The 72,089-nt window shown below is 36.0% G+C and overlaps 1 long non-coding RNA gene across 5 annotated transcripts; it reads right to left on the reverse strand.

Moving 5' to 3' along the window:
* Positions 1-875: 875 nt before the first annotated feature.
* Positions 876-31,780, reverse strand: LOC110348551 (uncharacterized). Of its 5 annotated transcripts, none has more exons than XR_015442731.1 (5): positions 31,571-31,780; positions 27,787-27,827; positions 7,626-7,766; positions 3,736-3,795; positions 876-1,217 (listed from the first exon to the last, which is right to left on the reverse strand). It is a non-coding gene; the product is annotated as an uncharacterized LOC110348551 (long non-coding RNA). The 5 variants fall into 5 exon arrangements; XR_015442730.1 differs by having other exon boundaries at positions 27,787-27,830; XR_015442729.1 differs by having other exon boundaries at positions 877-1,217; positions 7,626-7,728; positions 31,571-31,761.
* Positions 31,781-72,089: the final 40,309 nt, after the last annotated feature.

Here is a 72,089-nt window from a genome sequence, read left to right on the forward strand (position 1 = left end):
GTTGTTGAACTTTATTGAAGATGAGATGGCTGAGTGTGTCTGGAGTTGTACAACTTTGATGAGAAAAACAGCATGTGACCCAAGTGCAAGAACACTCAACTAACAAAGAAAACCCTAGTTGATTAAATAACTAACAAAGAAAAACTAGCTGATTAAAATACAGAAAAATGTTTCTCTTTGTAGTAATCAAGGAAAGAAATATTTTTAAATGAAATACCATATTGACTGATTTGTCTGTTTACTAATTCAGCAAGTGATCCACTTAACCAGCCTTTACTAAACAGGCACATAGGAAATGACAAGATTTAGTTACTAAATACACAGAGTCCCTGCCCTCAGTGAAGTTTCACTCTCTTGGAGTGAGAAAGATGCAGATATAAGGGAAAGAAGTGTGAAAAATAAATGAAGGAGAAAATATCAGCCTGAGAGAGGGAATGGTTTAGAAATATTTCAGATCATTAATAATATCACCGCCAGTAAGAATTTGGAACAAATGGGCCTTCTTACATACTGCAAATAGGAGTAGAAATTGTTACCACACTTTTGAAAAGCAATTTGTCAAATTATTTTCAGGAATCTAAAAATATTCACCCTCTTTGACCCAGTTATTATTCTTCTGGGCATCTAGTCAAAAGAAAGGATTTTATGTCCCCCAAAAATTTACAGACAAAGGTTTTCACAACACCAGTAACGATAATTAGAAAGAATAAAAGATTGGGAAAAACCTAAATGGTCAAATTATAGAGAAATTAAGTTTCTTCAATTTAATGAAATGTTATATAGCTTTTAAAGACAGTTTTAATGAAAAGAATCAGATGAAGCAAATATTTGAAACCTAAAATTGTATTTTTCAGTTATTAAAAGCTATGAAATTAATTTGATAGATTTAAAAATATTCCTGAATAAAAATTTTAGCAAAGTGGTAAGCAATTGTGCTGATGATGTTACTGTTCTTAATAATTTATAATTTTCATAACTCTAAGAGGTATATCTCCTATGCCACTCTTTCTGGGGTTTGCTCCCTAGCTTGTTTTGCCAGTGGAAAGTGAATAGATGTACCATGCATTCTATTCTAACAGAAGATTTAAATGCAATTTTGTAAGTGGTCTCATTTTCTTTTATTTCTGTTTTCTTCTCTAAAAATAGCTGGTCCCAAATGAGGACTGCTCCTTAGGCCTTGGTCTCAGAATGGGAAGGCAAGTCAGCCCAAAGATCACCTGAAATGGGATAAGGAAATGGACATGTTAGAGGTTGCCAGAGTTTTATAATATTTATTTTAGCAAAGACTGAGGAAATGCACAGAAACATGCAGTTTTAGTTTTTAGAATATGACATTTTCAGAATATTTCTATGTAAGTATTTAATGATATTCAAAATTTCATACATAAATAAGTAACTGGTTAAAATCTGAGAACAGCCCTGAAGGGAAATAGCAATGATTATTTTCAAGCAAGATGGAGGACTATGTCTGAGTGTCATGGGAAATTATCATGGCTTGTCCTGTGGATTTAAAAACATTTCTCTTGGGCCAGGGATTTAGCTCAGTGGTTTTTCTGCCTGCCTCGAAAGCAGAAGGACACGAGTTCGATTCCCAGTACCAAAAAAAAAAAAAAAGAAAAACATTTCTCTTACATTAAACATGTATAATGTTTATCATAATATGATACTAATATACATTGTGATGCATGTATTTGCTTAACAATGTGTCATATGGCATCTACTAATTCTCACTTATTCTACCGAGTACAAGGAATACAATGACGAATAAGGTTAACATAGCCCCTGCTTTTCCATATCCTTCAATGAATCATGTGACTGACCCCAGCCTTCACAACCATATAGTTCAGTAGGCAAAACTTTGAATTAACTAGAAAAAATTGTTATGGGAGGAGAACAGGAGCAACTCAGCAAGACTAATTGAGTCAAGGAAGGCATATAGAGGAAATAAGGGCTAAGCTCATTTCCAAAGGATCAATAGAAGTTTTCCAGGAAAGTAGAAAGATAATTTTGTCATGCAGAATCATTCAAGAGATTCAGTGTGGTGAATGTGAGTGAGAAATGTGCAGTAGACATGGCTGCAGTCATTGACAGAATCTGGTTATTCGGGGTCTTGAGAATAATGTGAAGCATCTGGGGCTTTGTCAAAACAAGAATGAGATGTCCCATTCCCCAAGGATTTTAGCCATAGTTATACCATCAGATTTGTGTTTCAGTGAACTCACACCAGCTAACATGAGATTGTACCATGGAAATAGTGTATCCAGATGTAACATGGGCCAAGAAGATGAAAAGTGAATCAATTCTATACATAGAATTAATGAAATCACTCACATTACTCCTCTTACATTCTCAGATATCATGCTGAAATTTTGTTTTCTAGATATTTTTCTTTCTGGGAGAAAATAATCTGCTTTAGCTAACTGCAATATTTAAACTGTTAATTTGTTCATTGTCCACTAATAAGTTATATTTCTATTCATGCACTTCAGACTTTGGATCCCTAGTTAGTAAATTAATATGAGGAGTCTCTCATCTGAGAAACTCTGGGATCCAGGTAAGATTATCTGGTTCTATGAGATCAAGGACCTATTCTTCATATGGTAAATTCTCTGAAGTCATGCCAGTTTGTGAAATCTCTCAGTTGGTGCCCTGCCATTCACCAGGTATCTCCTTCAAACTTCTATCAGTCTCAGTGAGGCTTGAAGCCATTTGAGTTCTAGTTCCATGTAGTTCTGAGAGCAAGAGCAGCACTAGTACATAAAGACATCAATGTAAGGAAAAGCTTATTAGAGTAAAACAATGATGAATTGGGCTTTTCAAATTATGCATGCTCCTAGTGAAGGTCATATAACTATCATGACTGCACAGGGCAGAGAAAAGTCAATCTCAATCTAGGTTTACAGAGTGGGAAGGGCCTCTCAGGCAGGTAGCATGAGTTGTATCAAAGAGAAGATTTATGCTATTCTAAATCCTCAATAAAATGCTTCCTATGTGTGTGTCTGTGTGTGTACATATGTGTATATGTATATATTGTGCAGCAGGCCTGTCATGCTGCTGTCCATTGGCTAAGTGACAAGTAGAATAAAGTTGGCTCTCAAGCAGCTCTGGTTTCTTTGCAAGTTGGGCAGGGGTAAGGTCTCTGTACAGTCTCCAGTGGATGCACAGTAGGAAACTGAGGCCCTGTGTGCAGAAAGCAGTTGTGCCTGAAAGCACTGCAGAGGCCCCACCAGCATTGGGCCTGAGCAGGGTTGGGCATGAGGTAGCTGTCACAAACATCCATTCCTGGAGGCTCTGTCATGCTCGTCTCACACACAGGTATAAGAAACCTAGGAAGGAGGTGACTGGAAACCCTCTTTCCTTGAAACATTGAAACAACTTTTCTGAGCACTAGGTACAATCAGTGGTAAGCTTGCCTGTGAAGGGAAGCCTGGGCAGGGACTCTGTGCTGACCAGTCCCGGGAAGGGCACAGGGAACTTGCACACCCTCCAGGAAGGGGCTAGGCCAAGGGCCCTGCAGGCAGCATTTAGCAGATTAGATTTCCTGAAAAGTGGGGCAGTGTTTCATACTGAATGGGGCAAGGGGGAATTTACACTGAAGCATAGATATGCTATTTTAAAAAACTAGATGCAAGTGCATGGAAGGCAGTGGTCCATGCACTGGTTTTTCCCCATTCCTGGAACCCAGTCACCCTGGAGTACAGCCTGCTGTCAGAGCCCTGGCTGACTGACTCCTACCTGCACTCCAAGGGCCAGGTTTCACATGGTGATCTCCATCTTGTATGTCTGAATGTTGACCTAAAATAAAGATAACTTGTAAAATAAACGATTTCACTGTGGAAAAAAAACCCCAATCATGGTTGTGTAAATTTAACCGCTTTTGTTTTGCAAGTAGCAACATAATTTGAGCTAATCATTAATTAGTTTTGCAAGATTTGCTTTCAGTCACATGCTGACATATTTCCTCATGATTGGTCTCGACATATAAATCCATCTAAAGTATTACTTCCCAATACAGTAATGTTACTCTCAAGGCATAGAAATTCCTTTCAAATTTTTATCTTTTTCAGTTATATAATTATAAAAATTTATTTAATATCCATATCTTCCATTAGACCTGCTTTGTTCACCATCATATTCTGTGTCCAGGGCATGGTAAATACTCAGTAAAGGTTAGCCAGTTGGGTGATTTATTGCAAGAGTTTGATTGCATGGGTTAGCAAGTTGTATTACAAGAATTAAGTCTGGCTTTATGATGATGCATATTTATTCAGGGGAGTATTGGTGGATGATCTTGATAGATTTCATCTTGCTTCCCTATAGCTATACATACACTGTCAATAAAAACTAAAATTCAGATAAGTAAAATACCTTTTTTCAGATCATACCATAGTAGTTAAGAGGATCAGCTCTGGGAAAAAACCAGTTCCAGTGGCTAGGTGTGTGATTATGGACAAGTAACCCAACTTTTCTGTATCCCATGCTTCGTATGTATAAAATGAGAATAATAAAAGTACCTATTTCATGGATTTTCTCAAGATTTAAAGTCCTTAGGAAAGTCTCTGGAACAAAGACAGTGCTATATAAATATTAGCTATTATTGCCAAGTAACTGACAATAAGCTAGAATTTTAACTGCTGGAATTCTAAGACCAACTCTGTATTCATCAACTGCAGTCAGATATTCTGATTTTTATATCTTAAAATATTTCTAACTGAGAAAAAAGGCAAAACAAAGGCTATATTTCAAGCAGGGGAAAGTCTGTGTAAAGGGTCTGTTTTGCCTACAGACAGGTAAGAAGCTTGGTATAGAAGGAATGAGTGTATATACGGCAGGGAAAGGAAAGGAGACCTCCAGTGTTCTGCCAAAAATGCCCCATCTCTCCTTGGAGAATTGCCACTCTTTACCTAGATGCCTTGCTATCCCAACTCTCTGATGGGTATGTGAGAAGCTATGATTTTATACAGAACCCAAATTATTATCTTTCTCCAAGGGAGCTGACAGTCTCCTGTAGCTTTCTATATCCTAATCAGAAGCAGAACCATCACATTTCTTTCCCAAAGTGTAAACACTTCTGATACCTCTCTACTTTCACCTAGAGATGGATGGAAACTTACTCTAAATGGCTTGAGAGGCTCTTTGTCTGTCTTCAGGGAGACTATACAGGTATTTTAGGATTACATTGTGTCAGGCACCAAGGCTAAGTCCATGGTGTTGCTGTCTTTAGTACTGTTTTATTGGCTTCATGGCTCTGTGGTCTGTGTCCCCACCATCCATTTTCAGTAATCTCAGATGTTCTCTTGTGCATCTCCTGCCCTCTAATAACAAATCCATCTTCTTGCAGCATCAACTAGAGGTTGATCATTCCTTGAATCTTGAGCCAGTCATTAAAGAATAGCTAATTAATGCTCTCTCACTGCTCGTCTGGGAGACTCCCATGGTTTCATACTACTTGTTTGCCCACCACAGCTTCATTACTCTTTGCCACAGCTGATGGTCTCCTTCTGTAAATCACTAGGGAAAGAGAAACCACAAGACACAAGCCTCCTCCTTTCACTAGAGCTGCACAGCTCAGACCTCCATCTTTCCCAGGGAATATTCTTCCCCCTCCAGTTTCTATCTCCACCCCTACACACACTTATAATGGCTTTGCTGTTTATGTGATGCCTGGCTGACCATCTGGATGAATAAATGAATGAAACAGTGCCATTGAAAACAAGGTATTGGTTTTACATCTAAAATTCACCCATTGAAATAAGACATGACTATCTTTAAAATTAATTGTATTATTCACTATTTTAATAGCGATTGAATATTTTAATAGCGATTGAATTAGAAATTTCTTTTATTCTAATGCTGAAATGACAAAGCTGCAGTGGTATTAGCTTATTCTTTTTATAACTCTTTCATTGATAATAGGTATAGGTAACATACAATTTTTAATTCCTTCTATCCCTAGCACACTTTTAAATCCTTTTAAGTGTCTCATTTACAATTTTAAGAATTCTGGAACTAGATAATTTATAGTATGACATCATCTGTGAAATATATTTTCCCATTTTACCTTTTATGCCTTTAATCTTGAGTTCTGTATAGAGTAACATTCTACAGAAAAGGCAGAAAATAATTTTATAAAATATCTGACGTTGAGGGCCGGGGATTTAGCTCAGTGGTTTCGCCACCTGCTGCACAAGCGCAAGGACCCGCGTTAGATCCAAGGTACATATATATATATAATCTGACGTTGTTTCAAAACTGGCTAAAATTTAACCTTATTAAGATCCAAAGTTTTCAAAGAATACTAACATAAATTCAAACGAATTAAAAATTTGTTACAGAAGCCCATTAAAACATCACACAATTTTTTGTTTCATTTGCTATTATTAGTAAACTGAAATACTCTTAATCCAACCACATTTTGAGTTTTGTCTGCGCTGTGATATCACAATCATTATTTCCAACATCATGGTCCTTTATCATAAAAGTACTTACAGCACAGGCACAGTGTTAACAGCATTCAATTCTGTGTGTAGCCTAACCAAGTCCAGTGATGGGCTCACCAGCCCCAACCTTATTGAAGATTTGCTACTAAACTGTCCTTAGAAATGAAAGTTTGTATTCAGAATCATGTAGTGTTAAAGTTTCAGAAGCAAAAGAAATTTTATTTAAAACATGAAATTTGACCAATGCTTCCAGTGCTAGAAATATCAGAGAAGCAAACTCTCTCTACCCGCTCTCCTTAGGATTTCAGGTTGCAGAAACCTCAAAGTGGGCATAGCAGTGACTGTACAAGGCAAGAAATTCCTTTAAAATTCAACTTTTTGCCATCTCCTAAGGTTTCAACCACTCTCAGCATCATTTTCTGAAAGATACCTAAAAAACTGAATTCTATTTTTTTTTTCATTTGCAGATGATAGAGATAAAATCATCAAGTTGGAGAGGAAATTATTTGAATTAAAAACATCCCTAGTTTTACATTACAGTTCTTTTATATTTTAGATGTTCCTCTGTTCCCAAAAGATTCAGTCAGTTAATTATTAATTTCTCCTAGCGCCATCATGTTTGACTCCTAAGCTGAGGCAATACTACCATTATGATTAGCTTTCCCAAGAAGCTTGTTACCAAAAGGGCAACTCTGCACAGGATTTCAGGAGCAAAAAGGTACCTTTGTTCTGAGATATTATATATTTTAATTGGGCTTAGTTTTATAATATTGCTCCAATCATCTTTGCCTTTGAGAAATCTTCTGAGTGTGGTAATAAAATATTGCAACTTTTTAAAATAAAACAATTTATATTAAAAATATGGTTCCTTTTCTCTCCCCTCTAAAAGATTTCAGGAAAATCTGAGAAATGTTGAAACTATGGCTTTTGATATATAAGAATTCTATAAGAAGAGATTTTGGATTATATTTAAAAATTTTAAAAAAGTAATTGCTGATTTCTTCTACCAGAAATACTTCTCTCTATAATAACCATGGAAACTTTAAGCATCCAATTCTAAGGTGTGTGCATGTGTATGCATAAATGCGTGCATGTGTGTGTGTATGCAGATGTTTTCCTAACAATTATCATTGTTATTATTGTTATATATTTTATATACATGTGATAAATTATTAACTTTCTCACCTGTTGGAGCCAGTCATATGAAAGCTTCTGAGATGTCTCAATATAATGCTTCAGGTTAACAAGGTGAAAAACTCCACAGAGGTTTCAATGTCAAGGTGATTTTCTGTGAAGATGGCCATTGTTCAGTTGCATAACAACCAACTTCAAAATATTTTTGGACATAATAGTTTAATTTACCACCAGTACCTCAGTATTATAGTTAAAATCCCTGACATAGAAGAGATGTAATTTTGTACTTCTGCTTAGGGATAACAAAAATATATGTGTTCTATACGGGTAAGTTAATTCTGGTTGCCTTATTTTAAGTTCACTCTAAATTGCTGATGCAAAAACCCCCACATTAATAAAGTTAGTATTGGCTTACCTGTTTTGAGTCCTGTTAGTACCATAATCTTTAAATAGGAAGACCACACACACTGGACACACATTCAATACACTCATCTGTTACTGCATTTTTAAATGGAGATACATTTCTCAGTGCCATACAACTACTGCTACAAGGACAAAACATCATTGTTTCTTTTGTTTGTTATTTTATGTTCATCTCTCTTTTTAATTTGGATATGAAAGTAACATCTCATATTACTAGTTTCCGATGGTCATCCAGAGTTATAAAAGTTCAAATACTATTGTTCTTTGTTGAACTACCAGAATTAATGAGCATTTATTATGTATTAATGTTTTTCTGGTTGGTGTCACATACATTATAGCCACTGAGCCTCAAAATAAAACTGTGGCTTTAACTGCAGTATTAACAGACCTTCACAGGAACATTGTAACTCATCCTTGTTTTCTCTTAGCGATTTTCATGCTGTCATTGGTTCAAATTTTGAGGTCAACTTCAATTTGATTTTAGAAGATTTGTCACTATTATAAACACATTAAAATCTTTATTTTCAAATTTATATGAAGTTTTAATTTTTTCCACAGTACTTTTTACAGTCCTTTCCTTGAAAAGTAAGTCCCCCACACCTTGAAACATTAGACCATCTAAATGACTTGCTTCTAATGTAATAGAAAAGACCATGTGTGAATTCCAAGTTTAGACCATAAGAAGAATCATGACATCCTCATATTCCCTGCTCTTGGGTTCCCTGCTCTGGATCAATGCAACTGCCGTATTGTGAGGATACTCAAGCAGCCCTGTAGAGCAGTTTACATGATGAGGACTTGGGGCATCTTCCAACAACTACATGAATTCCACAGCAGAACCAGTGTGGGCATTATTTTTCCTTTGTCTTGAATAAATACAAATTTATGAAAATTTAACTATTAGCTCTTACAAGCTGATATGTATTCAGCAAATCACTGGCTAAATATCTAGGAGTGAATCTGCTGGACCATGTGGTAGGAGAAAGTTCAATTTAATAAGAAACTGTCAAAATGTATTCCAAAGTGGTTCTATCATTTTATACTTTTTCCAAGTAATATAAAAATAATCTGATTGTGCCACATACTCATCAACCTTTAGTGTTTGTTATGGGCTGAATTGTGCCCCCCTCCACACAAAAATTTCTCAGATTCTAACCACCTTTACTTTAGAATGTGACCTTATATTAGAAATAAGACCATCACAGATATAATCATCTGAAGTCACTGGGGTAGGTCCTGTTCCAGCATGGCTTTGTCCTTGTGCACAGAGACACATACACATACAGGGAGAATTATGTGTGGATATTAAGACAGATATTAAGATATTAAGAAGTTCAAATGATGTGTCAACAACCAACAAACACAATTTGAAGTACACCACCAGAAAGTGGTTGTGATTACCCTGTCAGAATTGAAAAGGAGCCACCCCTCCTGGGACCTTGACCCTCAGACATCTAGCTTCCATAAAAATGTTATGATAAATTTCTGTTGTTTAAATCATCCAGTTTTGTGATTATTTGAGTTATAAGAGTTTTTAATGTATGTTCACTGGTTACAGAATTAAGAAGGGATGCATACAATGAGATCCTCCAAGCCCATATGTGTAGGCTTCAGCACACCCATGTCTCTAAATCTGGAGAGGTCATTCATTTGTTTTAATAATATGTGTCTTCAGATCACTAAATTTCTCAATTCAGCAAATAAAAAAGCAATTTTACGTAAAATTTAGTCGTGTCTCACACACCTACTACACTATACAGCTCTAACATCACTTACAATCACTAAGTAACTCCTTGCAGGGTCTTCATCACTTTGTCCTTTCTAGACTCTTCACAATCATATCATATGTGTTGTTCCTTCCCCAACTCTCAACTCTCTTTCCCTATTATTCTTTAAATCATGGTTTAAACAGCAATTTTTTAGAAAAGCTTTCCCTGATTCATTATTCCCTGATTCATATCTCTAATACATAGCTTTTCTTTGCTATATTCTGTTACAATCAAATTTCTTTCTGAAAGTGCTTTCTTCATCACACAATCCTAAGTGTAATTATTGCATCAATAATCTATTGCCCCAAAGCCTGTAAATCTTTTAAGATCAGAAACCACATCTCCATTTTTCCCAGTACTAGAACTGCCCTTGGAAAAAATGGGTACTCAATAAATAGATATTGAATCAGTACATTTGTGAAAAAGTAGCACTAATACATTTATAAAAACCTGTTTTATGTAATTGTTCAATTTTGTAGGTCAGTTTTATCTAGGTTTCATTAGATGTCTACTATATGTCAGGCTTGTGTTAAGGATTATAAAAATACTTGTGATTCAACAAAATATACAATGCTCATTAACTAATTAATTAGCTCAACAAATTGATTTTGAGTGTCTACATTAAATAATATTTTGCATTAGGAACTTAATCTACTGGGTACTTAGATCAATTATCAACAAAAATTCTTTTAGCAACAAGATTAACCATAGTATTCCTAATATATTTTACAGATCTCTGCGAGGAACTATGTTTATAAAGTTGGTGAGAATCATTAATGTTCCAAAAATATGTGTCCTTAATTTACCTACTAGTATAGGTCCAAAAGGAGAAATAAATTATTTTTTCTGTTCCTTTTCCATAGAATTTGAGGGTTTAGAAAAGGGTATCTTTCTTTGGTTTATGACAGAAGTGATTTGTTCAGTTTAGCAAAGATATTTACAAATTTTATGGTAGAAAACTCAAACACAGATGGTCCAAAAAAATAAAAGAGATGAACATGGAGAATTTAGCAGAAGGAATAGAAATTGCTAAGTTAGGAGGGGTTTATATGCAGTGTCAAATGTGGCACAAAAGCAAAAAACATCAGTACAGGGACATATTTACCAACTTGACACACTCCCATTGTGTGGCTGAATCCCACTTCACTGAACTGAGCATCTATACTCTGGAAATGGATGGAATCTCTCTATTTGTTTATTTTTGGAAATGAAAATCTGTGCCCAGTGCTCAAAAGTTCCCCTGAGTATGCTAACGATATCAATTACCAAGCAAAAAATAAAGGACAAAGGAAACAAGACAATAAATGACAAAAGTCTCAGATTCTCTTCCTCTAAGGTAGTGCCTCCAATCAATATAGAGGAACTAAGATTGAGATAAAGGTCAGGCATCTGGCTAAGACTCAGAGGACATTTCCTGTTCTCTTTTTTCCTTAGGTGCATACATACAAGAGGCCAGGTATGCCAAATGACACTCGATATTCGTTTTTCATAATATTTTTATACAGATGAAGTCATATAAAAGAAACATTCATTGAGGGAAAATGGTGCAGATAAAGGAGGTAACATGATATAACATGCTGCACATGTTAGGACTGATTTTACTATATGTGTGTTCACTTTAAGCCTACACAGATACTCATTTATATACAATAGCCAAGTTAGTAAGGTGACATGCAAAATAAAAATGGAAATAAACTATTTGAGAGCCTATTAAAACTGAAATATAATGTTAAAACTTCTGACTTAAATCATTTTAGTGTGATAAAAAGATAAAATCACAGAGGACTTGAGTATAATTTCTATATTCACAAGTGCATGTGTATGTTTGTGTAAATATGTAAGGTGTAAAGTTAGTGAGTATATCACTTAGAAGCTTACACTATTCTTCATTGACATTTTGGAAATTTATTTACCCATATCCATAAACAAAGCTTGAGAACCTTACTGGATCTGGCCATTCCTAATTCATATGTTAGAGTACATAAAAAAGGCTTAAGCAACCAGCAGCTGGTGGAGCCAAGCGAGTAGAGCCAAGCAGGGAGCAGAGCACCCAGGACTGACTGAGCCCAGCTCTGGCTGGCTGGCTACACCCACTTGTGACCAAGGGCTGGTAAGGACCCCCCAGGCATGCCCAACAGCCCCCCGTGGAGCCCTGTTGGCACCTACAACAACAGTGCCAGTACCCACCCCACCCCTGCCCTCTGGCCTCTTGGCTGTGCAGCTACCTGGTTCCACATTACAGAGGCACAGGGGCACATAAATGCCATTGTCCTGAACTGCAGGCAGAAGTGAACAAGAGAGAGAGGGCCTCTCTCAGGCTTCCTGATGATAACTGAAGCCCACTGGAAAAGTGAAGGGAATCTCTGCAGTAAAGGCACACCAGACCACCATAATTGGTAAATTAGAGGGATCATCACCTCCCATCAGAACCTGGACTATCTCCAGGGGAAAGTCAGCTGGAACCTCCAACAGAACCTTGCACAGTTCAACCTTGCAGGAGGACAGGGAGCTCAACTTGGGACTTGCAGCCCAAAAATCTGCCTGAATCTCACTGGTCTGTGACTGGTTTACTGAGACTCATTGACTTATAACTGCACACTTCTGCCCATGTTGTCTATTGTGACAGAAGACACATACCCTGAAGGAATCCCTTCATTTTTATCTTTTATTTGTTATTTTCAAAATTACCACTATTTTTTTACTCTTATTTTTAATTTTTTTCCTTCTTTTTCTACTTTTAATTTTTTTATTTTTCTTTTTTCTTTTCTCTCTCTCTCTCTCTCTCTCTCTCTCTCTCTCTCTCTCTCTCTCTCTCTCACTCTTGCTCTCACTCTCATTCTCTTGCTGTCCCACATTGTTCTTCATCTCCCTTTGCTTTCCTATTCTGGCCCTAATTCATATTTCTTCTTCATTTTTCTTTTCTTCTCTTTCCTTCTCTCACCTGTGTCCTCTTGCCTCACTGCTAACCTTCCCCTATCCTTCTACCTACCTATACCTCCCTCCCCAACTCCTTCTAACTCCCCATTCTGAAGGGTAAAGTTGCTATATTGAAGAGTTTATTCACTATAAACATATGTTGGGTCGGTCCTTGATTTTGATTTAATTCACACAGTTAAAGGTGATGGATTAATAACTACCACAAATTGTCATTTTCTAAGAGGTACTCAATGCTTTTGGGTTGCTAATTGTATTGTTTGGGCTAAGGTATTGTGATTGATCTAATCAGTTGTCCTTCCTGGTACAATAAAAATAAGACAGCCTCAGAGCCATTAGAGACTCAAAACCTAAAGACTAGCTATATCTGGAAGACACCTCTGAGGTGCAATCATTCCATAAGGGTTCTAAACACATCAACAAAGATACTTACAAAAAGCAAATTCAAAATATCAACCCAGGAACTAAACCGAGGACAGCACCAAAAACAAAAATGAGAAGACATTTAAGTAAGGTGACTTCCACCCCAAAAAAGGTAAATTCTGGGAGAAATGAGGTGGAAAACTCCTATAATGAGTCACCTGGACACCCTGAACTGATAGCACAGGAAGTAACAAAACAGATGAAAGAGGCTCTAGAAAAATTTAAAACAGAAATAATCTCCTAGATAACTTCAGAGATGGTGAGCAGAGTGAAAGACATGATTAGAGGCTCTAGAACGGAAACAGATAAAAAAAAAAAAATAGATGAGCTCAGAAATATGCTGGAAGCCATGAATGCCCAGCACAAGAAAGAAAGGGAAACCATGATAGCACAACATAAGAAAGAAATGGAATCCATGTAACAGATTCAAATAGATATTCAGGAAATTAAAAACTCCACTGAAAGCATGCAGAACAGTTCAAGGGAATCTGAAGATAGAATATCAGATATAGAAGACAGGATTCTGGTGAAGGACCATGAAAACAGAGATTTCTTAAAAATAGTAAGGGACCATGAGAAATCAATGCAGCAGCTGCTAGATGATGCAAAGAAGAATAACTAAGACTGATAGGAGCCCACAAAAAAGCCATAGAAAGTACAAGTGACATAAAAAAAATCTATTCACAAAAGTAATAATAGAAAATTTCCCAAACAGAGGTAGAGAATTGAACATACAGATAAGTGAAGCACATAGAACTCCAACTAGCCAAAATCAAAGAAAATCTACACCTAGACATATAAAAGCATCTGAAAAATTGCTTTAAAATTGTAAGGGAACATGAGAAATCAATCCAGCAGCTGCTAGATGATGCAAAGAAGAAAAACATAAGGCTGATAGGAGTCCACAAACAAATAGGAGAAAGTACAATTGACATTAAAAAAAACTGTTCACAGAAGTAATAAGAGAAAATTTCCCAGACATAGGTGGAGAATTGGACATACAGATAAGTGAAGCATATAGAACTCCAACTATCCATGATCAAAAGAAATCTATACCTAGACATATAATAGTCAAGATCCCAGAAACCCAACAGAAGAACAAAATCCTACAGGCAGTTAGAGAAAAGAAGCAAATCACCTACAAAGGAAAAACCATCAGAATCATGGCAGACTTCTCAACACAATCCCTCAAATCAAGGAGAGCCTGGAGTGAAGTATTTCAAGCTTCCAACCTAGACTGTTGTATCTTGAAAAATTATCTTTCAAAATCAATGGGGAAATTAGATACTTCCAAGACAAAAAACACCTGAGAAATTTCATGAACACCAAACCAGCACTCCTAACAATTCTAAGCAATATCCTAGAATAAGACAATGAAGGTCACAACTCCATGAGGCCCAACAGAGGGAAGCCACCAGGTAAGGTAACACACTAAAGGGAAAGGGGAAAAATAAGAAATAAAAGAGCCAACAACAGTAAAACATCATGACAAGGATGAGTCAATATCCCTCAGTTATAACTATCAATATTAATGGCCTCAATTCACCAATCAAAAGAAATAGACTGAAAGAATGGATTAAGAAGCAAAATCCAGCAATATGCTGTATACAAGAAACACACCTAACTCAAAAGGAAATTCATAGGCTGAAAGTAAAAGGATGGAAAACAGTTCTCCACTTGACAGGAACCCAGAAAAAAGCAGGGGTAGCAATCTTATTTGCGGACAAAGTAGATTTCAACCCAAAACTAATTAAGAGAGACACAGAAGGTCAATACATCCCATGTGAAGGGAACAACCTAAGAGGAAGAGACGACAATCCTAAATATATATGCACCAAATATGAATGCCCCCAACTATATAAAACAAATATTAATAGAGATGAAAAACCAAATAAGCACTAATACAATTGTAGTGGGGGACTTCAATACCCCACTATCACAAATATACAGATCATCTAGACAAAAGTTAACAACAAAATTCTAGAACTGAACCAAGCTATTGAAAAAATGGACTTAATAGATATTTACAGAGTGTTCCACCCCACAAAATCAGAATACACATTTTTTTCAGCTGCACATGGGTCATTCTCCAAAACAGACCACATGCTAGTGCATGGGACATGTCTAAGTAAATGTAAAAGAATTGAAGTTGTCCCCTGTATATTATCAGACCATAGAGCAATAAAATTGGAGGTCAATAACATAAGAAACTGCAAAACTCCCACAAACACATGGAAATTGAATAACACCCTCCTGAACAACCAATGGGTGACAGAGGAAATTAAAGAAGAAATTAGACAGTTTCAACAAGTAAATGGTAATGCCAGTACAACATACAGGAATCTGTGGGACACAATGAAAGCAGTTCTATGCCTGGACATTTATACCACTGAATGCCCATATTAGGAAAACAGAGAGAACTCAGTTAAATAACCTAATGCAGAACCTCAAGCTCTTAGAAAAAGAAGAGCATAACAATCCGAAAGCTCATACAAGAAAGGAAATTATAAAGATCCAAGCAGAAATCAATGCAATGGAGACTAAGAGAATGATACAAAAAATTAATGAATAAAAGAGTTGGTTTTTTGAAAGAATAAATAAAATTGATAAACCTTTAACCAACCTTATCAAAAAAAGAAAAGAAAAGACTCAAATCCATGCAATTAAAAATGAAAAGGTGAAGTCACAACAGACCTAGCAAAAACCCAGAGGATCATCAATACCTACTTTGAGAATCTGTAGTCTAATAAAATGGAAAACACAGAAGAAATGGACAGATTCCTAGATACATATGAATTACCAAAGTTAAATGAAGAAGACATAGAAATTCTAACACCCAATTACAATGAGTGAAATTTAAAATTTAATAAAATTTTAGCAACAAAGAAAGGACCAGGTCCTGGTGGCTTCACTGCTGAATTCTACAAGACATTTAAAGAAGAACTATCACCATTACTCTTTAAACTCACCAAGGAAATTGAAAGGGAAGCAAGGCTTCCAAATTCATTCCTGGAAGCAAGTGTTACTTTGATTCCAAAATCAAGGAAAAACCCAACCCAAAAAGAGAACTGCAGTCCAATCTCCCTAATGAACACAGATGCAAAAATCCTCAACAAGATACTGGCAAACAGAATACAGAGGGTCATCAAGAAGATCATACACCCTGACCAAGTCGGATTTATCCCAGGGATGCAAGGATGGTTCAACATTTGTGAATCAGTAAATGTAATACACTATATTAAAAGGACAAAAACCACATGATCATCTCAATAGATGCAAAAAAATCATTTGACAAAATCCAACACCCCTTCATGATTAAAAAAATGCTACAGAAAATTGGAATAGAAGGTCTTTATCTTAACCTGATTAAGGGTATCTATGAAAAACCAACAGCCAACATCATACTAAATAGTCAAAAACTGAAAACTTTCATGCTACAATCAGGAACAAGACAAGGATGTCCACTATCACCATTCCTGTTCAATATTATTCTGGAAACATTAGCTGCAGCAATTAGAAAAGAAAAAGAAATAAAGTTAATAAAGATAGGAAAGGAAGAAGTGAAACTGTCATTATTTGCTGATGATATGATACTTTACATAGAAGACCCAAAAAACTCTACCAAAAGACTTCTAGACTTAATTGACAGATTCAGTAGAGTAGCTGAATGTCAGAAAATAATAGCCTTCCTATACACAAATAGCAGACTCATTGAGAGAGAAATTCGAGAAATCATTCCTTTTCCAATAGCATCCAAAAAAATTAAATATCTAGGAATCAACCTAACAAAGGAAGCAAAAACCTCTACACTGAAAACTACAGCACTGTGAAAAAGAAGATCAAGGAGGATATAAGAAAATGGAAAGACATCCATTGTTCCTGGGTAGAAAGAACCAATATAGTGAAAATGGCCACACTTCCAAAGCTACTATATAAATTTAATGCAATGCCAATTGAAATTCCAACAATATACTACACAGAACTAGAGAAAAAAATCCAAAAATTCATTTGGAACCAGAAGAGACCTAAAATATCAAAAGCAATTCTAGGCAACAGAGACATGGCAGGGGGTATCACAATCCTCAACTTGAAACTATACTACAAAGCTACTGTTATAAAAACAGCATGGTACTGGGAAAGAAACAGACCCAAGGATCAGTGGAATAGATTAGAAGATGCAGAAACAACTCCAGACATACTCAGCTACCTCATCTGTGACAAAGGAGCCAACCACCCTCACTGGAGGAAAGATAGCCTCTTTAATAAATGGTGTTGGAAAAACTGGATTTCAATCTGCCAAAGATTAAAACTAGACCCATGCCTATCACCATGCACTAAACTAAGATCTAAGTGCATTAAAGATCTAAATATTAAGACAGAAACACTAAAATTGGTGGAAGATAAGTTAGGTAGAACCCTTGAAGACATTGGCATAGGAAAAGATTTTATGAACAAAGCCTCAGTAGCACGAGAACTAGCAGAAAGAATCAACAACTGGGATCTCATCTTATTAAAAAGCTTCTGCACTGCAAGAGAAACCACCAACAGAGCTAAGAGACAACCTACAATGTGGGAAAAAAATTTTAACCGCTGTACCTTAGACAATGGACTACTATCCGGAATATATAAAGAATTGAAAAAAATCAGACCCCCCAAATTCAAAGACCCAATTCAAAAATGGGCATCTGAAATGAACAGACATTTCTCAGACAAAGAAGTAAAAGCAGAAAATAAATATATAAAAAATCTTCAACATCACTGGTCATTTGAGAAATGCAGATGAAAACTACACTGAGATTCCACCTCACCCCACAAAGAGTGGCTGCTATCAAGAAATCAACCAATAACAAATGCTGATGGACTGTAGGGAGAAAGGAACCCCTCTCAATTGTTGGTGGGAGTGCAGACTGGTGCAACCACTGTGGAAGTCCGTATGGAGATACCTCAAAGAACTAGGACTAGAGGTCCCATTTGACCCAGCTATTCCCCTGCTGGGGATCTTCCCCAAAGAATTAAAAGAATCATACCACAGAGATATATGTGCACCCATGTTTATAGCAGCACAGTTTGTAATAGCTAAAGCTTGGAAACAGCCCAAGTGCCCATCAACTGGAAACTGGATAAAGAAGATGTGGGTTTTTTATAAAATGGAGTACTACTCAGCCATAAAGAATGAGAAACTAGAGACATTTATAGATAAATGGATGCATATTGAGGCCATATTCTTAAATGAAATAAATAGGACACATGTGTAAATACCGAATAGTTTCTCTAGTATGAGAAACTGAAAGTGTAAATAAAGATTAAAATGAATAATTGATAATTTGAAATAGGAAAATGTCCAAAGGCATAGGGGTGATGGGAGGGGAAGGGGAAAGGCAAGAAGAGCAAGGAAAAATTATGAGAAAAGAAAAAAAATGGAAATGAAATCTATGTAAATATGGAAGGGTGGAGGGGTGAAGGGTGCACAGGTAATGGGGGGAACATAAGAGGTAAGATACAACATTTACAGATACAAGCACCCAATGATAAATGTAAATGTATTGTATACCTAAAATGTACCAATAAAAGAATTTTTTTTTAAAAAGGCTTAAGCTAAGTGAGCAACAGAAAAAGGGCCTCTCTCAGGCTCTTTGATGAAAATGGAAGCCCATTGGAAAAGTGAAGAAAATCTCCCCAATGAAGGCACACCAGACCACTGTAGCTGCACACTGAATCAGGCAGGATGGTGTGTGACTGCAGTCCCAGCACTCTGGACAGCTGAGGTAAGAAGATCACATGGTGGAGTCCAGCCTGACCAATTTGATCAGTTTGTGAGACTCTTAGTGGGTATCTGAAGTAAAATATCTGAGGATAGAGTTCACTGAGGAGATGCAGAGTACAAGCCCCAGTAATGCAAAAGTGAAAAACTAACAGATAGATGATAAATAGATAAAAATATTCATAGATACTTGGATAAAAATAACAAAGTAAGTGGCCACTGATTTATTTAGTATGAAGAAAAAATGATTGTCATGGGCAGAGACAGGAGGAGAGTCCCCGCAGTTCTGGGCCTGACTCTCCCAATGATGCAGAAGGTTGTGGAAGAATCACATAGAGACCAAAAGCTTAGAAGCAAAGTTTTTCTTTTAGTCAGCAAGAACGCAAGAGTACAGCTGCCTTCTCTCAGAGAAACAGGCAGGGGTGCATGAAACGGAGCCACCATTGAAGGGAGGCTGAAGATGCTGGTTTTATAGTAGTTGGGGCCTATCCTGCCTCTGGGCTGAGGGTGCCCCTACTTGATTGGTTAATGATTAACTTAGCTCATTACTAGGGACAACAGGGAAGGATCTTTTCAAGGGCCTTTTACATCTTAGGGCCAAGGTTCTTTTTCCTTTTGATTGTAGCAAACCAAGCTTTGCAGGGTACAGTGTGAAGAGGAGGTACAACCTCAGCAGACTGTCAGCTTTTTAGGTGTGGTTAAGCCTGTTCTGCTAGATATCTTGGGGAGGAGCTCATCTCTCCCTGCCTAGGGGTCGCTATCCCCACAGGGCTTTAGGCTTTTCTATTAATGGAGACTCAGGTTATGGAACCCCAAGACATGAGCTCACTTCCTTGGCAACATCCCAAATAGAACTTAGAACCCTTGTTAATGAGTGTCACCATCTAGTATCAGCCATCTCCCAAGCCCACTAGGGCAGAGACGGTCAACAGTGAACATGCTGAGCTGCTTCTCCACTTCGGGAGGCTGCAGCCTCAGGACCCTGGAGAAAGTATCTGTGAAGGATTGAGAAGATGGCTGACTCCATCCAGAGGCCACAGGCCATGCTGCAGCAGCCACACGACTGTCACAGACACCCCAAGGATGGTCTCCCTGGGAGTAATAACCAGTGACCTACCAAAATCAAGGTACCCCAGTGAAGTCTCCCTAAGCCCAAATACCAATGGCACAGAAACTGGGAAGAGCATGGGGCAAGTATCACCAGGCCCAGAAACACCCAGTAGCTCTAGGCAGGTCTCCCCAGAGCTGGGCACAAAGAAACTAGAGTCAAAGTCCAAGGGGGGAAGACCAAAGTCACAGCCACCGGTCCCTGAGAGACACTGAGAAGCCTGGTGTTCATCCATCCAGGCCTGGCCGCCACTATTGGAAACAACTTCACAGAGAACCTTGCAGAATCCCGGCCAGTGTGGTCCCTGCAGGCAATCAGGCCTCTCTTGTTCTCTGAGCCCTGCCTGCCTGTTTCCCTGGGCAGCCAACCCATCTATGGTCCCTTCTTCCCAGGCACCTCCATCACCCATACCTCTACCCATTTGGCCCTGATTTTGGGAATAGACATCATGACAAGGTCTCTTGAGAATTCCATCTCCTTTGAGGGCCTGTGTGATAAAGATGGAGATGTGTCATGTTTGGACAATAAACAGCTTTTCACCACACACTGGGTGGAGGAGGAAGGAGGCCCATATACTGTGTCACCTCAGTTGGAGTTAGAAGAGGCCATTAGGCTTTCTGAGCTAAAGAAACATTCTGAGCTTTTAATTCATTCATCGTCTTGTATACCAGAACATCCTAAAGTGCCTTGTCCAGAAAAAGAGAAATCCATCCACCACAGAGCGGCAGGCTGCTGGAGAAAGCTGTATCATGCGAATGGCCACACTTTTCAGGCCAAATGCTTCAGCAGGCGAGCTCACTGTGCCGTCTGCACAGACCATGTAGGAGGACTTGGCCACTAAGTATATAAGTCCACCAACTGTAAACTCTTGGCTCACAAGAAGTGCCACAAACTTGTCACAATTGAATGTGGGCAGCATTCTTTACCATCAGAGCCCATGGTGCCAGTCGATCCATCATCCATGGCTTCAGATCCTGCACACACAGCGATCCCACATAACCTTTCAACTCATGAGGCTTTAGAACAAGTTGATGAAGAGAATGAGGCAGGGAACACTGGGGAAAGTAGCAAAGCTTCATCTGGTTTAGGTCTTGAGGACTTTGATTTGCTCCTAGTGATTGGCAGAGGAAGTTATGGGAAAGTACTGTTAGTCCAACTGAAAAAAATCAAATCATATGTATGCAAAGAAAGCAGTGAAAAAAGAGTGTTTCTACATTCATCAGGCACAGACGGAGAAGTGTATTTTACAGCAGGCACCTAATTGTTCTTTTCTAGTTGCATTGCATGCTTGCTTCCAGACAGAAAGCAGACTGTTCCTTGTTCTAGACTACGTCAGTGGGGGAGATCTACTGTTTCATATGCAGCAACAAAGGATGCTTCCTGAAGAACATGCCAGGTTTTACTCTGCAGAAATCAGTTCTGCAGTCAACTGTCTTCATCAGCAAGGAATACTTTACAGAAATTTAAAATTGAAAAATGTATTACTGGACTCAGAAGACCACATTAAACTCACCTATTGTTGCTTGTGTGTAAGGAAGGCTTACAGCCAGGAGACACGACCCGCACTTTCTGTGGCACTCCTAATTTCATGGCTCCAGAAATTATGAGAGGGGAAGATTACAGTTTCAGTGTGGACTGGTGGAATCTTGGAGTACTGATGTATGAGATGATGATCAGAGAGTCTCCATTCCATCTTGATGAGAGCTCTGATAACCCTTATGAAAACTCAATCAAGTATCTCTTGCAAGTAATTTTGGAAAGAGACATTTTCCTTTTTTCCCCCCCCATTAACTTTATTGGTACATTTTAGATATACAATACAGTTACATTCATCATTGGGATCTTGTACCTTTACGGAAGTCTCTTGGTTATTATTTTTTTCCCCTTCCTTTGCCCTCCCTTCACCCTCTTCACCCTTCCCTATTTGCAAAGACCTTGTTTCCATTTTTTTCCTCTTCTCATATTTTTTCCTTTCCCTTTTTTCCCTTCCCTTTTTTCCCTTCCCCTACCCCTCCCAATTCCCCTGCTCTTTTAGACATTTTCTTCCTGTTACACAATATCAGTTATACATTTTTAAAATAACAATATTAAGATCTAGGAGACATTACCACAGATTTTACAGAATTTCAAAGGATATAGAAAGCATATTACAAAAATCTATTTTGAAATAAATTTGACAACTTCTAAGAAGTAACTTAGAAGACAAATTAATGAAATTAACTCTGGAGGAAATATAAAATTTGAATAGCACCTATTAAAGAAAGTATATTCCTAGCTTGAAAACCTACCTATATGACAACAGCAGGCTCATAAACATTTTAACTGATAAATTATATCAAACATTTAAAGCAGAAAAAAGAAGGAACACTTCTGCCCTCATTTTAGGAAATCAACATTGTGCTAATCCTAAAATTGGATAAAGATAATAGAAGAAAAAAGAATGAACATAGATAGAAATTTGTTTAACAAAGCAAACTATTAGAAGTCAGATCTGGCAGGATGTAGAAAGTGGTTTTGTTATAGGGATGGCAGTTTTGGTTCAGCATTGGAAAATCCACCCCCAAAAGTCATCATTTTAACAGAGGAAAGGAAAAAGCCATATGATCCTGTCACTAGTTGGAGAAAAAGTATTGGACCAAATTCTACAGCTGTTCATGGTAAAAGCTATCAGGAGACTAGAAGTAGAACAGAACCTTCTCAACAAATTAAAGACATGTACTCCATACTTCCAGCGAGAATGCCTTGTATGAATGGAGAAGATACGATGCTTTCTCCTTAAGGTGGGGAACAAGGGCAGATATGCTTACTCTTTATCTGTCCATTAAACTTTGAAACCTAGCCCCCAACAAAATAGTCTGCAGTAAAATGACACAACTAGGATAGGATTGGCACGGCAGAAGCAAAATCTTTATATGTCGATGAAATGATCATCTACAGAGAAAATACTAAGAAATCTCTAGGAGCCCCTAGAACTTGTACTTGAATTTAGCAGGATTAGAAAACCCAAGGTATATATAAAAATTCAGGTCTATGTATACTTGCTATAAATGAAGAACTGGATATTGAAATTTAAAAGTTATGTAGGAGTACAAAGGACCCAGAAAAGCCAAAGACAAAAACAAAAACAGTGTTGGAAGACATTTAGCACCCAATTTTAAGACTTCTTCTAAAGCTACAGTAATCAAGGCAGTGTTGGTGTAAGGAAAGACATTAGAATAAAAGATCATTGGAATAAAACAGAATCTAGAAATAGAACCACACATATATGGTCCACTGAGTTTTGAAAGATTATTTAACATTAGCATTTTATAGAATATAACTCGATTCAAGAACCAAGGAAGAGATAGTGTCTTCAGCAAATGGCACTGGAACACCTGGTATCCATATATAAAAAAATGAGCCACAATCCTTTTTTTCCATACATGAAAATAACTTGAAGGGATCTATGAACCTAAATATGAAAGCCTAAAATTATAAAACTTTAAGAAGAAATTATAAGGGAAAATGTTTATGAATTTAGGGTAGGCAAGAACTACCTAGGATACAAAAAACATGATGTATAAAAGAAAAAAGTGATAAATGAGATTCCATCAAAATTTAGAACTTTAAATGACATCATTAAAATGAAAAGTGGTCCTTAAACAGACCATATTTATGATGCATATAACTTATGAGCAGAAAATATAAAGAATTCTTAGAGCTCATTAATAGACAACCCAATTAAAATGTAGACATAAGAAGATGATAAATAGCCAGTACAGTGCAAAAAAGGTGTGCAACTCTAGAATCAGAAAAATACTAATCAGTACAATAATAAGATTGAATTATACACTCATTAGGGAGATGAAGTCAAAAGTTTTAAAAGCCTTGTCATGACATTTTCTCTTTTTTGGATTCTCCCCCTTTGGGTTGAATTTGTCAAGCCCAGTGGTTTCATTCTGCTGGGTTTCCTGGGGTTGTGATCCTCACTGTCTTTTCCTAGGGTATTGTCTAAAATTTTTTGGAGTGCCAGTTTGGTATTCATGAAGTTCCTGAGGTGCTCTTTATCATGAAAGTATCTTATTTCTCCATCAAGTTTGAAAGATAGCTTTTCAGGGTACATCAATCTGGGTTGGAGGCTGTTTTCCTTTAGGGCTTGAAATACATCACTCCAAGCTCTTCTTGCCTTGAGGGTTTGCATTGAAAAGTCTGCTATGATTCTGATGGGCTTTCCTTTGTATGTGATTTGTTTCTTTTCTCTCACTGCTTGTAGAATTTTGTTCTTCTGTTGGATTTCTGGACTCCTAACTATTATATGTCTATGTGTAGATTTTTTTTATCAAGGCTAGCTGGAGTCCTATATGCCTCACTTATCTGTATGTCAAGTTCTTTTCCCCTGCTTGGGAAGTTTTCTGCCATCACTTCTGTGAACAGTTTTTTTATATCATCTGCACTTTCTCCTCTTTCTTCATTGACTCCAATCAATCTTATGTTATTCTTCTTTGCATTGTCTAGCAGCTGCTGGATTGATTTCTCATGTTCCTTTACAATTTTAAAGCAATTTTTCTTTTCCTGGTCACTAATTGCAATCTTATCTTCTATATGGGAAATTCTATCCTCACATTGGTTCATTCTGCTGTGCAGACTTTCGATGGAGATTTTAATCTCTTGGAAATCTGTTAGTATCTCTTTTATGGATTTCATTTGTTTCCTATGTTGGGATTCCATCATATTCCTCAGATCCTCTATTTTTTTATCTGTGTCCTCTCTAGATTTATTAATCCTGTCTTGCACCATGAATAAAATCTTTGCTGTTATCTGAGTAATTATTTCTGATTTCATTTTTCCCAGATCCTCTTTTATTGCCAGTTCAGAGAGTCCAGGTGGTTGAGTATCAGAGTGTTCCATCTCATTTCCCTTTGGGGTTGCTGTAGGTAATCCGGAAGTCTGTTTTTGAGGCTTATTTATGTGTCTTCTCATTTCCATGGGGGGGAAGGTGCTTCTGGCACCCATGTGGCTCACCTTCTCTGCCCTAGGAGCTTGGGTTGGCAGCGGGGGAGCTTTCTTCCAGGTGCTGGGACTGGCTCAGCTTCTCTGCCCTAGGGCCCTGGGTTGGAGGCAGGGAGCTTCCTTCTGGGTGCTGGGACTGGCTGAGTTTCACTGGGCAAAGACATTTTTGAGCAGACTTAATCAGATGGCAGCATCCCCAGAGAGGCGGGGACCCGGGCATGGTCAAAGGCCAAGCAGGACCGAGGCTCGCTTCCCTTGGATTCAGAATCAGGCTGGGATCTGGCGTCTGGTAAAGGGTCAGGACCAGGGCACCTGGTTCCTGGCCTTGGCCAGAGGAACCTTCCTCCACCTGCCAGTCACCCCAAGAAGGCCCGGCGTTGGCTGTTGGGCAACAGGAGACAGGCGACGTCCCCTGTCCCCCATCCCCCATCCGCGAGGCCTGTGAACCTGGCTCTACCTGTTTCTGGCGCTGCCCCCACAGGTAAAGGAGCCCTCAGCCAGTGACCTCCGGGTGGCTTGGACTGGATAAAAGAGACATTTTCATACCTCGTTTTCTGTCTGTACAAGCTGCAAGTGTCCTAGAGAGTTTTCTGAACAGGGATCCAAAAGAACGACTGGGTTGTCATCGTCACAGGGGCTTTGCTGATGTTCAGGAGCATCCATTCTTTCAAAATGTGGACTGGGACATGATGGAGCAAAAGCAGGTGGTGCCTCCCTTTAAACCAAATATCTTTGAGGGATTCGATTCAGACAAATTTGATCTTGAACTTACTAATGAACCTGTCCGGCTCACCCCAGATGATAATGACACCGTGAGGGATCTTGATGGATATGAATTTGCAGGGTTTGAGTATATCAATTGTCTTATGAAGTATGAAGAAGAAGGGGTCCGATCCTCATATTTCAACTTTGCATTTTGCTTATGTTGCCATTTAATGCTTGGAAAATCTTGTTACCAGCCTGGATAGACTTAATCATTTCAGAATTGTTTGGAAGCTAATTTTAATTTAGGGTTTTGAAGTTATATTTAGATGTAATACTTGATTCTTATAGTCTGTAGTAGAGAATACGGACTTTTTTGTGCATAGATTAGATTTTTATCAACTGATTTAAATAATGAGGCAATTGCTTGTTAACCACACTTGTATATACATTCCATTTGTTGAGTGGGACATAATGCCTAAAATTTTTTCTTTTTACTTATGATACAAGAAAACAATTTGTCTTTTCAGCAAAATATATTACCTATTGTAGTTTCTCCCCAACCACATTACCTGTACCTTTTGGGCTCAGTTTATGTAGTCTTCAGGAAAATCCAAAAAAGTAGCAATAATTTTGAATAGAAACACATATACTTTTATCTTTCTTATATGAAGAAAATACAATATATGACTGCAGGGTTTGGAGGGGTAATAGTTCTCATGAAATGGGGCTTCTGAAAGTGGTTAAACGATGATTTTTAAATGTTTACAAATTTTAAATCATTCTGAATTTAAGGCTATATTGTTAACTAAAATTAGGATACTATATATCATCCTTCTGTTTTAGTATCATTTTTATGCCAAGGATTTGAAAGACATCTATCATCTAAATGTAAATAAGTTATAATGGTACAATCTCAGTTTAATTTAATTTTAGTTAATGATCTAGTTTTAAATTTAGAACAATTTAAAATTTGTAAACATTTAATAAATTATCTTTTAATCTTTTTCAGATGCCCCATTTCATGAGAAATATTACTTTTCCAAAGCTTGTAGTCATGTATTGTCTTTTCTTCATATAATTTAGTTTGAAACTAATGAAAACATCAGGGAAATATTTATAGACATTCACATGTTCATTTCCAAGGCATGTACATTTCTCTTAATGCCTGGAACTTGTTTTAAAACAAAAAGCAGTATTCACAACATAAACTTATAGAGAATTCTAATATGCCAGAAATATGTTTATGATCTTGCTTTTAATTGTTGCTCTTTGCTGTAGGACATTTCAGAATGTAGAATAATCACCCAGGGTGTTTGTTTACTATGTTTATTACTGAGCCCATATTAGAATTCTTTTGGGCTTTTGAACATCATTTTGAGAAACACTTTCTTCAAGATATTCTTTTATCCTCCAGTTAAATAGTAGAAAGTGTGTTCATGGTATAATATTTTAAGATGTTACAAGCAGAAATTTACAACTTTATGAACATTTTTGAACAAATTTTACATGAATGACTTCATTAGATACCTTCCTTGTTCCCCTCAACAAAATCTTATCAGTTTTATCCCAATGATATCCAAATGATGAGCATTTTTCTTTGATGAGGTTTTCACCATTATTCAGGGTGATCTTTTGTTTTTCAATTTTTTAAGTAATAAGATTAACTGTATATTTTATAGAGAACTGCATTACAAATATGTTTTCAACTATTTTTGTAGTATTTAAATGTTATGTCAGTTCTTTTCATGTCATATAGAAATTGTCTCAAAATACTCTTTAGGGGAATAAGTCGGTTTAGTCAGAATAGTTGACATTCTGGTGATCTAAAAAAATTTATCTTGCATAATCCTGTAGTCAGATCATTTTATGCATATGTAGCTTGGGTTAAATTTCAAGTACTGTGTTCAGCACTGGTATATTTACTGTATAAATTTGTTTTGTTTTGATTTTTGTCATGTAGAACACTGACTTGGTCATCATAATGTAATCTGTGTTGTGTTCTTCTTTTTTCATGTTTACAGCCTTTAAATAAAACATTTAATATAAATTCAAAACAAACAAACAAACAAAAAAATAAAAGGCTTAAACTGAATAACATACCTGAAGAAAACGCTCTCCTCTCCAGGACTACACAGGAACTGCTACTGAAAGAGAGAGTACCGGTCCTTGTTTTTGTTTGTTTGAGGTTTTGTGTTTTTTTTCATTTTCCTTTTTCTCTCCTTTGCAATCTTATGGTTGGAATTTAAGAGTTTAGTATATCTTATTTACTGAAAAGGAAATTTTTCATGCTCTCAAGATATTATATTTAAACCCTAAAGCTTAAAATTTTTCCTCAGAAATGTGTTTCTTTTTTAATAGACATCAATCTTAGACTCACCTGGTCAAAATTCTAACCAAGGAGCAGACAGTCCTAAGGCATGGCATTTCCATCATGAAGCCAACATACACATTATCATCTTTTAGAGAACTTTTCTGAGAATACAAGGTGATTTGCAATTTTCTTTCCTATTTTTAAAATTTCCCTGGCCTTTCTTTCAGGTAATTGGTCAATTATGACCTATGATATGTTAATTTAATACAAATTCCCATCTGATTTCCATAAGAAATTGATGGAATAATGAGAAGAGTGACATTTTAAAATATAAAAACAACAATTTTTAGTTGTCGTTGAAAAAATGTTTTCTGCCCATCACTCACTGACAACCTACAACTTAACATGTTTTTATCTTTTGTTAAGGAAAATTCAAACATATACAAATAACATGGGGTAGTATCATGAACCCTCATTTGCCTATTGCCCAACTACTTCTTACTTTCATATTTTGTCTACATTTCTCGGTCCACACCCACCTCTCCACTAGATTATGATTAGTTTTAATTTTATTTTGATTTTATACTATCCTTATTAATTTATACATTGAATTCTTGACGCTGCCTCCAAATGTTAGGGATAGATGCCTTAACTGTCACAAATAGAAATTTAAGCATTCTTGTAAATACTGAATACAAGGATGTGCCTTGATCTAGCTTTAATGAGACAAGTGTCCTGGGAATCCAATTCCTTCCCAAGAAAACTGTGTATACCAATTCTGAAAATGGTCATGTTGGTGGTCATTGACTAGTTGGTTTTTTTTAGCCTGTGAAGTATTTCTGCTCTTTTTAGAAATCCAATCACTTTCTTCTTTGCAGTCTATTTCCTGGGCTTCTAGTAGAAGCAAGTTTTCCATGTCCATGAATGAATACATGACCCAGCAAAGGACTCCAATCTTACGATAATTAGAAATCATGACCATATGACATGTGGCCTGAGGCAGAGACTCTCATACTTCCTTTGAGAGTGTGAGCTATGTGGACTGTGTGAACCCAAAGCTAACTATCATCTTTCCCAATAGGAAAAAAGAACTTGATAATGAAGTAATACAGAAGAGAAACAGAGAATCAGAGACAGACATGAAGGGAGAGAAAGAAGAAACCATCCTTTGGACACTTGAAGGCCCAGCTGTGCCTAGGGCACTCATTAACTTTTCAAATACATGAGCCCAAAATTCCCTTTGTTGATCCAGAAATTTAAACTTGGTTTCCTGCCCTGTATCTTCACCATTTTATGTTTTCTATCCTCTAAATTCCACCTCCATTCACTAATTACATAAGCTATAAATTTAAGACCTTGTCTTGCTTCTTTCATTCCTTCGCACACCACCTCCAATCCATCATTAAGTCTTATCCATCTAGCTTCAAACCACAGCTCAGCTCCACCCACTTTTCTGTGTATCCTATTGCTCCACCCTATCTAATCTATATCTCCATTCACATGCATTGAAGCAACAGCAGCAGAGTTCTCTGTACTCCATAAATCTCTTATAATCCATCCTTTACCCTGAATGTTTCTTAAACCACCAGATTCTATTACCCTCTTCTTTAAAGCCTATTAAGAGTTTTCCATCCCACTTAAAATAATTTTCAAATCCCTGCAAGGCCCTATATGATCTGGTCCCTAAGTGTTTAGTAAACAATAATTGCAGTAAGTATCTTTCTTGGGTGTATGTATTTTAAAACTTTTCAAAGATTAAAAAAATCCCATTGAATATTTAGGAGAGTGTTGTTAAACATTCAGAAATCTGAACAAACTGTTGTTATGAATCCATGTAGTTAATCTTGTATGTCAATTCAGTGTCCTTAATGTCAGGTTTCATTACAGGCAGGCAATATCACCTTTCATTCCATGATTCTTAGTTACAGTAGAACTCCATAGAAGCACCTTGTGGGTCCACAAAAGGGACTGAAAAAGACACTCCTCTACATGCTGAATTAAGACATAACAAATTCAAGGGATATTGACAAGTTTTGAAATCAGAAATAAAACTATTGATTGGAATTTTGATAAATCCAAATAAATTTTGAGTTTTAAAATTTCTCTAATTAATATCAATTAACTCTACAATTATTTCTGCTTAATAAGCAGTCTTGTTAAAATTCATATGCTTACAATGAAAAAAATTAAAATATTGCAGTTTCCTTCAATAGTTGGAATTCAACATGGTATTATTTTTGCATTTCTAATTTATAAATTTTCCACGTGAGTTATCTTTAAATTGTTAAAAATTTATTCCATAATATATAAAAGGACAAGTAATATGAAAGAGATAAAATGACAGTTTTGTAAATCCAGCATCTGCATGTTCTGCAGGTCACTTCAGACCAGAAAATATATTAGAAAGTTACTCTGGCATACTTTTTAAATATCTGGGCTGCAACACCATCACATCCAGTATCATTGGGATATAATTTCACCTCAATGTTATGAATGTTTTGGGGACTAACGAGGCCATGATAAGCCCCCATTATATACTATCTTCATTTAACCTCATGCAATCTGATGGTTGGGGCCAGCAGTTTTCACAATCCTATGCCTCAGTTCAGGTGGGGAGGGATGCCCAGAAGTCTCTAATAAGCTCTCAAGAGGTCTGCAAGTTTAAAACTATTTTTTAAAAATAGTAAAAAAGCACTCTTTTTTGTAAATAAGTGAGAAACCAGGCCCAAATATAAGCAAGTTAAGAAGATCATATAATAAATGGTGGGGCTGAAATTTAAATCTCTTTCACCTAGAAATGTGTGTTCTTAATGAGTACTGTCATTTAGGTTTCTTTCACTTTTAGGCTAATGAATTTGTCATGTGTGCAATTGAGAAAGTCTTTAAAAGTTTTCAGTGTCCTCATCAGTTTCATGCAGCTCTTTATACCAGGGTGACTTCAAAACATCAAGGTTTTATTATTTTGAGAGAGAAGAAAGTCAATCATTTTCCCCCTTATATCTGTGCATATAGGTAAAAAGTATGACATTCCTAGGATTGTGCTGAAACTTTATAATCATTCAAGAGAGATGAGAGTAGCTCCTCAGATTTTCCATAAGGCTCTCTCTTATCTTACCTTCTGGCCTGTCCATCAGTTCCACCCCATCCTTCATGACCAAAGCCTCCACTGCTTCTCAGTGTGGCACTATCAGTAGGACATCCAGAAACCTTGGGCACTCGTACAATTAAAGACCAGTAGCAAACCTCCTCTCACTAGGATAGCCAAATGCTATCTTACACTTTTATAATTTCCTTAGTTATGACTCTCAGTAAAGAACCACAGAAAGGGGGTATTGTCTCCAAAAGACTTCATTTACTAAGTTCATATAAATCTAAGAGAGTAAATTCATCTTTTTCATAGAGACAGTTTTATAAACTAAAAAACACATATTTGCTATTAGCAGCAATAATAACAATTAGCTAATTTATTATGTTAGTCACCATATTGGAAGTCAAAAGAGACACTGAAATTTAAAAAGGAGAAATTTCACAAGCTAATCAAGGTTGTCTCAAGTTAAGCAAGTATGAGGTTACCTTAGATATAAGTAGATCTCTGTATACCTTCTAAGGATTCAGGACAACCAGCGATATCTTGAGGACTCTGCTCCCACGGAGTTTAAAACTGGTCATGAAGGATGAGCTGTAGAGAAAGCAAATGATGACCTTTACCTCCTTAAACTTTTTGCTCAGATTCTTCTTGCTTAGCACACAGCAGAATATTCCCAGATGAGGACCAGACAAATGTTGAAAGAATTCAAATAGAAAAATTATAATTGCCTTTTTTGCCTGGTTGAAAAACCAAAGTTATTTTAGTAACCTAACATTCATTCCCCAAAACAGACTTCCAGATTGTAAGACTTCTGAAGTTTGAGAAGGTACAAGCAGTAAATTACTTGCAAAGAGGTAAATGAAAATGGAGTAAAAGATACACTAAGTCATTTCTGGAAACTAAAGGCATTCTGGTATTCCTTCCTACCCTCAGTGCCCAAGCTCATCCAAAGTCATAGGACTCAAGCTCAAAGCCAAGACCTAAATTCCTTGGCTTTGAATCTCAAGGAAAAACTCTTTTTACCAAATCACTCAAAAGCATCACCTATTCAAAAATGTATTTTTACTTATGTAAGATAGCCACTGATAAGAGTCAACAGATATCAAAGCAAAATGTAAGCAGTCAGAAAGCCCTTGCATGTATTTTAGGGTCCTGTCATTATCCAGTTAAATAAAATTAAGACATTAAACCAAACTACACAGTCTTTTTTGTCCATTGAGTCTCTATTCCCTCCTCCATTACATTAAATCTTAGCCATTCTGGCAACAAAGTAAGTATCATAATAGGAAATGAGTTCCTAGTTTGAGTTAAAAGAAAAGTGGCCAGTATTTCCAAACTTGTCTCTCAGAGATTATGTACTCATACTGAGAGTTAAAAAGATAACAAGAAAATTCCCTTATTTTTTATACAATCCTTTTCATAGTTGTTAATGTCAGTTGAGAGTAAGTTAATACTAATTGGGCATCTTCCACATATTTGAGATAATTCTGTATGTTTTATATATGAGGTAAATATGAATCTCATTCCACACAGTTAAGTATGCAAGAAATATTTCATATCTTTATTGTAAATAAAATCAAAGTAACTTTTATTTTAATGCCCAGTGCTATGGCTGACAAGAAACATAAATGTTAATTATTCTCTGACTTTTTCCCCTCACCAACCTCAGAGTTGTACAACAGCCTGATATCACATGAAGAACCAAGGAAATGGGGTGGAAGGACCCTTGCTCACTGATCATGTATTTTCACACAGTCCCACTTAAGTGCGCATCCTCTCTCCTTTCGTGGCTTCTCAGATCTGATAGCACTCAGCTGCTTCTAGGCTGCAATCAGGTCAGAAGCCTTAATGAGTCTTCGTAGTGCCATTGGCCTGCCCTTGTCATGTAGCCTTTCATCCCTGGAGTTTGCTACCTCTTTGGAATGAACCATCTGCTGTCATAACCCACACATCTCTCTTCTGCTCCTCTGGACAGAAAGAGATTCTTCTCCCTCCAAATGTTTCCAGATTCTTCCCTTTTCCATGTCCTCATCTCTTCCTTCCCCACTGTATATACAAGTTTAAGTTCTATCACTGAAGTGTTTAAGTTCTACGAGTTAATACTTTGGTAAAAACAAATTCAGAGCCGCAGGGTATCTCCATTCATATCTTCCCCAGGACCCTCCTAGAATGAGTCGAGGGAACGGACAACTTGGAGTAGGCAGAAGGAAGAGAAAAGAGGAGGTAAGGAAACTTACAAGGACAAAAGGTTAGTGTCTTCAAATATCTGGTCTAATGTAAGTCATCACAACAACCCACTGCAAAATGTCTTACTCTCTCTCAATTTCAAATAGGAAAACTAAAATTCAAATCAGTTATAAAAAAAATATTTCCTAGGTTATACAATTATTAAGTAAAAGGCTAGAGATGTAATTTAGGTCTCTTTGATCCAAAAATATACAATCAACTTGGGGCATTCTTTATAAACTAGGCAATATTATGAGCACCTAATTTATTTGGATGACTGTAAATGTCTAATTAACTCTTCAATTATGAGAGAGAAACTGCCTCAGCATTGTTTGAAAGTCAAAACAGATATATATGTTAAATACTTTTGCTTTTAAAATATTTTTCCCATGAACGTGATTAAGGCTGTATTAGCTTCACTACTATCAACCCAAGAAAATATATTTCCAAGGCAGTTTGACAAATTTTCACATTGTAGAAGATGTGAATAAGAACAATCATTCAGTGGAATGTTGTTTCCCAAGACTCTCCTGCCTGCTGGGTTTCTGGCTTGTAGGCATTTTGACAATGATGTAGTCTTTAATTGGCCTCTTTGTGACTGCCTGGTTCTCACTTTTAGCATTAATTGCTCATTAATAAAAGCATGAAAATGTCAGTATGTCAGCATATGAGCCAGAGTCTTCATGTTGAGGAAGTATGTAGAAACATGGCTTTTGGATTTGGAATAGGCAGAAAGTAAAAATTCAATAGGTTACAACATCCTTTCTTCACACTTACTCTGATGTGATTGGAGAGTCAACTTTCACAAGGCTCTCAGCACCTTCCCTTCCCAAAGAAATTTAGGTAAATAGGTTCTGCATAAGCAAAGAGCTATGTGAAGATTGTTCCACCCTTCAAAGATCCCCTGCCCCAATGAGGAGTGATTTGTGTGACCCAAAATTATTACTTGTAAACTTGATGCCTTCAGTACTAGTATAAATACACAGAAGTCTGTTGGTGCTACTTGTGGCCAGGCAGCTCAGACAAGCAGGGCTCTCCTTACCAGAGGAGAATTTGAGAAACACCAAGGCCAGTGTCACAACTTCTACTCACTATGCCTTCTTCTGATACTCAAGTGACAGAATCTGAGGAACATAGCTTGGATCCGGCTACTGAGCTGATTTTAAAGCCCTTAGTCAAAAGATTCCTTCCCATATTTCCTACTTTCCCCTCTAAAGGTTCCCCTCTCCCCAAAGAACTTAAAAATATAATAGCTGCAAAAAAAGACAAGTTCTATGAAACTAAGGTCTTGAAGCAGCTTACTGAGGAATAAGGCAGGAAAAGAAGCACTAAATTGAAACTGTTTTACTTTTTTACTAAAGTGCTGATCTTTTCAAATTGCTATTTTTCTTGTTGCATATTTTCTTCTTTAGTACAGTTGGTATACTAGGTTAGTGAAAAGAGTATGTAGTGAGTAATTTCAAGTTGTTAGGTTCTAAATATCTGTTCACTTTTCAATCCCAATTCTGTCCCAATCTTACCAGATGTTATAGTACTTGAATGGTTAATAAAGCTGCACAATGTGTAGGTAGACAGATACAGATATACACACTAATTACACACATTTGAATTGTCTCTTTATTTCAGTTTCTAGTACCTGGGGTAAGATGGATTTTGCCTTGGAAAGGAGAAGAAATTTCCCTCTAAGCCACCCAAGCCACCCACTCTAGCTCAGATTATCAGAGAGCTCTGAACTGCTGTGATGAGCAGGAATTCCTCTGGTAAGGAAGAGATACACCAAGTTTTCACTTGCTATCATAATTTCATAAATCTATCTCTTGGAATCCTCATGAAGAATTATAAGCTTGAAAATATCTCTCTTCTCTAGCATCCACTAACTACCAGGATGTATCATCATTTAAAGTTCAAAATGTTTAAAAAATTGGGAGAGCTTTTTTCTCCGATTTCTTATGTTCGTTCGTCAAAACCTTTTATTAAACAAAAAAAAAAGCTATGAATTGGGGCTGGGGATTTAGCTCAGTGGTTTTGCCGCCTGCTGCACAAGTGCAAGGACCCGAGTTCGATCCCCAGTACCAAAAAGAACGCTATGAAATAAAATGGAAAGAGAGGGTTCAGCATTTTTTTTTAATAATCTAAGAACATTCAACCTGAGTTGGCCTAACTCCTATGAACCTAGTTGGAGAAAAAAATCCACTGCCAGGTATCATGTCAAACTGTGAGGACATCATTACTGATGATCCAAAAAATGGATATTTGATCAAAATTGTATTAATTCCAAAAAATTGCAAAGCATAATGACAGTGTTTGTATACCACTCATTCAGTTTCTCCTAAAATTAACATTTTAAGTCACTGTGATATGTTAGTCAAAACCAAGAAACCATTTTGTATGCTACTATTTGCTAAACTCTAAACTAAGTTTTTCCCTAGTTTCCTCACTAAAATACTCTTTCCATTCCAGGATCCAATCCTGAGCATCAATCACATTGCTGCGCATGACAATGAAACTTCCGGGAATATTGCTCATGGGTTTTGCACAATGTGTGTTAGTCTGTGTTTATCTGAACAAACTGGAAATTGGGTTTGAGACCAAATGATGAGGATTGCCACATTGGCCAACAAGTACAAAAAGGTATTAAGAATGTGATTGTTGTTAGCTGTCCTGTTCCTGGTAGATCCCACAAAGACTAGGGGCTATGAGATTTTTGTAACATCAAAAGAAGATCACCAAATAGAAGTTCAGTGAGAACAATGCAGCAGTTAGAGGAGCACTTGGAACTTATACCCAACACAGATGAAGACATCCCAAGCAGGTTACTAAAGATAAAACCTTGCCTTATTTTTCCAAAATAGATAGAGAGTACTGTCTCCCACTCAACAATGTGCAAATCCAGAGGCAAAGATGCAAGAAAGTTTAAAATATACACAGAAGGTGAAAAACAAGAGCAGTTAAGACAAAAGCCTCAAACAACGTCATCTCTTATATGATGAGGCTGTGAAGCTCCCATCACCATTCGGGTCTGCAGATGCTGTCACAGTTGCACAGCTGAAGGTTGGTGATTCCAGAAGTGTGATTGGCAGTCCAAGGCTCTCTAGAACGGGTTGAAAACTGATGCACCATGCAATCTTTTCTTTAGTTTTTATCAGTTAAAAATATTTCTATGGATGTTCAATTTTACAACTAAGTCACTTTTAAGGAACCTATCGGGTGATCTAAAACTGGCACAAAGGTGCCTGCCCCCACTTATCTGCAGTTTCACTTTTTGTAATTTCAGTTACCCAGAGTCAACCATGGTCCAAAAGTCCATTACAATATAATAACCTATTTTAGGTGAGAAGTATTCATGTAAATTCTATTACATCCTATGGCTACAATTGTTCTATTTTATTATTAGTTATCCCTACATTACAAATTAATTTTTACCATAGATTTGAATGTATAAGAGAAAACATAGTATATACATACAGTTTAGAACTATTGGCAATTCCGGACATTCATGGTGGGTCTTGGAAATATCTCCCATACATAAGAGGGGGAACTCTACTTAAAGTTTAGTTTGGCTATCACGCAGAAGTGAGCCATACTGAGAATCTCTACTGTGTATATGCACAATCAACCATTTGGATTTTGCAGTTATTTTCTGGAAAGACCATTAATTCTGAGTGTATTGTCAGAAATTAGGGATTTTTTTTCCTTCATAGCAATTCTTGGTTTTTAGTTACAAAACACTGACAGTTTAGTTTCTTCACTAATAGTTTAGTTTGGGATTATTTGGTTTCTGTTGCAAATAGAGAGATGCATGCTCCCATAAACACTATTTGGGCTGAAGCCATGAATAGTTCACTCTTCTATTATTTGATTCTAAATCATTCACTTTGTTAAACCAGAAATACCTAATAATTGCCAACAGCCACTCCTTAACAAAACAAATGTGTTTAGACAGTGACACTTAATTGTTCCCACCTACATTATTTTTTTCTAAGTTAAAATGCTTTAGGGAAGGGAGGTGGAATGCAAGAGAGACGAAGGCAAGGCTGGAGGTGCCAGCTGCCAGGGTGGGTCCAGGTTCCAGCAAAGTGTCCCCACAGCTGCAGCTGGAGTCAGGGATCAGGAGAAGGCTGTGCACTGGGGCATCAAGACCGTCTGCGACAGATGCACAGAAATGGTGCTGCATCCTCATATCCAGCCAGAATTCTCCTACTTTAGCTGTTGTTATTCTCTTCCCCTTTCAGAGTGGTTTACTTGTTTTAGTCTCATTTCAAAGTAGCTAACAAGACCAGTGTACAAGAAATAAGAGAAGTATCATGTGACATTAAGTATCTCCACAATTTTTAGATTATGTATCCTATCAATTAAAAAATATTCAGAATTTAATCCAAATATTTATATTTTCCATTATTTATAAATTATGTACAAGTAATACCACACTTTTAAATTAAATATTACAGTATATAATAATTTTAATGACATTTAAATAAATATTACTAGAAACTCTAATCATCTTTTTCCAGTCTCAATATGTCATCTGACATGCTCCTGTTTTAGTCACTCAGGATTTTGATATTTATATAAACATATACTTAATTTTAAAATATTTAGTCTGAAGTAAGAAAGACTACATACAGTGTTTAACTCCTGTTTTAAACTTGTTTCACCTGATGACTAAAGTCTACCAGTAAATGCATTTTACATGAAGCTCATTAATATAAATGCTGTGAATATATCATAATTCCTTTTCTCTTTGGTATTAATATATTGGTAAGAGAAAGTATATTCTTTTACTCATTGAATTTTCTGTCCACTCTGCAGCTACCTCCATATCCTACTAATCAGGTTGATAAAGGCACTCTGCTTTAAATTTCATTGAATGAGATGAAACTACACTCATTATATCCTTACAATGTTGCTGCATCTATGCAGGTAATTAAATACTCCATTCAGTTCTCAGAAGGAAGTTTTAGCAATTCTAGACATATATTACAAACATTCCCTAATATTCAAGCTTATAAGAGGGAAAATGTTCATGTTTTTATGAAAAAAATTATATGAGCAGTGAATGTGTATTATTCTCCATCTACAAACACACTTTATGTATTTACCAAACTGCTAATTCTATTGGTCAGCATTACAATTACTGAGACAAAATACCTGACGCTGGCAAAGGAGGAGAGGCTTGTACTGGCTCATGATTTCAGAGGATTCAGTCCATGGTCTGCTGGCCTCAAAACAGAAGAATCATTGTGATAGAGCTTGGTAGAGCAAAGCTGCTCACTTTACAGTAGTCAGTAGGCGAAGGACAGGGGCCAAATATCAGCTACAGTTATACCTTCCAAAGGCAAACCCTGAGTGACCTGCGTCCAACTAGGTAATGTCTCACCATAGCACATTCAACTATGAACATCAATGGGTTAGTCCACTGAGGAGTGTATCATCCCATGATCCAATCATTGCTCAATAACTCTCTTAATCCAGTTAAGTTGACAATTAAGGTGAACCAGTGCCTTAATTAAGCTTATTTGAAGAGGTTGACAAAAACAACAACTTACCTGATGGATATTTTACAAGAAACGTGATCTGACCTTGTTAATCATTTTCAAAGCAGCTCTCAGGAAATCTGTATTTTACCCTGTCCCTAATCTCAAGCCATACTTTTTTCTTCATTGCTCAAGTTGTTTTTCTAACTGCTTTATCCTCATCTTATTTGTTTTTAATTTTTTTATGTCCTGGTATTTACTATTTGCATCACCAAGTCATGGTGACTTTTTTTCATAGCACTTCATTTTTAAAAGATTATTTCAGAAATGAATTATGTATATCATATTTATCTTTTGATATCTTTAGCACTTCTTGGTTATCAGCAATAATGAATATTTATTCAATCTATTATATAATTTGGCTAAATATATTTACAAAGATTGCATCACTTTGTTTTCAAACTCATAGTATATAGGAACAGATGACAGGATTTTCCAACATTTAGATACTACTATTTAAAACATTTAAGAAAAAGTCTGAACCTAAACAGTGAAATTATATGTAAGAAAATGATAATAAAGCAAAATTTGTATGGATTTAAAGCAAAAGTTCCATATTGCCTCCATATTGATGGGCAGGAGAATTTATAAGGAGAAGAAAAAGGAAGATGTTGGCAGTCAGTAGGGGCACAATTCTGAAGTTGCTATAACATCCTTTTCCTATTTCATCAATTTTCTTCCCTGCACCACAACACATTCTGTGGTTGTTGTTCTGGCCATCATTCCTGTGGGGGACAGGGATTAATGGCAGGGCAAGCCCAGGTAGAGAGTGACAAGGAACACTTACATGCAGGAGGGAAAATGTCCTAGATATGAAGGACCAACAACATGACAAACAAAAATACATTTTTTCCTGATGATTCCACAAAACTCTGGAAATATCTCAGCAGTGAGTATCATAGTGGCTAAAAGCTTGGAGGCTTTAACTAAACTGTGTGAATCAAGTGTCAGCTTCATCACTTATATAATCACCAACTTTGGGCAAGTTACTGAAATTTTCTGTTCCTTAATTTTCTCTTCTGCAAAATGGGTGTGATAGGAGTACTGTAAGGTTATTATAAATATTAAATTATGTGTGTATTTCTAAATGCTTGTAAGAGCACCTGGTATATAACTATGATATATTTTGTTAAATAGAAATTATTATAATTAAAATATCACTCCTCTCTTGAAAACTTTCTGATTGCTTGACATCTCACTCAGTGTAAAACTCAAAAGTCCTTCCAATAGTCTGTCTCTTGTGATCTATTCCCCACTCTCCTCTGACTTCATTTCCTCTGTCTAGCACTCAGTCTGACTGTAGTTCCTAAGCCCCTTTGTACTATGTAAAATTGTATAACTAACTTGACTTCTGGCTGTAGCCCATGGCCCATCACAATGCACTTGTAGGCTTGGCTTACATTTCCCTAGAGCTGTCCCAATTTAACAAAAAAAGTTCCACATCCTGGAGAAACCTTCATTCCTGAGCAAATAGGGACAGTTAGTCTCCTTGCCTATTAAAATCTCTTGTAATTACTCACACTCTCTTTACTTTCTGCTAGATATTAATATCCAGAGTCACTTAAAAGTCACATATTGAAGATAACAGAACCATCCTAAGCCTGGGCTTCGGAATAGAGCAGTTACTGCCTCTCCTCCTCCTGGACTTTATTAAACAAAAATAAAGTTCTAGTTTGATAAAGCACTAAGATTCCATTGCATTAATTTAACCAATAAACCAATTCCCATTCTGGTCATTTTGGTCTCCTTGTTCCCTGAACACAATAAATATGCATAAAATAGCCATTTTCTCTGCTCAGAATGATCCTTTGCAGAAATCTGCATGGCTAACTTTTTCCCTTCATCTGCTCATTAACTCCTGTTTTCTTGGGCACTTGACTAGTTTATTCAAAGTATCAACTCATCACATACTCTCATCTCCTTTAAAAGAAATTTTGGAACAATATCCTCACCTTTTGATTTTCACCTTCACCTTGCTTGTGTTTATTCTTTATCATCTGATTTCCTTCCCCAAGAATACCTAGAATATATAGTCCATGAAGGTGAAGAACTTCATTTGATCAAAACCTTAGAGCATGGTCTGATGTCTAGTAGGCATTCAATAAATATTGTCTGAAAGATTGAATTACTTTATTTCATTTTCAGGATTTACAAAATTGAAGAAAATAAAGTGAAACTCGATTCTCACCCCCCAAACGGTACCACACTTGATAGAGCTTTCACATGATGATTCCTCCAAACCATTTCCAGAATATTATTATGGATTTTAGTAATTATAGACAGAAAAATCCTGGTATTTACTATTTCTCAACAACCATTGTTCCTGGTTTACATCCAAATTTCCCCACAACAGAGAATCTAAAGTAAATTACGTCTAAAATCAAATTAGTCTGTAGATGCCTCGGCACTTGTAATCACCTTAATTCCAGGCCAGACTTCTTTGTGTCTGGCATCATGGTCCCTATTTTTTTGTTTTTTACTTCAAAACTGTCTTCCATACTTGAGATTTCATTCATTGTGTTAAGGATCAGTACAGACACTTCACTTTGTACACAATTTGTAGTGCATACCAAAAATCTAAAAAGACCATGTATTGTTTCTTTAATGCTATAGCGTTAAAGCTATAGCTTAATGTTGACACTTCCTGTCTTTCTGCCTCTACACTCATAACAGTGTTTGCACATCTCAGTAATACTGGATTTTTCAAAGAGCATTAGAGACTTATCCAATATTCACCATTTTATAAATTGTACAGTCTTATGCAATCATAGGCACAAAATCTTGGAGCAAGGTGAAAGGACATTAAGTTCAATTTGTTCTATTATTATGTCATTATCCCAATATATAGAACATGTTCATTTTTGGTTTCTTCCTTGGAGCAAGTATTGTATACCAGTGTTTGTGGAAATGATTACAATCCAGAGATCCACAGGTCACAGTTTGCGTCTTCTTTTCTCCTCATGGGTAAATAGAACACGAAGTATTACTTGTTCTGTGGGACTCTCTGGTCCAAGTTCCCAGCTAACCATGATTCAGAGTTGCACGAATAGCATCCCTGAGTGATTATTTTCAGAATGCAGAGCTTTTGTATTCAAGGGAATGTTACCATGGAGAAAATCCTCCATCTACAGATAGGATCAGTACGATTCAGGAAAAGATTAAATAGCTCACCACCGGCAGTAATTCCATTGTTTATTTATATACCTCTGAGAACCCTTTCACAACTGCTGTTATCACTGAAGGGTGCATATTCAGAGAAGCTGCCTGATGAGAGATAAGTTTTGAATAACCAGTTACAGAGGATCTGATCCAAAATCTGTCAGAATTAATTTTTATGTGTATTTTGAATTTCTTCACCTATGTACTTTTTCAATCAAATGGACTGTATGGACTATTCATGCAAAATTGGGCTAGGTGATGGGATGATGCAGTAAGCATACCTAATTGCAGGGCTCCTAGGAGCTTGTACAATGGTGACAAGGGTAGAGATGAGTGAATGAACCTTCTCATGGTGGAAAGAGGAGCCACAGAGAATTCTAATCCTGGTGTGGTTTGCCAGAGGAGGTAGAGAAGACAGTAAGTGGGGGTAGTAGTGAGTGTATGCACCAGGGGATACACAAACAGTTCCCTGTGCTTGGTTGTGGCTGTGGAGGAAGTCAGATGTGACATGAAAATGAAGAAAGGACTTGCAAGGAAAGGTTTTGTCTACTATAGGAAGGAGTTTAAGTTCCATCATCAACATAAAGAAAACCACTAAAGGTTTAAAGCAAAGAAGCAATGGTATCAAATGTGCCCTTTAAAAGTTTTACACATTGTGATCAAAATGTTTGGAAACTTCAGAAATAGAGAAATCAGTTTTTTCATTTCTTTCCTTCAGAAAATTCACTCTTCTCTAAAGAGAAGAATTTAAAATGGTTCAAAAATAAATGGAGAAAGCTCTTATGATAGTTTTGGGGGTTTTTTCCAATCCTGGGAATTGAACATGAGACCTTCCCACCAACTTATGCCCTCAGCCCTTTTTATTTTCAGACAAAGTCTTGCTAAGTCTCTGAGTTGCCCAGGCTGGGCTCGAACTTGAGATTTTCCTGCCTCAGCCTCCTAGAATGCTAATATTACGGGGAAGCACTACTGTGCCTTGCTGAGCAGCTCTTATTGAAGAGGTCCAATGACTGTGGTGGCTCATAAAGTACCGTACCAGTAGAAACCATAGAGAAAAATGGATAAAATGCAAACCATAGGTGCAGATTGATTTTGTCATTTACCAGAACAGGGATGTTTTAAGAGCTCATGATATCAGTTGGGAACCCTTTAAAAAATTGAATTATTAGTAAAATTGAAAGGAATTAATTCTTTTTGTGTTGGCTTTACACTTCTTAGTCATGCTGAAATTCCAATTAGGAGGACATTAAGACATTAGGAAAAGTCCAATTAAGAGAAAAAATGAGTTCTCTATTTCAGAAGCTTTCAATTTTTTGACTGCAGCCTATAGTAAGAATTATATTTTACATCATTATGCACAGATACACAAAAATGGAAACAAAAACTACACAAAACAGTAATTATACTCATTATGAATGCACTCTGAGGTTTCCTATTCTGCTTCTATTTTTATTATCTCTTCACAACATAGTATGTTTAATGATTCTGAATATAAAATTTCAGCTTAAATAACAGGGAGTATTCTGGGAACATTTTATTCTTGAAGACAGAAGTCTTTACACTGGAAAATAAACTGGAAAAAACCTGGACTTCTAATCAGACCTAGGGTCGATCGTGGATCGAAATTTACTGCTGCATATAGCAATGTTTCCACCCCTCAAGGGCATATGATAATGATATTGGCTCTCACTGCCGAAGTGTTTTCTCAATCTCAGGCTCTGTACTAGTCCACAGACCAAACAAAGAAGAAAGTATCCAATAGTGACACTAAATTAGAAGACTTGCTCTGATGAAATAGGATGGACCCTAGCAAAGGGCCAGAAATGTATTAGTTCAGAAATGAATGAATGCAAATGTAACGTGAAGCATTTATTAAGCTCATTTTAAACAAGATCTGATTTATTTTCCACTATGAAGTTATTTCAAACATTCAAAAGAATACATATATAAGTGTCCACACCCATATAATGTGCCCATCAATCCTGATATGTCAACTTCATTGGATTAAAAAACTTCCAGCATATTAGTACAGAACATTCCTGGGTCTGTCCAACAACATAAAGGCATGGGCTCAGGTCCTATATATAGTCACTTGCCTCTTCCTGGCTGGCATAATTTCTATTCGTTGCTTCCTGAACATCATGAAAGAGGCATCTTAGCCTTCCGCCGTGATGTTTCTTCAGCTACCTGATCAAGGATTGAATCCCCTTGAAATGCAAGCCAAATTAAAACGTTTCCTCTTTTACGTTGTGTATGTTTGGTATTGTGTCCCAGCAACAGAAAAGTGACATAGAACATATATACTGTATGTGTTTTAAAATTATGAAGACAAAGCAGAAACTCATTTACCTAGTGGAAATAAAATATTGCCGTGGTCTCTGAAGAACGCTCCGTGCTTTTCCCAATAGTACTTACTGCCCTTCTTCCTCCCAGGAGGTCATCACTATCCTGCATTTTGTATTCCTTTTCCCCTGCTATGCCCCATTGTTTTCCCACATTTATGCAAATGTTTAAAACTGAATTGTTTCCTTTTTTCATCATTTTGAAGTTCCCTATGTGGAATTACTCTGTGTAATTTCTTCTGTGATTTGATTTTTTCCTCTCAGTGTTGAATTCATGATATTCATGCAAGAAGATCTGTGTGATAGTCCTTCAAACAGGTTCACTTTTAAATATCCCACAGTTTATTTGTACATACCCCACTGGATAAATGTATGGTGATTTCATTTGTTTATTTGCTTTTGTATTGCAAACAATACTGCAACAAGCAACTTTGTACCTGTTTCTTGTGCTCATGTGCATGAGCTTCTAGAGTTGCCAAAAATAAAAACACAATACCAAATCAAAACTGGATTTCAAATCAGGCATGGTGGTATATTCCTGCAACTCCAGCACTCTGGTAGGCAGAGGCAGGAAGATTACAAATCTGACCCAGGGTAGGCAATTCAGCAATTTAGTGAGTCTTTGTCTCAAAATAAAAAAGGGCTGGGGATGTAGCTTACTGCAATGATCCTAGGTTCATTCTTCAGTACCACACACAAAAAGTTAAGTTTCAGAGAAACAAAGAATAGTTTTCTTAAAAAAAAAAAAAAAAAAAAGTATGTTCCATGAAACATTCAGGACATCCTTATTCTAAAATTTGTCATTTTTTCTGGATTAATTTAACTAGGCAGCCCATATTTTTATTTGCTAAATTTGGCAACCCTCAGAAATTCTCATACCTAGGAGAGGAATTGCTAAGCCTCAGGGAATGCACAGGTTCATCCTTTTGGGCATTGTCAAAGTGTTTGCTGAAACAGCTGAAGCAATGTGCAACACACACCACTGCAGTTCCCATTGCTACGCATCTTCCCTGTTATGGACTGAACGGTGCACCCGAGAATTCACCCATCAGAGCACTGCCCTTCCGTGAGAATGCATTAGGAGACAGAGCATTTAGGGAGATAATTAAGGTTGAATGAAGTCATAAGGATGGAACTCTAATCCCACAGGACTGATGTCTTTATTGGAAGAAAAAGAGACTAAAAAGGCCACATTAGGACACAGTGGGAAGGGGTCCTAAAGCCAGGTGTCCTGGTAAGAAGGCATCCTGTAAGCCAAGGAGGGAGGCCTCACTGGAAACCAGCCTTGCTGCCAATTTGATTTTGGAGTTTCAGCTTCCAGAACTGTGGGGAAATCAATGCCTCACCAGTCTGTGATATTTTGTTATGGAAGTGCTAGCAGATGACATGCTCACCTACTTCTGGCCTACCAGATATTTCCATGTTTATCAGTATGATGATAGGAAATGATATGTTTTGTGATATTAATGTGTTTCTTAGATTATTGATGAAATTAAACATCTTTTCCCACTTTTATTAGCCTTTTATATTTTCTCTTCTGTGATGTATCTACCCATGATTTTGCTTATTTTCTTTGAGTTATTTGCCTTTTACTATTAAACTACTAGTCAGTAGTAATCCTTGGGTAATTATATATGTTGTAAATGTCTTTTTTGCACTTTGTGATTTGTACTTTCATACTCTTTATGGTATCATTTGATGAACACACTTATTAATTCTGATGAATTTTTCATCTTCTCATTTATGGTTTATATTTATTTCTCTTGTTTAAGAAATCCTTTCTTGACTTGTTGATCTATATCTTCTTCCAGAAATTTAAAATTTTTTCCTTTTGAATTTTCACCATTAATCTATCGGTAATTGATTTTTGTGTATGATAGAAAGTAGGGATCTAATTTGTTCCTGTCTGACATCAGTTACTAAATTAAGCATTATTTCTAGAAGAGTCTACAATGACTTTTATTTTATATACTGAGTTTAAATGTATACTTGAATCTGTTTTCTGGCTCATGTTCTGTTCCATTGGTCAAACAGTATATTGCTGCCCCACACTAGGCAATTTTTAAATTAGTGTAGCTTTATATTAGTTCTTGATAGCTAGCAAACCAAAGCCTCTTATCTTATACTTAAGGAATTTTGTCTTTTTGTTATTCAAAGTTTAGAATCATCTTGAAAATTTTCTAAAGAAGCTGGTTGGAGTTTTAATTTCTTCTCATCTACAGATCACTTTGGGATAAACTACAGTGTGGAACATTCATATCCACGAACACAATCTAAAATGTCATTTATTATGGTCATTTCAAAAATGCATTTACATAGCATCCTGTAATTTTCCCAATTCTATTGTTGAACAATTTTTGTTGGATTTGTTCCTAGGTAGAGTCTATTTTACTCCAATTCATATTTGCAAATGTATGTAAAATAGTTCATGAGTGATTGATACAAGATGGAATGGTGGTAATACATTGAAATGAAATCACAGTGGTTCATAGATTTTTCCAGCATGTTTATGTTTCATATCATCGAGTAGCAACATCTGAACACAAGGTACATAAACACAGCTGAATGTAGAAATAAATCAAAAAATCTATACACAATGCCCCCTTTTCTCTGTTCTTCCTCATGACTCAGTGCTATAGTTTTGATATTGTTTGAGTGGTCCCAAAATTTTATGTGCTGGCAGCTGCTTCCCCAGGAAGATAGTATTAAAATGATAGAATTTTTAAGAAGTGGGGCCTAGTGTAAGATAGATTGGTCATGGGGGCTCCTTTCTCATAAATGGATTAATAACAGTCTCATGGAATGAGTTTGTTCCTGAGAAACAGCAGGTTGTTATGAAGTGAGACCACACGACACTCTGGTCTTCCTTCTGCACATGGTCAGTTCCCTTTTTGCTTCTCCATCACACTGTGATGCCACTGACAAAAGGTTCTTTGCCAGGATGTGATATCATGCTATTTATAATCTCCAACTACCAAAATTGTGAGCTAAATAAATCTCTGCACTGTGTAAGTTATGTTGCCTCAAATGCAGTTTATTGTTATTGCAACACAGAATGGAGTAAGACACCAAGTTTTGCTACATATTCTTGAGTATTTTACTTATTGTATGGTTCTCCATAATCTTTGGTCAATTTGTTCTTGTTTCCATAACTCAGCAACCTCAACATTTACTTGCATGCCCCTTTCATCAAGTTTCCTGCACCTTTTTAAACATTTCTTTATATGGAAACAATATGACAGCCTTTAAAGCTGTGTAATAGTTTATTTGCCCTTTTTATTACTGATATGCTTGCTAACTTTCTATAATCCTATTTTTGAGTACACACTTTCAATAAAGCAATGGGCCGGGGATTTAGCTCAGTGGTTCCACCGCCTCCCTTGAAAGCACAATGTCCCGAGTTCGATCTCCGGTACAACAAAAATAATTCAGTTTTAATAAAGCAAGAAGAACCTAGTGGAACTTCTGGAGGTAAAACTCAGAGGAGTTTAGGGATCCTCGTGGGTCAGTGTCCCCTAGTTTCTGCCTGTCAGTCTTGTCCACACTGAGCCTCTAGTAATTTGTCAGTACAATCTAGGTTTTCCTATCCTGACTCTGGTTTCCCCAGAGTTTTGCTTGTGGGTTTATAATATGATAAATTGTGACTCTTTGTGTTCACTTAGCTATCATTCCAATTTGGTGGGGGTGATTTGTCATATAACTTATCTTCTCTAATGAATATAAATTGTTGGTTTTTCAACTCTTTACTTATTCTTAAGATTGAATGAATGCTGAAGTGGAAACTGGAAGACCAATATTTTTTATTACTATTACTGTAATTCTATTTTTAGTCTATAGGTTATATTTGGCTTTTCTAAGAAAAAATTTTGTCATCTGTTAATACAAACAGAAATGTGTTTCAAGGTCTCACTATACAATGAGTGGGCAAGTGTATTAGGCAATTTATATTGTGTTAACAAATAACTAACACATCTAAGTGTTCTGAATAACAAATATTTACTTTTTGTCAATGTGTCTGCAGGTCAGCAACAGCAAAGCTGGACTAGGTTTTTCACAGCTGGGTTCTACACGTCTTCTTATCCAGTACACAAGTGAAAGAGTAGGCATACCCTACAACCTGGGACAGAATTTGTAAAGGCCAAGCCCACAGTCAATGGGAAAGCCACAGGACGAGGGTGGAGATGTGTTATCTTACTCTAGAAAGCAAAGTGAAAGTTAGACCCAATACTAGCATGTACCACAGATATTATTTTCCTTTTTCTATGTTTAAAAAATTTCACAAACTTTGGAATATGCAGTTTATTGAACACACTATAAAAGCTTCTGAGCTAAGATGGTTCACATCTACAATCCCAGCACACCAAGAGGCTGAGACAGGAGAATCACAAGTTTAAACCCACCCTGGACAACTCCGCGACTTTTGAGAGCCTGGCTCAAAATTTTAAAATACAATAAAAACGTCTAGGAATGCAGCTCAACGTGAAGGCCCTGGGTTTAATCCCCTGTACTACCAAAAAAGTGTTTTATTTGTTCTTACTGTTAAAGGAATTTTGCATATTACTTCAAGTTTTTGGTGGCAGTATGTATTTCAGATTTTTCTTTCCTCTCTTTAAGTGAATTACATTTCTCCAGAAATATATAAATTGCATTTAGCCCTGTAAAATTATTTGAATCAAACTGATTTGATAGTATTTAATTGTTCTGCTAAACTCTGCTGGATCCATCCCTTTTAACATAATTTGTCTACTTTTACTGTTCCATTTCACTATAGGATTTTATATTTCACTAACTTTTTTCAAAGAAACTTTTTTTTATAATTGGTGTGCTGTCGTGACATTATACTTTTCTCATTACAGTAAACTTTAACCTCAGTTTTCAAAAATACTGGAAAGATATACTTCAGGTGATAAGAAGCACTTATGTATAAAAATGCGGCCCAGTTGTAGAGTAATATTATTTTATAGTTATTTCAAAACTTGAAGAAGTTGCTAGTAGATTGAATGCAAATATTTTTAGTGCAAATTATCTACAGTATAATTATCTTCTATGTAGCCTGTAATAATCCTGACAACTTTAGATAAGTTCTTTGAGTAATTAAAAATTTTCAAATAATCTTTCCTGCAATTAATATGTACATATTAGAGGTGTTTCAGATGGATAAAAAGTATATATGTGTGTAATATACATAGATGCTTTTTTGTTATAGTGTTATTCCTCTATACTATATTAATATTACTCTGCGTGACAAAAATGTATGAGGGAAGAATAAAGAAAATAAATGCAGGAGAGTAATTATTTTGAAATTTCTTAAGCACATCATTGTCAACATTAATAGTTCTGTGCATGCATCTTAGAGAATAGTAGAGATCATAGTTAACACTAAACCAATTATTTCTTAAAATACTCAAGTATTTTATGATTCTCTGCTCCTTATCCATAGTTTTGTACATTGTCAAATCACTCTAAGCCATTCCGAATCATGGCTTACTAATTTAGTTTCTTTTCTTCCTTACATGGGATTAACACAGTATACTATTCCAGCCTGTTCTTATCCTTTGAGATCAAATATTTGCATTGAAAGATTTCTGATTATTTTTAGTCTCCCAAAGTACATAACAACTTCAATGAATATTTTTGAGTTTCATAAAATTTAGAAAATAAAAGAGTGAAGCTAATAATCAGAAGAATCAAGACAGTTAATTTTATACTTTCTACAGAAAGTGTCATGATTTTTTGTTTTGCCTGTAAAGCTGAAAAGATAGAACATGTTGGCATGAGATTTTCATGTAGCATTTCTATTCCTGTGAAGACTGACATGGGTACATTAACAGGGATTACACTGAATCTATAAATTGTTTTAGATAGAATGGGCAATGGAATGTGGATTCTTTTGAGGATGCTTGTCTCAGCAATCTTGTTATTGGTGTATAAAAGTACTACTGATTTTCATATGTTGATTTTGTATTCTACAACTTTACTGATTCATTTATCAGTTCTAGTAGACTTTTAGTAAAGTCTTTAGCTTTTTATTTTATTTTTTATTTTTTATTTTTTGGTACCAGGGATTGAACTCAGGACCTTGTGCTTGCGAGGCAGGTGGCGGAACCACTGAGCTAAATTCCTGGCCATTCTTTAGGTTTTTAAATGTATAAAGTCATATTGTCTGCAAACAGGAATAATATATAATATTTTAAAGAATATAATTATATGAGACATGAAAGTATTCTATTTCTCCACTTACTTTATTTCCAAAATCTAATTACAATCATTCAACTTATTTATTAAGGATTACTCAAAATATAAATGAGTAATCAAAGCTATTTTAAGTTTTCTTCTATATCTGTAAAATATTAGATAGTATATAGTTGGGTCTTGCTTTATGTTCAGCTTAGCATTGGAGCACTTATATTCAATCTGATGCACAGACTGGACAAAAAGTAAGTCGCAACTATGTGATTAAATATACTACTATATGTATTAAATATAAAGATATAAAAAGTTAAAACTAAAAGGATGTGGAAAAAATATACAAAATCTACAGTTAGAAATAACATTATACAATAGATGCAAAACTAGAATTTTTCCTAAGATCAAAACAAGATAAAGATGTGTCCTCTCACCATTTCCTTTAAACATCATACTGGAAATCCTAGATAATGCAAAGGAGAAGAAAATACAAAATAGAGTCATTTGGAAGGAATAAATAATACTCTCCTTATTTGTTTATGTAGAAAACCTATAAAAATTGACCAAAAAAACTCCTGGCACTAAACTTAATATACAGAGATATAACTTGTCTACATACCATGAGTGAATAAGTGAAATTTGACATTAAAAACAAATAATCCTTTGCATTAGCATCACTGAAGATATGCTTAGATATAAATCTATTAACGTATGTACAAAATCTGTATAAGGAAAACTACAAAACTCAGGAAAACTTAGGATATTACTTATATGAAAAGGTATTTAATGTCAATGATAAGCAGAATCAATGTTTATCAAAATATTAGTTCCTCCTATTTGATCTATAAATTCAATGAATCCCAATCAAAACCCCTGAAAGCTTTTTTGTGGATATCACCAAACTGAATTTTAAAATTTTTATAACACCACATTGGTGCTAGAAAATCTGGACATACCCATGCAAAAAAAGAAAACGAAAATATAATAATTACATCCATCACAAAAATTAACTCAAAATGGATGATGGATCTAAATGTAAAATGCAAAATTATAAAGGTCCTAGAAAATAATACAAGAGAAAAATATAATGACATTTGGTATGATGATTACTTTTAAATATAATATCAAAAGTCTGATTCAAGAAAGAAATAATTGATAAGCTGGACTTCATCAAAATTAAAAACCTCTCTGGAAGACAAGATCAGAGAATGAGAAAAAAAGGTGCAGACTGGGAGAAATATTTGCAAAAGACAAATTTGATAAAGGACTGATACCTAAAATATACAAAGAATGCTTCAATCCCAACAGTAAGAAAATGATCCTAGACAAAAGACCTGACCAGACACTACATCAAAGAAGATATCCCTATGGAAAATAACATATGAGAGTGACCAAAATCCAAAAGACTGAAAATATCAAATGCTAAGAAGGATGTGGAGCAAGACCTACTCTCCTTTATTGCTGGATCGAATTCACTTTTATAGCAAAGTAGTTTGGCAGTTTCTTACAAAACTAAATATGCATTTATCACATAATTCAGCAATCATACTCCTTGACATTTACCCAAATAAATTGAAAAGTTTTATCCACACACAAAATACTCACACATAGAAGTTTATAGCATCTGTATTTATAATTTTAAAAACTTGGAAGCAATCAAGATGTTCTTCAGTAAATGATGGATAAGTAAACTATGAAAAATTCAGACAATAGAATATTATTCAGTACCAAAAAAGAAGTGAGCTATTGTCCATAAAGATTTTTGGAGGGAATATAAATTTATATTACCAAGTGAAAGAAGTTAATTTGAAAAGGCCACATGCTGAAGGGTTCTAATATGATATTCTGGTACAAGTAAAACTAAATAGTAAAAAGATCTGTTATTAAATAAGTTAGGTGGGAGAGAAGGATGTATAGACAGAGTATGGGGAATTTTTTAGGGCAGTGAAACTATTCTGTATAATATGATAACAGTGGATACATATCACTATAACATTTGTCCAAATCCATAAAGTGTACAGAGACGAGTGAATCCTAATGGAAACTATGGACTTTGGTTAATAATAATGTATCAATTTATGTTTGTTGACTGGAACAAACGTTCCATTCTGCTTTAGGATGTTGATAGTGGTGGAGGTTGTATGTGTGTGTGTGTGTACATGTTTAGATAGAAGATGCATGGGAACTCTCCATACTCTATGTTCAATTTAAGTGAACCTAAAACTTCTCTAAAATAAAAAGTTTACTAATTTAAAAAATAATGTAAATCTTATCATGCTCCTGAGATTTATTGGGGATTAAGAACTTGACTCTGAAATATCAATATCTATGCAATAGAGCTTCCCAAGGTGAACTGATTATAAAATCCTCAAGGTCATTAGTAGGTTCACTGAGCTATTCCATTTCTAGGTATCTTCCCAAAAGAGTTAATGACATCAAACTACAGTGATATCTGCATACTCATATTTACAGCAACACAACTCAAAATAGCAAAATCTTGGAAATAGCCTAGATGTCCATCAATAGATGAGTGGATAAAAAATATATTTATATACGATGGAGCACTACTCTGATAAAAAGAAGGATAAACTTGAGTTATTTGTAGAAAAATGATTGTACCTCAAGACCATAATATTAAGTGAAGTAAATCAGATACACAAGATTAAATATCTTATGGTTTCTTTTATATGAAAAGTTTAATATATAAATAAACTACAAAATAAAAGACAGATAATAGGAAAAAAAAGAGAGAAAAAGTTATTGTAATCCAGTACAAGCAATGTATCTAAAAGTGTACCTTAGTACAATTATCTTATATATTTTGTATGTTTTTGGACTATTAGTCTGATTTTTAATCTGTATATATGATAATTAATTTTAGAAAATCTTAAAATAAATGAATCTGATGCTGGAAAAATAAAAGGGGGGTAGACAAAAGGGGAAAAAAGAATTGGTTGTGTTATGCATATGTACCAATTTCCTATAATGAATGACATCATTATGTACTGTAAATATGTATTAATAAATGTTTAAAAAACACAGGAGACTTTTTAAAATGCAATATCTTATACAGTATAAAAGATACATGGGAATGACCATGGTGGCACACGTACGTAATCCCAACACTCTGGAAAGCTGAGGAAGGAAGTTCAGAAGTTCAAGCCTATCTTGGGAAATTTAGCAACTAAGCAAGACCTTGTCTCAAAATAAAAAATAAGAAGAGGATGGGGATGTAGCTCAATGTTAAGGCTGTAACTTCCATTCTCAGTTATACACACACACACACACACACACACACACACACACACACACAATAAGAAAGAAAAGAAAAAATACAGTGGAAACCTATTTCAGGCTGTCCAGCAAGCAGAAGTAAAACACATGTAAATGTGGCTCAGACTCTCATTTATCCACTGTTTTACTGACATTACTCCTTTACTTCCTATCCTCAGCTTCCCAACAGATTTGTGAACATGACAATAAACATTTATTATTTTGGAGGCTACTGAGTTTTGAAGTGGCATCTTATAAAACACTAGCTGAAAGACAGAATCCCCATAGAGGTAGGGGGCACTTCTGTCAGAAGGAATGGTCACTTGTCCCTTGAAGCTAAAGTTATGATTACCACTGTAGGGAGGGAAGAGATTCCCCCTGTCCTCTTGTTCTTCAGTGAACTCTTTGGCTGGATCTAGAAACTGAATTAATATAAGAACTGGATAATAAGAGACAAAACACAGATTTTGTTAATTATACATATGCATGGAGATCCTCACAAGAGTGAAGTCCAAAGAAATGACCAAAACATAATGTTTTAATTTGTGTTTAAACCAAAAACAATAAATTTATGAAAGAAAGACAAAAATGAATATCTGGGTTGGGGTAGTAAATTCCAGGGTAGTTACTAAGAGGCATATCGTGAGGAGTGAAGAAGCTAGTAAAAGATAACTGCTACATCAAAGAGTTTCTTTATTCAGGTTCACTGCAACTCCAATTATCAGTATATGGTGCTTATGGCTATTTTCCAGCCTTGGTATATGGACATCCCTCCCCAGTGAATTTTTAGGCTTGCTATATGTTCAATGGGACTTACAATTTTTGGAGTTGTTACAGCTTGAAATAATATACAAATTTGACATATTTTGAGATGGCTTATTGTTAACTCCTTCATTATCCTTTGGTCTGAGATCCTCTGTTGAGAGTTCGAAAAGCCTTTATGCTGGCATAGCAATCAGCTCTAATAGTCATGAGTTACAGTTTCTATAACATCAGAGTTGCTATAACAGCAGACCAAGGATAATACTCTTGAAACAGAAAATTCTTGAAAATATCTCTTAGTACTTTCATATCCATTATAACAGCAAGCAGGTAATTGCAGCAACTACAGCCTGAAAAAGTCAAGATAACCAAAGTCTGAGAGCCTTCTGCAACAAAAGTCTATGTTTTTCCAATAGACAAGCTACCTAGACCAGAGGAGCCTTAGGGATGAAAGTTGAAGAAATTTTAAAGTAGTTTGTAGAAAAGAAAGATAATAGGTTATCAACCTTGGCTTCTTTAAACCAACAACAAAAGTAAGGGCTAGAGTTTTTTGACTAACCCTTCTTTTCAAAGTCCTTTAAAATAAGATAGAGGAAGACTGACCATTTAAAACAGTCTATAACATTGGAATTAATGTAGAGAATGAAAGAATAAAAGAAACTGACTAGTGTGAAGGGTATCTTGGAAAGAAGGAAAAAAAGGCGGAGGGAGACAGGAAGAAAGAAGGGAAGAAGAGCCGGGGATTTAGCTCAGTGGTTCCAGTGCCTGCCTCATGAGAAATAGGTCCCAAGTTTGATCCCCGGTACCAAAAACAAAACAAAACAAAGAAGGGAAGGAGGAAGAGAGGGAGTAAGGAAGAGGAAATTAAATGGGTTGAATAGTATCCCTTCATAAGATATGTCCAAGTCTTAATTTAAACAAATTCTCCTCCAGTCCTTATATTAGGTTTTAGATCTGTAGAGAGAAGAACTACACAAAAATCTTTTTACTTCTATGGCTCTCAATTTTACTAATCAAGAAATCAAATTGTAGGTAAAAAGTTATTACACATGGTCTTAGGCAGAGGTGTTTGGTGAACAGGTTTAAAATTTGCTTCCCCAAAATCCAATATGAAGAAAAAGCATAGAGGCATTTTGGTACTTTTTTTAATATAGTCAGCTATGAGTGGTAGGAATTCCCTTGCTTATGTATGATTTTATTAGCTACACATTTTTCCAATCCAGTCACTCCCTGGTGAATTCATCCAGTGCCACAGCTTTAAATATCATCTTATTACTGACAACCTGCAAATTTATTTCTCCAGCTTCGACTACCCTGAACACCAGACTCATACATCCAACTGCCTCTTGACATCTTCGTGTACAGGTTGAATAAATATCTCAAGTCTGACATGTCTAAAGCTCCTCATCTCTTCAAGTTGGTTGTAATTGCTCATTTCTCCATTTTTGACAGGGGCTTCTCTGTTCCTGTCATCTTTTTTCCTCTCCTATCTCATACCCAATCCTTCATGAAATCAGTTGTCTGTCACTTACAAATACATCCAAAGTCTCAGTCCCTCTTTTACCTTCCACACTACCCTGATTCCATCATCTTTGACCTGGATCTTGCAGTAATCTACTGCCATTTCTGCTTCTTTCTTTGACCCTTTAGGATCTACAATTGAATTCTCCAACAGCTATAATAAGAATGCTTGAAACCTTCTTTAAAATCATGTCATTCTTCCACTCCAAGTCCTGTTATTTCTTTCTTTCTTTTTCTGAGTGAAAGGCCTTCACTACCCAGAGCCCTGGCCTCATTGGCTACTATCCGGCCACTTTTCTCCGCCACACTGACATTTTTGCACTCCCTGAGCGAGCAAGGAAAGAAGCTCTCAAGACTTTGGCTATTCTGATCCCTTCAGCTGGAATGTTTGCCCCAGATTCCTGTGTGGCTCACTCCCTTGATCTCCTGTGTGCTTTTGCTCCTATGTCACTTTCTTACCGAGGCCTTCCTTAACCACATGTACTCATCTGGATCCTCCGGGAAGCAGATATAAGGTGGGGTTACGTGTGCAAGGATTGATCAGGAAATACCTGCGAGGGAACATCAGTAGAAATCTGGAAACGCTGTGGAAATCATCTCAGTCTGACCCTGAGCAAAAGAGGTTGGATGGATGCAAAGTTTCAGCCACATAGACCTCTGCCCTTCTCTCCACAATACCTGGCTTTTTGTCACTTCAGTAGCCACAATACCTTATTCTACCTGGAAGGCTCTTTCCCGGATTTTCTCTGGACAAAGCATCACTTTGCATTTTCTTCTCAACTTAATCTCATTCCCATAGAGAAGCCTATCCTAATCTTCCCACATTAAGTAGTTTCCTTCCTTGGAAGCACTTATACACTTATTAATGTTACTTATTCTGTGCTTAATGTTTACGCTTTCTCTTTCCATTCCCTTTGAGCTGTAAGTTCCATCAAAGCAGTACTAATGTTCCCTTTCTCACTATTGTGTCCCCAGGACCTAGTGTCTTCCAGGAGAGCTCTTGACACATAGAGGACACTTAGTAAATAAATGTTTAGTGACTCTTTAGCAAATGTCAACAGCAATAAGTAGATTTATAGAAAAGTATATATATATATATTTTAAGTTTTAGAAAATAAAAAATGTTGTTAAAATACATAGAAGTCAGAGACTAAGGGAGAGGGATGTCATAAGGTCAACATGTTCAGGGATATCTCTAAATATGTCCGCATCCCCTCCTTAGAAGTCCTGACCTTCACATGGTAGACACGCTTTGGCCCAGCATCCAAACATCTCTGTGATTCTGGCAGTGTAACTATATCTTCCCTGCCACTAGCAGATACACCGGTGCCTTAGTCCCTTTCCTATATACCAAACACCTAAAATTTAAAGGAGAAGACTATTTGGCTCATAGTTTCCATTGGGCTTAGTCCAAACAGGTGGCTCCAAGGCAGAAACTTCATGGTGGAGGGGCCTGGTAGAGGACAGCTGCTTGTTTCATGGCATCCAGGAAACAGAGAGAGAACAGAAGATCCAGGGACAAGAATACACCCTTCTAGGTTATGCCTCCAATGACCTGCCCCCATTACCAGGTACTATCACCAAACAGGAGACTTAGGGGATGTGAAAACCTGCCTGTCCCTAGGAGGTAAAAGATTCTTTGTAAGATACCAAACGGGCCCTAAGATAGTCACACCTGTTGACAGCTTCACTTTCTTATTATCCTCTGTAAGATGTGAATATAATTCAGCAGTAATTGACTAGCCCATTTAATAATTTACAAAAACCTATACAAAAACATGAATACATACACACACAGACACACAATCATACTTGTTCCTGCCACAGCACCAGCAGAAATGGTTATAGGTAACCAACAGGGAAATCCTTTGCAACGGAGGTGCTACCTTGCAACCCACCTACCAAACAGAAGAGCAACCTCACTACTTGCTGCTCAGTGTTGGATGAGCCAGGCTCAAATGCTCATCTTATTGCCTATTTCCTTGGACCATTGGTGGTATCATTTTTATTAATCCAGGCTTTCCAAGAGGAAGGCACAAAAATGGTATTAGATGCATATGAAAGCTGAGTATCCACCTATTCCAGCTATTTGAGAGACTGAGGCAAGAAGATCACATGAGCCCAGGAGTCCAAGATCACTCTGAGCAACATAGCAAGGCCTCCATATAAAAAAAAATGTACATAGATTCTTTTAGGGGAAATTCCTATGATATGCCTGACCAGAGTAAAGAGGAAGGAGAAAGAAAAAGTAGGTGGAAGCATCCTAGTCTGCTGATGAGTCTTAGGAAAGTTGCAGTCTCCCCAAGGTCCTCAATCCAAAGACAGCTATCCAAGTAGTGTGTCCCAGGAATGGGCCTTAGTATCCCTGCCATTCTTGGCCATTGACTTAGCAGCCCATGGAAAACATTGCCTCAACACAAATATACTGATATATTTTACAGAATGCAGGCAGGCATTAAGAGTGAGAAAAGCTCCAACTGTCAGCCAGTGAGGGAATGAGAACTTCACTTTTATTACTTCAAGAAACTAAATTTGATAATAACTCAAATGAGTTGGGAAATCCATTCTTCCTCTGGAAACCCAAGTAAAAGTTCAAACCTGTCAACATTTTGATTTCAGCTCTGTGAGATCCAGAGTAGAGAAATCACCCAAGTCCTATCTAGATGTTTGGCTTACAGGAAACATGACAGTATAATTTTGTGCTGTTGTGAGCAGAAGGATTTAGGGTAACTTGTTACAGCAGCAATAGAAAACTAGTACACACTCCAGATAGCTGAAGTCACATTCTTCAGGCCTATGCACTACACATTTTAAAGTCACTGCCCAGATGGGTGCCATGGTGAATGATTTTTGTCAAATTACTGATAAAACTGAGGCAAGAGGATTGCTTGAGCCAAATTTTCAAAACCACCTTGGGCAACATAGTGAGATCCTGCCTCAAAACAAACAAATAAATGACCAGCCTAGTCCCCTTTCCTTAACCATTAACCCTGCCTTATTACCCTCCATATGTCACTTGCTAATCGCTTGCATAATTCAAGGACTTGTTTTGTTGCCTATTTCCCTCTAAAAGGGCAAAAAAAAATCATTTTTCTGTTCACTGCTAGGTTTCAAAAATCCCCCAACATAACAAAATGCTTTCTAAAGTTGAATGAATAAGTTATTATTAATTCTGTCACATTTTCATTTGATTTAGATTGAGGTAGTATACTCTTGAATGCATGGGACAAGAAACCCCAAACTGGAAGAAAATAAAGCTATAAAAAATGACTATTCATGTTATTGATCTGCTGCCTTCCTACCTAGGATGTGTGTGATCATTTATCTGAATACTACTATGTTCTACGTGCAAGTTTGTTTTAGGGGACACCTAGCTACAAATGTTTGGCTAACTGATTCTCAAAGATATAGGTAGCCCCTCTTTCCTCATTGCTCCTTGGATATCTGGAGCTGCCCATGTAGTGCACAAGAGCTGATAAGCACTGATTTTGACATTTTATAGTTTATGAATCAAATGGATACCTAATTTGGTCATTCACCTGGGCTCCAGATGACAAATTTCCAACTTAGAGAAACACTGAGGTTCAGAAGTATTTGTTTATAGTCATGCAGCTAAAAAGAAGCAAGATGTACACTCAGATCTGCAATTGACAATATCAAATCTCATGTTCTTCACATTGTAACAAGTTACCTTTGGAATGATTAGTTTAAAATGACAGAGAAGAAAGGAGGGCATATGAAACAGAGAAACTAATTCAAGAGATCTAACTGTGGGAGAGTGAGAAGACTGAGAAGAGAAAAACAAATCAGGCCGAAATAAACTTGGAAAGATTATCCAACAAATGTTATTTCAAACAAGCTTAAAAACAGATGGCATGCATTAAGTATATATATAATCATTTGGGATTCACTCATATATTACATTAACCTAAATGAGACCCTGAAAAAATTCTAATAAGAACCATTGCTTTAGACACTCTTTTCTTAATTGCCGAGTACTAAATAAAGAACCACGCACATTGCTGAAGTCAGAGCATTTTTAAATTGTTAGCGCCTCCAGCCCATTGTGATTTCACTCAACCAGAGAAGAGCAGCAGCATAGATGGGAAGGCCTTCCTCATAGGTCATGCTGACTGCTAATTGTTTTACTTCTAAAATAGGAGCTTCCAATGCTGCTTCTAGTAATGTGGGTCACACACACACACACACACACACACACACACTCACACTCTAGTAGTATGAGAGAGTGAGCTATAAAAATAAACTTGGTCATTTTAGAAAATTTGAAAAATAGAGAAAAATATAAGGAATAGGAAAAGAAGTGCTCCAAATGCTACTTTCCAAAGCACTTATGACTAATATTTTGTTATACCTCTCAAATTTATTTTTGTTTTTTGCACATTATAAATAAAAATACTATAAATAAAATTGCAGTGCCTTTAAATCTCTGTCCCTGGATTTATTACCCAGAGCCATTCATTTTTTTAAAAACATGGCCCATATCCTTTGAGTCAATATTTTATATTTTCATGTATATATTTTTCATATATATATATATATATATATCCTCCAAAACTCATGTTGAAATTCAATTACCATCATAATGTTAAAAAATGGAACTTTAAGGGTCATCAAATCCCTTTTTAAAGGTCATTAAATTCATTAAGATCACAAGTTGATTCGTGTCATTATCATGGGACTGGGTTAGTTAGTATAAGAGCGACTATTATAAAAGAACCCATCTGTCATGTCATGATGTCTTCACCAGATGCCTCTGTAGCTCTCTGACTCCAGAACTGTGAGAAATAAACTTCATTTCTTTAGAAATTACCCAGTATGTGGTGTTCTGTTATAACACTAGTAGACAAAGACAATAGCTCTGTGTGTTATGTTACTTTGGTGTTTTAAAATTTTATATAAATGTTTGTATACTAAATATCTCCTCAGTTTTTTCATTCAACTTAGTATTTTGAACTGCCTATGGTGACAAAATGAATATATTGCTCATGAATTTTAATGTTTGTTAGTATTTCATGATATGACAAGACCACAATTTACTTATTCCCTCCAAATAACATTTAGTTCTTTTCAATGTTTCCTCTTATATTCAAAGGACACTATAATGGATATTCTTAAAATATGACTTCCTGAAGCACATTTGCAAGAATTTCTCTGGGCAATATTTTTAGTTGAGAAATTGCTGGATCATAAGGTATGGATAATTTTAACATAACTTGATTCTCCTGAATTGTTCTTCCTATACTGTTTGTACCAATTCACAGAAATAGATTGCAATTTTCACATGCCTGTCAACATTTGGTATGTACATAAATACAAATATGAACATACAACATAAAATGCACACGTGTATTCATGTCTGCATATACTGGACATGAATTTTGGTTCATATATTTCAAATATCCCCTTTCAAGTATTCCTATTTGCTTTTTTTTTTTTTTTCCAGAGACAGGGTCTCACTATGTAGTTCAGGTTGGCCTTGAATTCACTAGGTAGCCCAGGCTGGCCTCAGACTCACAGCGATCCTCTTACCTAAACCTTCCAAGTTCTGGGATTACAGATGTGACTCCCTTACCCTTCTACACTCTGCTCTGTGGTCTGAAAATCTAGCCTTTATAGACTGCATCAATTGGGCTCTTTTAGCTTTCAGTTTCCCATTAGGTTTGGCCAGTGAGGGGGTATTTGCAGGGGATCCAAGACTAGAAAGAGAGAAAGGTTGAGGTATTTATATTTCTGATTTATGTCCTGTTTTGTGAAAGTTTGAGAATAACTACATTCTTCTACTGAGAATGTGATCAGTGCTCCTGTTGACTGGCCCTTTTTACAGTCCTAGGTCTCACACAGTTCTTGTGTCCACCCCTTCTCCTCCCATTCACCTTTTAGCTTAGGGATTGGAACAGTATTGACTGTTTTCTGTTGTCAGCCCCAGATGATTTATCATCCCATGTTACTTTTCCTTAATCTCCCCATAACTTTGAAAATAGCCAATCATTAAACTCTCAATTATCACTTGTGAGTAACCCCTATGTCCTACCCTGACTTTGATTAATATAGTCATGAATATATTCTCCTAATAATTTTCAGTGTTTCTATATAATTTGTTTATGTATGTGCCATGAGTTCAGGAACTAATTTCATTTTTTCTAAAATGAGAAACCATACACTGAATACTCTACTCTTTGCCCATTGATTTATAAAGCCATCTCTATCATAAGCCAAGGAACACCTATGCATGGGTTTTTTTCTGAAATGTAATTCAGTTCTAGAAAAGTAAGACATTTAACCTCTTTGTACAGTTAGTAGTAGTAGTATGTATTTCATATTGCTGTTGTCAAGAATAAATGAGTTAATTCATGTCTATTACTTTAGTATGGGGCACACAGTAATACTAAAAATATTACTTGTTGTTTTCACTAATATGTGCAGATCTTTCCATAAATTCTTCATTACTTTAATTATTATAGTTTTATAATTAATGCTGATATCTGCTAGGACAAGTTTCTTTGCCTGTTTTTGTTTATTAATTAAAACTTCCTTAAATATTTAAAACATTTTTCATTTAAAACAATCACATAAGCATTGTATTATGTCATTAAAATGTTGTAAACATAATCTTTAATAATTATATGATATTCTATCATTGGTACATACCCTAATTTGTCCATTTTCCTAATATTTTGAACTTATGAAATTCCAAATTTTCATGATTAGCAGCAGTTTTATGACAAAAATTTTTACATAAATCTTTATATATGTATTTCATATTATTACTTTATAGTAGAACTCTCAAAGTAGTATTACTGAGTCAAAGTGGGTAGAACTAAGAATATTAAAGACCAGACATTTTTCACACATTTGAAACAATAACCAAGAAAAATGTCTACCAAGCTAGTAGGTTTTAGACATTTTATGTGGTATGACAGGACTATGTGCCCACAGCTGTACCTCTTTTGCTGCAGAGTTAGAGGGAATTATATGTGGAATCTTATGTAAGTAAATCAGATACTCCATGAGTCCTAAGATAGGCATGACAAAGTACTGAGTAGAGAAAAGACTAATCCATGCCTGAGTTGTAATTCAATCCAAGTAAAGACAAATTGCTGCTCTTTTCAGAGTAAGCAGTAACTGAAGTAATCAACTTTCATCAAGTGGCTGACTAGTCTTCTAAGACATGGTAATGTATAAGAGTCTTAAACTCAACCTGTACCACTGAAGAGTGGGAGAACTGGAAGCAGCTGCAGGAGATCATAGTTACTATCAGTTTGCTCAGGCTGCTATAACAAAATACCACAGATTAGGTGGCTTAAACAGCACCCAATTTTCTCACAGTTCTAGAGGTTGAGAAGTCTAAGATCAAGGTATTAGTCCAAAACAGTGAGAGGGAGCACTTGAGTTGGTGGGCTCACACAAAGCCTCCATTCTGCCACGGCTACTCCACTTACAAACCTACTGTATAAGTACTGGAGGATGTAAGAATGGAGACCAGACTGTCATTTACTGGACTACCTATCTATAGGTTTGTTGTTCAGTCCACCTATAGGTTTGTGGCTCCTCCATAGCAGATGTTGTGGGGTTAATTTTAACTTATGTCATAAAGATCCTTATGTCTTGTGCTCACTCTATTGATTGTCATGCTCTTCCACAGGCATCTTTGTCTCAACCTTTCTTTTATTTTTTAATTCATTTTTTAAAATTTTTTGTTTTATTGGTACATTTTAGGTATACAATATAATGACATTCATCATTGGAAATTTGCACCTTTACATAATCTGTCTTGGTTCTTATTTTTCCCTCCTCCTCTGCCCTCCCTTCAACCCCTCATTCCTCCCCATTTACAAAGACTTTCTTTCCATTTTTTTCATTTTCTCACATTACTTCCATTCCCTTCTTTCCTTTCCCTTACTCCTCCCACTTCCCCTTCCACTTTGCCCATTTTCTTCCTATTTCATGTGTAAATACCGAATAGTTTCTCTAGTGTGAGAAACTGAAAGTGTAAATAAGGACTCAACCTTTCAACCTTATTTTCTTTTGGATCTTTGACCAACAGAGCCTAGCCATTCATTCACCACCATCCATAAGTACCAGTAAATCCTTACCTCTGGACATTTTTCTCCTTAGCACAAAATGTATAACCAAATGGTTGTTAGGAAGATTTCTAGTCACATTATATTTTAGAAACTTCCCTAAGTAGGTTTACATTTGTAGCAGCAGTCTATTTTCAGTTTGCATCAATGTACCCAACCATGAATTAAGCTCTTGCGTTCTTCTCTTTCAAGATCTGGTTATAGGATTCCCCAATGAAGCTACAGATGTGAGCCAAAGGAGAGGGAGTGGTGCAAATGTGAATGGAGGCATGAAAGTCTGGGAACTCCTTGGGCCTGAACTTTGATGTATTCTTTATTATGCAACATATTGTAACTGAGCCTCTCCAACCTTAAGTTTCAGTGAGTTGCAGCACTCACATGGTGATGGTCAATCCAGTCTTCATTGTTATAGGGTGCCCCATGGTACTGACCTACTGAGTGAAGTTTTGCACAGTTCCCTGCTATAGATGAAATGATCTTGTTACAAAACCTCAAGTTTTGTTATTACAATAATCCTTTTGTGGCTTGCCAAAGATTCACCCATAGTGTTTTTATCTTCCAAAAGATCTGTCTAGAGGGGCAGAGAAGCTGAGCTGGTCCCAGCACCCAGAAGGAAGCTCCCCCCACCGCCATTCCATGCTCCTACGGCAGAGAAGGTGAGCCGCGTGGGTGCCAGAAGCACATCTCCACCACATGGAAATGAGAAGACACATAAACAAGCCTCAAAAACAGACTCCCGGATCACCTACAGCAACCCCAAAGGGAAACAAAATGGAACAATCTGATGCTCAACCACCTGGACTCTCTGAACTGGCAACAAAAGAGGATCTGGGAAAAATGAAATCAGAAATAATTACTCAGATAACATCAAAGGTTGTGCTCATAGTGCAAGACATGATTAACAAATCTAGAGAGGACACAGATAAAAAAATAGAGGATCTGAGGAACATGATGGAATCCCAACATAGGAAACAAATGGAATCCATAAAACAGATGCAAACAGATTTCCAGGAGGTTAAAAATTCCATCGAAAGTCTGCACAGCAGAATGAACCAATCTGAGGATAGAATTTCAGATATAGGTCTGGGGATTTAGCTCAGTGGCAGTGCGCCTGCCTTGCAAGCACAAGGTCCTGAGTTTGATCCCCAGTACCAAACAAAAACAAACAAACAAACAAAAAAAAAAAACAAAGAATTTCAGATATAGAAGATAAGATTCGAATTAGTGACCAGGAAAAGAAAAATTGCTTTAAAATTGTAAGGGAACATGAGAAATCAATTCATCAGCTGCTAGATGATGCACAGAAGAATAACATAAGACTGGAGTCAATAAAGAAAGAGGAGAGAGTGCAGATGACATAAAAAAAACTAATCATAGAGGTGATGGTAGAAAATTTCTCAAGGAGGGGAAAAGAACTTGACATACAGATAAGTGAGGCATATAGGACTCCAAATAGCCTTGATCAAAAAAAAAATCTACACATAGGCATAAAATAGTTAGGATTCCAGAAATCCAACAGAAGAACAAAATTCTACAAGCAGTGAGAGAAAAGAAATAAATCACATACAAAGGAAAGCCCATCAGAATCACAGCAGACTTCTCAATGCAAACCCACAAAGCAAGAAGAGCTTGAAGTGATGTATTTCAAGCCCTAAAGGAAAACAGCCTCCAACCCAGATTGATGTACTCTGAAAAACTATCTTTCAAAATTGATGGAGAAATAAGATACTTTCATGATAAAGAGCACCTTAGGAACTTCATGGATACCAAACTGGCACTCCAAAAAATTTTAGACAATACCCTAGGAATAGACAATGAGAATCACAACCCCAAGGAGCCCAGCAGAATGAATTCATTGGGTGTGACAAATTAAATGCAAAGGGGGAGAATCCAACAAAAAGAGAAAGTCACAACAAGGCTTTTAAAACTTTTAACTTCGTCTTCCTAATGAGTGTATAATTCAATCTTGTTATTGTGCTGATTAGTATATTTCTGATTCTAGTCTTGCACACCTTTCCTTGTGCTGTACTGGCTATTTATCATCTTCTTATGTCTACTTTTTAATTGGGTTGTCTATTAATGAGCTCTAAGAGTCCTTTATATATTCTGGTCATACATTATATGCATTGTAAATATGGTCTGTTTAAGGACTACTTTTCATTTTAATGATGTTGTTTAAAGTTCTAAATTTTGATGGAATCTCATTTATCAATTTTTTTCTTTTATACATCATGTTTTTTGTATCCTAGGTAGTTCTTGCCTACCCTAAATTCATAAACATTTTCCCTTATAATTTCTTCTTAAAGTTTTATACTTTTAGGCTTTCATATTTAAGTTCATAGATCCCTTCAAGTTATTTTCATCTATGGAAATAAAGGGTTGAGGTTAATTTTTTATATATGGATACCAGGTGTTCTAGTGCCATTTGCTGAAAACACTATCTTTTCCTCTGCTCTTGAATTGAGTTTATATTCTATAAAATGCTAATGTTAAATAATCTTTCAAAACTCAGTGGACCATATATGTGTGGTTCTATTTCTAGATTCTCTGTTTTATTCAAGTGATCTATATGTCTTTCCTTACACCAACACTGCCTTGATTACTGTAGCTTTAGAAGAAGTCTTAAAATTAGGTACAAAACATCTTCCAACACTGTTTTTTTTTAACTTTTCTAGGTCCTTTGTACTCCTACATAACTTTTAAATTTCAATATCCAATTCTTCATTTATAGCAAGTATACACAGACCTGAATTTTTATATATACCTTGTGTTTTCTAATCCTGCTAAATTCAAATACAAGTTGTAAGGGCTCCTAGAGATTTCTTACTATTTTCTCTGTAGATGATCATTTCATCTACATATAAAGATTTTACTTCTACCTTGCCAATCCTATCCTAATTGTGTCATTTTATTGCCAGACTATTTTGGTAGGGCCTAGGTTTCAAAGTTTAATGGACAGATAAAGAGTAAGCATATCTGTCCTTGTTCCCCACCTTAAGGAGAAAACATTGTATCTTCTCCATTCATATAAGGTGTTCTCACTGGAAGTATGGAGTGCATGTCTTTAATCTGTTGAGAAGGTTCTGTTCTACTTCTAGTCTCCTGATAGCTTTTACCATGAACAGCTGTGGCGTTTAGTCCAATACTTTTTCTCCAACTAGTGACAGGATCATATGGCTTTTTCCTTTCCTCTGTTAAATTGATGACTTTTAGGGGTGGATCTTCCAGTGCTGAACCAACACTGCCATCCCTATAACAAAACCACTTTCTACATACTGCCAGATCTGACTTCTAATAGTTTGCTTTGTTAAACAAATTTCTATCTATGTTCATACTTTTATCTTCTATTATCTTTATCCAGTTTTAGGATTAGCACAATGTTGATTTCCTAAAATGAGGGGAGAAGTGTTCCTTTTATTTTGCTGCTTTAAATGTTTGATATAATTGATCAGTTAAAATGTATACGAGCCTGTTGTCATATAGGTAGGTTTTAAAGCGAGAAATATACTTTCTTTAATAGGTGCTATTCAAATTTTATATTCTTCCAGAGTTAGTTTCATTAATTTGTCTTCCAAGTTACTTCTTAGTAGTTGTCAAAAATATTTAAAAACAGATTTTTGAAATATGCTTTCTATATCCTTTAAATCTTGTAAAATCTGTGGTAATGTCTCCTAGGTCTTGATATTGTAATTTTAAAAATGTGTAATTGAAATTGTGTAATAGGAAGTAAAGGTCTGGGGGGGGTGGCGGAGGTGGGAGGGGATAGGGGAAAGAGGGGAAAGGAAGTATGAGAAAGGGAAAAAAATGGAAATGGGATCTTTGCAAATAGGGAGGAGTGGAGGGGGTGAGGGGAGGGCAGGGGAAGGGGGAAAAAAATAAGAACCAAGAGAATCATGTAATGGTACAAGATCCCAATGATGTATGTAAATGTATTTTATACCTAAAATGTACCAGTAAACTTAATGGGGAAAAAAAAGATCTGTCTAGCATGATGCAAATGTGATGCATATGTCAATAAGGTCAAACCAAATTGGCAAGCAAGAACATGATTTCAAGTGAATCCCCAGATTCAGCCTTGCCCTTCAGGGTGTTAATGGAATACAAATAACAACATGGAGCCTGTTATAGTTTTAGGAAATAAACTAATCTTCCATATTTCTGTATCAGTTATTAGGCTGCTCCAGGTTGCAAAGAGAATAAGCAAATTACTGGGCATTCCCATCTCTCAGCTGTCTAGAACAAGCAATTTGAATATTCTGGTGGTGTTTTTTTTGAAGAAAGTTGTAGTACAAGTGAAGCACACTGAAGCAGGATGATGGTAAAAGGCTCTTAGAGGATCCAACACAGCTCCAATATAGCCCATTTCAGCAGGTCCAAGTGTGGTGTATACCAAAGGCATGAGCAGACAAGTCTGCCCCGTTGAGGTCAGATGGCACAGCAACACCCCCCAACCAAAACCAATCCTTGATATCAGTAAAAACAAGCATCACCCCCATAAAATATTGTCCAGAAACCTCTGGGGTTTTAGTTTAGAATGTATATAGACATATGTAATATTTCCAGTTCTTTACTTCTTACACTTTTCTTTTTTTTGACTTTTTGTTTTAAAGTCTTTCATTTTATGCCTTAGAGTTGTTTCCTTTATTTCAATTTAATATATGGTATAATAAAGCCCTTTGCTGTTACATTTTCTGTGTTTAAACCCAATATTTTGTGAAGATAAAATTACTGTAGCATTATTATCAAAATAACTTTTGATTATAGTTGATTTTATTAAAAACTCAGTGTTTATAGTATATGGCTCCAGTTTTAGAATGCTGATAGGTACCTAGGTAATGATAAGAAAATTATCTGTGGTTATGACATCCATGAAGCAAAAGAACATGTGTGCATAGCATCATTACAGAGAGATAAAAACAACAAATTTTTTTTTACAATTTCATAAAAAGAAAATAATAATTTTTAATCTTGATAGATCCAAATTAAATTAAATTAAATTTTAGAGATAGGTATTTTAACATTTAAAAGGCCAAAAAATTCTTATTTCATGTAACCTTATAAACTATGCAGTGTTTAAGGTCAAATACTAAGAAAGATTATGATACATAATGTGACATTTTAAGAGCATGCTTAAGCCACTGAGCTAATCGCAAATGAAAAATGAAGTGACTTGTTTCATTAGCCCCAAGAGATCACAAAACCTAATTATTCCATTACTTCTTCTGGTATAATCTCTGTATGTGCTGTTTTACGATGTTCATTCTCTGAGGATGCTATTAGTACCTAACTTCTGCACTACTTGTCCCATACTGGAAATAGTACAGGTGTTATTAATGTCACTGTATTTCCAAACAACAAATCTCAATTAATCACTTATGTTTATGCTTTACCAAGAATTTGTGTCACCATGTAGTAATAGGATATCATTAGAATTATGTAATAGGATACTGAAAATTCTCTACATACAGCATGCACATTCATTCCTCTGTGCCTTAGTGTGTGCTGTCCCCTTGGGCTAGGACCCTCTTCTCTCTGTTGAATTTCTGCTTGTATTCTGGGTCAAATCAAATGTCAGCTTTGTGGAGCCCTCTCTCTTTTCCCTAGTAGAAAACACTATCTCCTTCTCATTTGCTTATATAAGTATTTGAATACTTATCAAATTCAATGTCTTTCTTGAATTCTGTACTTGCTTCTTGCCTGTCTACTCTGTTACACCTTAAAACCTTAAAATGGGTCCTTTTCATTTTCATTTACCTCATACCTAGAACAATGTTTGACAAACAACAACAAAATCAATGAATGTCTATACTGTATGTGCTTCACTTCAACTGTGCCTTTGTCAGTATCTATTTGTAAATATTTGTAAAATTTAATAAAGTCTATTTATATACAAGACCAATATTTGATAATTATTTTAATTGCTTTAAACTATCCAAATGTCACTAAGAACAATAGACTGACACATATTACCATTGCTATGGGCAATCCACAACTGCACATAGGAATGAATACTTAACTTCACATTTCTTCAGTAAAGGCAATGCATGTATAATGGAATTGGGTAACTAAGTAAATGGATGGCAATGGTGAGAGAGAGATTCCTTGTTAGAGTGAAAGATTATAGACAAGTAGGAAGAAAGACTAGAGTGATCTAGGTGATAAAAAGTAAGGTTGAAGAAAAATAGTATGAACCCATATTTAGCTTAATATACATATAGACGGATGTAGATATATAGGTAGGTGTGTGTATATTCATGGAATAGTATCCTTTCATTGCATCAGATGAGAAGGCCTAAAAATAACAGCACTCCAGGAGCCATGAGCACACTCATTGCTCAAGTCTTAGTTTCTAACACCATTCTCCAATAAACAAAATTAGAGCTCCATAAAGAAATAGATGGCTATAGAATAGGGACAGGTGATATGCAAGTTGAGCATGGGGCATATTATAGTGCCAGAAAGTAAGGAAAAAGTGGTAAAAACAATGATGATGATGATGATGATGATGATGATGGGTTATGTCTGAGGGGGAAAGGAGCCAACTGAAAGATCCCCCAATGGCCAAAGATGAAATAATTTGAGCAAAAAAATGAATCAGGTAGCATTGGGTTATAGCCTAAAGTATACAATAAATATGTATATGTTCACACTTAAATAGGAAATAATAAGTGAGTGAATGAGTGAATGAATGAATAAAAATATAAACCTCTGTAGAAGAATTCCCATAATTTATGTAGCTAATTCCCCTTAAGATAGTGGAGAATGATTCCTCATTCCTTAAGTATGGTTTGCACATAGTTTCTGCCTTCCAAAGAGTACAATGTAGAAAGGTAATAACAGAGTAGCTTTACAGTAAAGAAACTTGACAAGTTTCACTTCAGTCAGGTGACCAAGATTGCCATCAATCGTGGTAAGTCATGCTGACAGTGTGATGTGATGAGAATAGAACTTTACTTTTGACATTTTCTTCACCAAAACCCACAACCCCAGTCTAATCATATAGAAAAATTAGAAAAAATTTTTCAATAGAGATACATTCTATAAAATACTTGATCAATATTCTTCAAAACTTTCAAGGTTATCAACAAATAAAGGAAATTTTAGAAACTGTCACCGCCCAGAGGAACCTAAAAAGACGTAACAGTGAAAAATATTGTGATGTCTTGAATGGAATCCTGGCACAGAGAAGGAACATTAGGTAAAAATTGAGAAAATTTGAATAAATTATGGAGTATAGTTAATATTTAAAAGCCTATGAATACACAATGTAAAGAACCCAACAGAATATGTGGTTTGTACTGGAACATGGTGGACATTTAATTTATCATTTATATAATTTATGTAATTACTATGTAATATATTAATAATATGTCATTTTTGCAATGATCAATGAATAAAAGAATGAAATATCCTACCTTACATTTATATTTCTCACCCATACATAATAGGGACCAAACATAAACATATACATTTCTATGTATATCCAAATAGAAATATAAATACTAGTAAGTAAGAGTTAATAAGCCATTATATACATTTCTGGTTCATTGGTTTGGCTTTATTCTAATAACTTGAGCTCTTTATTTTTATTCTTCTATTCTCATTTCAACAGATGCAGGGAAAACATCTGCCAAAATTCAACATCTTTTCATGATTAAATCATCAACAACTAGGTATAGGCGGAATGCACTGCAACTGAATTAAGGCCATATATGACAAACCCACAACTAATATCATACACAACATGGAAAAATAATTGCAATAAGACAAATTCTCCCTTTTTCATACACAGTGCTGAATGTCCTGCCCAGAGCAATTAAGTAAGAGAAATAAATAAAAGGCAATCCAATCTAATTAGAGAAGAGTGGTTACCAGAAGTTGGAGAGGGGTAATAGAAAG

Source organism: Heterocephalus glaber, unplaced genomic scaffold (genome assembly GCF_053883595.1).
Source record: "Heterocephalus glaber isolate CG9 unplaced genomic scaffold, H.glaber_assembly_v1.0 deba00001553, whole genome shotgun sequence".
NCBI classification, from domain to species: domain Eukaryota; kingdom Metazoa; phylum Chordata; class Mammalia; order Rodentia; family Bathyergidae; genus Heterocephalus; species Heterocephalus glaber.